Genomic DNA, 53,163 nt, shown 5'->3' with positions numbered 1-53,163 from the left:
TCGCAACGTGTTGCTCAGAGTATTATAGTTTTGTTCACATAACGGTTGTTTGTGTCACCAAGAAATAAAAGAGTTGGATATGGAGTTATATATATATAAATGATCAGGATGATGAGTGGAGTTGATGTCTGTCCGTCCGTCCGTCCGTGCAAGCGATAACTTGAGTAAAAATTGAGATATCTTAATGAAAATTGGAACATATGTTCCTTGGGACCGTGAGAGAGTTGCTTTCGAAAATGGGCAACATCGGTCAACTGCCACGCCCACAAAATGTTGAAAACCAAAAACACATAAAGTGTCATAACTAAGCCATAAATAAATTTATAACAGTAAAATTTGAAATAAAGGATCGCACTAGGAATTTGGTTGTAATTTTTTTGGGGAAGTGGGCGTGGCCCCGTCCCCAAATCGGTTATTTGTATACATCTCGCAAACCAATGGAGCTATATAAACCAAACTTTCTGCAGTCGATTCTCTTGGGTGGGTACGCCCCACCACACATCATGAAAATAGTTGAAATCGGATAATAACCACGCCCACCTCCCATACAAAGGTTAGGTTGAAAATTACTAAAAGTGGGTTAACTCACTGACGAAAAACGTCAGAAACACTAAATTTCACATAAGAAATGGCAGACGGAAGCTGCACTCAGATTTGTTTACAAAATGGAAATTGGGCGTGGCGTCGCTCACTTATGGGTCAAAAACCATATCTCAGGAACTACTCGACAGATTTCAATGAAACTTGGTTTGTAATAGTTTCCTTACATCCCAGTGATATGTTGTGAAAATAGGCCAAATTACTTCACAACCACGCCTACTTCCTATATACCAGAACTTTGAAGACGATCTGAATCGTTTACTTTACAATATATAAAGTAAGCACTATTGAAGATATCGGTGCAGAACTTTGCACAAATACTACGTTTATAGTGTGGAAGCCCCATTCTAAAAATCACCAAAATCGGACCATAGGTTTTCAAGGCCCCATATATCGAACATGAGTACCTCGGTGCTTCTAACCTAATATTAGGGTTTCCAACTTTCAATGGACTTTATACAATATATATGACGAATATGTGGGTCAAATTGTGTATTATATAATATTAATTAATTTAAATAAATAAATTATCAATTCCAAATTCATTCAATGCCAGCTAGCAGTGCAGCGGCCGAGAGATATTGTTCCTCAGCTGGCAACATAATATCAGAATAAAGAAATAGATTCGCAGCAGGATGGGTAGACAGCTTGTTGTTTTAAAAAAAATTCGAAAATTCGTACTAAAAACTATAATGCTTATAAACTATAAATCTTTACTCGATCTCATATGTGTTTTTAATTATTAGTATAATTTATTTCCTACCTTGAATAAAAGTCATTACAACTTCCAAATCGATGAGAAAATTAGGATTTCGGAGTCAGTGAGACAAAAATGAAATAGGGAATATTTTTAAAGGTATTATTTTTCCGGAATAATGCTATGTATGTATATTCATACAGAAAATTGAAATGCTGTCAGATATGTTGATAGTGAAGTTTGGTTTTTCTGAAATTTTGTGTTTGTTTTAAGATCTCATGTTTATGATTTTGGCGATATTTTTTGTAAAAACAAATCATTTTGGCGATAAATCTGCACTTCTGGTACACTTCTGCACACTGCCCACAAATCATATTAATAAACAGCTGAAGTTTGAACTCTTATACTACGTTCGGACCGACATTGAAACCCTCTTGAAAACACAATTTGTGGATTGTGGATCCAAAGTCGTTCTGACCGACATTTTGTGTTTTCGATGCGTTTTCATTGACAATTCTCAAATTTATTTGTTTGTTTATATTTGAGCATTTTTATACTCCCGCAACGTGTTGCTAAGAAAGTATCAAAGTTTTGTTCTCATGTTGTTTGTAAGTCATAAAACTAAACGATATAGGGTTATAAATATCAAAATGATCAGGATGACGAGACGAGTTAAAATCCGTCTGTTCGTACAAGCGTTTACTTGAGTAAAACTTCTGATATATTAATGAAACTTCAGGAATTATGAGTCGAGTTGCATGTAACTTTAAAGAGCTTTTTTTCGCAAAAAGTTTTTGAATTTATTCTTCCCTGTACTCTAGTTATCAAATTGTCAGTGAGAGATGACCAGCATAATAGGGAGACATTTTTTTTGTTCTTTAATCATGTAAAAAATGCAGCACATTCAAAAAGGTAATGCAGCATGTGTATAATGTTGGAATATAAAAAGTCACCATTCGAGAAAAGAAAAGAAAACGCGCTTGATAACATTGAACAAATAAATTGCGAGAGTATTAAATGTTCGGTTACACGCGATCTTAGCACTTCCTTTCTTATTTTTATTCCTGTTTATCCATTATTCTGACAAAGTAGTGTAATTTGTTTACAATATCAAATGACAATTTACAGCTGGCAAAATATACCTTCCAATAATATCGACTAAACTAGAGCAGACATCGATTATAATGAGTGGAATGTAAGTTTTCAAGAAGTTTTCAGCGAAAACTGTGATTTCGTTTGACAGATTTTGCATGGATGAAAACACAAGTTTTCGAACGAAAACCCATTTTGTCAATGAAAACATGTTTTCAATGTCGGTCCGAACGTAGTATTAATAAGAATGATAGAAGACTATCAGTCTTGACTCTCAATGCCCTGTGTGAAGTACTTATGTATATATAATTGCGGCTATGCTTCACAAATAATGTTTGCCTATGCAGTACTGTGCTAAGTGTGCATAACTGAGCTATTAGACGTTTCTTACATGCTTACTATCATTTTATCATAAATTGATTCAGTATCTTCCTGGGAATAAATTTATTATATTTTAAAATGTTACACATAAAGTATTCGTGGTGATTATATTTCTTTTTGCTTTATTCGTAGAGGCCAATGTGGATAAACATTCTAAGACATTAATTATATACATTTATTAACAAAATATAGAAATAAATATTTTCTCTTGTGAAGATGTTTAAAAACGTTCTTTTAAATAGAATGTTTCCAAGTGTTAACAGCATTTTCTAAATTAGATTTTTGGCAATTCTGTGAACATAAAGTAAAGAATTAAGTTAGTAAGAAAATAATGGAAACTTTTGACAAAATGCTAACACAAATTGGGATATCTTGATGAAACTTGGTATACATGTTCCTAGGCACCATAAGAAGGTTGCTTTCGTAAATGGGCGAAAACCGAAAATATATAAAGTGCCATTACTAAGCCATAAACAAAGTTATGAAAATAGAATTTGGTACAGAGCATCACACTAGGAAGGGGTATAGTTGGTGAAATTTTTGGGTTTTTTTGTACATATCTCGTAAACTGGTAAAGCTATATCAACCAAACATAAGAGAGTCGTTTCCTTCAGGCACTTCCTTACACAGCATAAAAATTGAGAAAATTGGATTATAACCACGCCCACCTCCCATACAAAGGTTATGTTGAAAATTAATAAAAATGCTTTTATGCTGTAAGGAAAAACACCAGAAACCTTAAATTTCTTTATAAAGATGTTACAGAATGGCTGCACTCATATTGGTATATATAAATCATCAATCAATGGGCGTAGCTCCGCCTACTTATGGGTCGAAAACCATATCTCCGAAACTATTCGAATGAAACTATGAAATTCGGTTCATAATATTTTTCTGGTATCCCAATGATATGTTATAAAAATAGGACAAATCGGTTCATAACCACGCATAGTTCCCATATACCAAAACTTTGATGTTGGCCTGAATCGTATGCTTTACAGTATATAAGTCAAGCAAAACTTATATATAGGTAAGTCTCTCAGATATTCATAGGGAATATGATGCCAGAAAGCCCAAAAACTGGATTAAAGGCAAGTATTCATATTTAGCTTAGGTATTCCTTACTTATTTTATAAATACAGTGGAACCTCTCTACTTGAATCACCATAATCCACAAAAAACTTCAAGTTAGAGAGACTTCGAGTTATAGAAATTTTCATTAAAAATTATTTTTTCCAAAAGCTGTAATATATAGACTTATAAACAGTTTTAATTATATACCTGAAAATATGTATTCTGCAATTTTGTTTTTTGCAGTTTGCTATTGTTTGGTTTTTGAAATTTGTATCATATGCCTTTGTTACATGATTTATACCATCCATAAGTATAATTCATAGTTTTTGTTCGCTTCCATACAAAACAGAGGGACTCTTTTAAAAAATGTGCCTCGATAGTAAAATTTTTTATTATGCCCTGGTCAAAAAGTTCGATTTATGGAAGGAAATTAGTATGAAATTTGACTTATATTGTCAATTCAAGAGTTCAAGTTATGGAAGTTCCACTGTATTATATATATCCAATTTAGTAACTACAAAAATTGGGTTGTTATGGATAAATTGAAAATAATAGGATTTTGTTCTAAGACACTCTTAGTTGTGTTCAAAGAACTATTAAATTGAATGCACTAACCACAACTAATTTTTATCTTATACACTGCTATACTTATTACTCTCCTTTGTTAATTACTATCTTTAAACTGAATAGTTCGTTGAAGCTTAACATACTCGTAAAAGTCATTCTAATCCTTAATAATATTTTTAAATCATTCGATACTTACTTGAATTCACTGCTTAAAAATTGTAGTTTTCGCTACTATAATTTTGCGCATAATCATTATCGAAGAAATTGATGTTTTGTTTGGTTTTAATTATTGCTCGAAAGCCTACTCAAATAAAGGGCTTTCTGAGCAACAATCAAAATTATACAAACACCCAATAATTTAAACACTTTACGTACACAACTCACTTTTATATAAATTTAGAATGAGTTATTACCGCCAGTATTACAACAGACAAAAACTCACATTACAATCGCACGAAATTTGTGTCGAAATCTGATATATTAGAAAACGTCTTAACGGTATGAGAACCGAAAACAAACTGCATCCGGTATTTTCACTGACTTCCGATTTCCGCTATGATCAGCAGAAGCATCAAAATCACCACTGCATTGCTGCGTCGGCGCTGTATCCTGCGACTTGAATATTGGCTTCGGCACACTGACGAAGATTATTTGTATTGTCACACATATCTTCGAGCGATGAAATTCCCTCACCCACAACCGTACAAGCAGCAACAAAACAATTATTGTCAAATACACATGTAAGTGCTTTCGTCCATACGAGTAGATTGTTCGATTTGTGCACTCATGGTATGTACACACACACACACACACATACATACATACATGAACATCTGCGGTAGTGAATGGTGAGTTTTTGGCTGATTTTTTCTTTGAGTGTTCGTGATAATTTCGATGGGCTGACTTCAATGAGTGAACGGATATAATGCTTCATTTTATTTGTTGTAGGCGTTCCACCCCTTTGCTTTTTAATGTGTTGTTGGTTTTAAATAATCCATTTACTATGTAGTATTCGGCAAATAAAAGGTTGGAATAAGTTGAAGGAATAAGACAATGTGATATAGACCTATATATGCTATTTACATAAGTGTTGGCCAATAAGAACTACCTTGGGCAGTGTACACGCCTATGTGAATAAGGCCTAAATATATACTTCAAGCAAGAACGCAAGAAGTAAATCAAACGCGATGGAGTGCAGTAAAATGAAACAATAATTTTTCAACTATATTATACGTTTAGTGGAAATAGCCTTTTGAAAACTAATAACTAATTTTAGATTTATTTTTGTACAATTTTCATATACCTTTTGTATATTCGAACTAACTATAATAGTTCATAAAAATTGTATTTCCTACTTTATTACGACAATTTTCCTTTTGGAGTACTGGAATTTATATTTTATCTTTCGTTCAATCAAAAATAAACACCAAAAATGTTTGATTAGTGGAAAAAAGATCAAAGATCAAATTGTCCCCGATAGACTAGAGTAAGAAATAGGTAAAATATCATAATAATTTATAGTGTTAGGTGGGTTTCAAATTGTTAATGTTTAAAATAGTTTTTGTTTGTCTTATTAAATAGTGCAATATGTTTAAAATATTATCCAAAAATATCAAATCAATACTTTAGTCTGAATGTAAAACTTTAAACGCGTTTATCTCCAAAACACGATTTCTCAAAAAGTTATGAACCAATTTTCTTCCAATACATCTCTGAAATAACATTATCTATGTAATGAAGGAAGTATTTTTTTATATTTTTATTACAACTATTTGTTTCTACTCAATATATGGCGAAAATTTGACCAAAAGTGAGTTTTTGGTTAAAATTCTATTATAAATTAAAATTTCAATATTTTCTTTTTGTTCTTCGTTTATTAACTAGATTTATCCATGTAATACAGAAATATTTTTGGTTTAATGTTTTAGATGAACCAATTATGAGTTATGATGTCTACGGCAAGGCCTTTTTTTGGACACGTCATGGGAGAAAAGGTGCCAACAGCTGAGTGTTCAGAATTTGTAAATAAGTAAATAAAAAGTTCACAAAATACTGTTTAAATATGTATCTTTGCTATACTAAATTGTTTAAATGAAATATATGATTGTATATATTTAAAAAAATGTAATGTTGGTCTTCGAATAATTTTGAAGAATACTGTAACTCTATTCCTTTTACGTATTCAATACTTTTTAACTGCATAAGTTTCTTTATACTAAAGCGAAGTTCTTGTCAAAGAACTATTTCGTTGAATTTTTTATATTGTTGACATCCTCGATTTCAAGAACTCCCCAAATTCACATAAATTGAAAATACGGTTTATGTTAAGCTTTAACGCATTCAAATCATCAGGTTAAACTAATAAACGGTCCTTTTTGAACTCACCTCGTAAGTCGCCATTACACCCTTGAATTGTTTTTTTATTTCTTGTGACTAATTGTTGGGAGACTTGTTAATTACCTTTGAAATTCTTCAATTAAATCTGCTGCAACAGTACCTACATACATATCAGAGAATACATTTTGTTGTTTATAAATTAAAACTTGGTTGTCTGATTGTTGTTGATTTTCGGTAGTCGGCAAAAGTGCAATTCAACTAAGCATATCCAACACATTCTGCACCGCGACCGCCATCACTGTCAGCCACCATTAAACAAAACCATTATTCCAACGCAACGATGCTGTGACTTTTGAACATATTGAATTATAAATGAGGTCAATTGTTACGGCAAGCGAAGCAATGAACGAATACATCGAAAATAGTCCATGTGCCTTTACTGCAGCACCGTTAGGAAGTGTGATGCATGTCGTCGATTTTAAAACAATTTTGGTTTTGTTTTGTTTATCCACCTCAGTCTTCATTCTGTCAACTTGTTTACTGCCATCATTGCGCAATGCCTGGAGTAAGTTTCCGCAGGTTGTTCCTGCCTAAAGCAAAACAAATATAACTACCACGAAATCATTAGCTGACACTTTTCTTTGACTTGTGACGTCTTGCAAGTTGTATCCCGCAAAGAGTTGCACCGACTCCCCACCTTAGCATGACTGAGTGAGTGAGTTACTGGTGTGCCTGACACTCTTTGAATTCGGCGATATTAAGATTTAAATGTCTTTCTCAATATATTATGGCATTTGTTATGGGTATGCTGACGGAGCTCATGGGAATCTCTTACCTTTGTAGAAAACGGATATCCATTCAATATTCAAAAAAGTATCTTACCACAGGCTTCCCCTGTAACTGATGCTTACTAATGGTTGAATGATGTTATGCGCAAACAAACCTATGTAAATTTATATGTACATATATATTCACTTGTTCCATAACGAAGCTCTATCATTTGTTTTATTTTCAATAAATTATTAAAAATATGAATTATTTACTCATATTCCTAACAATTTGGTAGAAAAAAAAAATATATATATGTATGTAGGCAAGAACTATTTTAAAGGGGTCGAGTTAATTCATTTTCGTATGATTGAGTACTGCATGGGAAGTTTTGTATTTCTGATTACTGTTTTTTATACGATATTAATAATTTTCTACTCAAATGATAAGATCTTCCTTACGAATCATCAAACGTTGGGATTGGGCTCAATGCGCTAAATTAAAGGTTGTAGATGTTAATCAAAACTTAAATAAAAGATCAAAGAGCACTTCTTCTGAAGAAAAAACAAATAATAATAATAAATTTCAAGATCAGGAATTTAAAACTAATAATAATGTGTCATGATTTTTCATCAAAATGGACGCAACCAATCTCATATATCAAGTTCAAATTAAAAATTAAACTGATATACTTATTTTTATAAAACTCATAGATAGATGGCGCTAAACAGAGATGCCCATGGATATTTTATATAGAGTTTGTGACCATCTTATAAAATTGTATGCCCACAAAGCGTGATAATCTACCTAATTATTAGTGGGACCAATTTCCTGGAAACTACTAACTATAATCATTGCTATCTAGATTAAAATCGAAATTTTGTATTGTGAGTTCTTCGTTATTTAATGTCTGTGTTTCAAACATATTATTTGGTATCAATCAGTTAATACTATCAGCTGGGCAATTTTTTTTTGGTTCTAAAATAAAGAAACTGCAACAAATTTATAACCTGTTGATACATTTTTAATAGAAATTATTTTAGTTATTAGGGATTATATAAAAACTCGACTTTACAGTATACATATTAAATTCAATTATCTTTTAAATACATGTTTATTTTATACGTTTTATACCTTTTGTTATAATTTTGGACATTAAAAAAAGCATGTACTTCATTTTTACATTGAATTTAATTTTTAATAAGCTTAAACGTATTTATTCTTCCAAGCCATTGATGTTAAATACGTAAATATAAAAAATGTTAAAAAACCAATCAACAGAAATTTTTTAAAAGTTTTTGTTTCTATATTTTGACCACGACTGTAGCATGGTAATTTTCAGTTTTCAACTAAATATATCACTTTATTCGATATAGAATATATCTCATATACTAGTTAATGTTTATTTTTACGATGAAATAGTATATTATAATTCACCAAATCCCTTCGTTATGTTTCTTTAACAAAGATATGTTAGTTATAGAAAATTGAAGAAACATTATGCCCTAGTTTTTTTGTTTTCGCCTATAAATTGCTTGAGAAATATTATTAACGTAAATATTATTTACGCAATTAATTTATAATATATTTCGAGGTTGTGTGGAAGTACTAGATTTTTTCTAAATTAAAAATAAAAAATCATATATTTATAATAAATGTTTTGCATAACATTTTTTTATCCTGCCAACTTCGGCAAAAGGTTCTTGTCTGTGATATTCGAATATTCTTGACATTGCTTCGAGAATGAACAGTTCACAATGAGAATTGGAAGATCAGCTGATGTGATCTGTCAAAATAATCAACGCGCTGTCTCTATCAGTAAAAGAATCGCACAAGTGGATTTATATTGTTTTAAAGAAGATTTTTTCCTTTTTTATTGTGAAAATTTGCGTTTTTTGTGCAATTTAACATTCATAGTCTCTGTGTGGAAAGTTGAATTGCATAATTTTTCACTGGCTAAAATTATTTTGTCTGTAAAGACATCCGGATACTGCCGCGCAACAACTTTGCCAAGTAAGCAAAATGACGAAAAAAATTTGGTTTATGTTCGAAAAATAATTTCATTTCAGGAGCTAAATTAGTGCGTCTGCCACTTCTCTTAACTTGTAAAGGTTTGGAAAATTGGATCAGGTAAGTGCGACTCAAAAAGTGATGCTAGAATATAGCGAAAGAATGTGTAATATTTGTGCTTTTTGTGATTTAACTTTAGGACATACATACAAACAAATATGCATATATAATATATGTAGCTTTGCATAAATACGTATACATATACATTATACTTTCCAAATCAAGGTAAAATCGTCTATATCAAATCCAGTGCTATTTAGGGCTAAAATATGTGTATCATATGTAGCTAAAATTTGAACATAATATAAACTTATCTACGAGAAGAAATTATTAAAAATTGATTAGTTCATAAATTGGAATTTAGTTGTATTCTACTATTTTCTATTTCAGAGACCTTATTTCAGTGTGTACAAAATATTTGTTTCATGCAATTTTAGTGCATTCAACTTAAGTGCAGTCAAGTTTAGTTATTATTGATTTTAATCCAATGCTTTAAAAGATTGAATAGATTCATGACTCATACACCTGGAAAACTTTTATCCCGACAACAAGAACACACAAACCTAATATTCTTTAACACCTGTAATTGAAGAGATCCAAAGCGAAGAGCAAACCTTTTGTCCATTGCACCATCGTGTTTTAAAATAATTTATTTTCTTAATATGAGCATTTTTTATACTAAATTTTGAGTGGTCCATTCTTTATAGAGTTTTTCCTTGGTTTTTGATATTCAAACCAAAAACCTTTAAAAAGGCCTAGGGTCGTCAACAGAGAACCTCTTTTAATCATTTCATACAGGTTTTATTCTACTGTAACAACGATAAATGCATATAAGCTGGTCCGATCCTGTTATTTACATATGGCACCTGTCTTGGATGGAAAAAGTTTTCACCGTTTGAGATCAAGTAGTCTGTGTAATTTCTTTATTTGTAATTAAAATAATATTGAACAACTCGCTAATTCAATAGAGAATGTTTACATTACAATTAAATTAATTATAAATAATATTTGACATATAGACAGGATCGTGGTCTGCTCAGGGGTCCATAAGCATTAAAAGTCTACAAAAAACCTCTTTTATCCTGCCCTCAAGTTTGTTTATTAATTAATTTGACAAATGCAATATAACAAAATAGAGTTAAATTGTTTTGAATTTTGCTCCTTCATTATGTGACTGAGTATGAAAAAAATAAAAAGTTTGGAAAAGTTGATTTTTACCTTTGCCATTACTTTGCTATAATTGAGTGGCTTGACGCGAAATGCACTTTTCATGTAACTGTTCTTCAAAAAGCCTAATTGAAAATTAAATATTCAAAAAATTGATATGGCGAATAAGGGCTATCTATAGCCGCAAAACGTTGAGAGTTCAGAAATATGTTTTATCTCGCCACTTGTCAACCGCGTTGATGTGTTACAAATACACGAACACAATTATTCTGTAGCACATACGTAGAGATTTCACACTCCAAATTTCGACATGTAATGTTTCCTTGAGCAGGGTATGGGATGGTGACAGCAGCACGGTATTCGGGCAAAATTATGCATACCTCTTCGCTTGCAAACCCATTGATATGAGCGTATGTAGCATCCTACATTTATTAAACCATTACCAGAGAATGTGCTTTTAATTCTGATAGTCAGTTGTGTTATATTAGGTGTGAGGTAGTAGTAATGGATTAAATTTAGATTTTCGTCATCCTGATAGGAAGTAACACATTTAAAAATAAATAATAAGTGATGTTAATATTGTGATAAAACTTTCTTTGAATTATATATCATTAGGGTAAATTTTTACGATACCACAATAATGATATGCCACTAATTATCCAACTTCCTATAATCTTACCATGCTAAACGATTATACAACATGATATGGTTTATGTTATCTCCTCCATCTAACGATATTAATATTAAAAAGTGGCATAAATAATAAATTATCAGGCTCTACAATGCAAAAATTAGTAAAATCTAATGAAATTGATGTCTTGATGTTATTGTGACTGAATCGAAATTAGGAACAGATAAACTTAATGAAAAAATGAATGCAAAATGTCTGGTATATTAAAGTGTAAATAAAAAATAAATCGGTCCGATTATATTTAAGAAGTATACATATATATTTAACATCACATTTTGTTCTTTTTAAATAATTAACCGCGAGTTGGTAGGTTTTTAGATAATAATTATGCTCTCGCAACAGAGTTGTAAAGTGATCAGGGTGACGAGTAGATTTGAAGTCCGTATGTCAGTCAGTCCGTCTGTGCAAGCGATAACTTGATTAAAAACTGAGATATCTTGATGAAACTCGGTACACATATGCCTTGGGACCATAAAAAGGTTGCTTTCGAACCCGGACCACTGCCACGCCCGCAAAATAGCGAAAATCGAAAACAGATAAAGTGCATAACTAAGCCATAAATAAAGCTATAAAAAATAAAAAATTTGGTACAAATGATCGCACTAGGAAGGCGTATATTTGGATGCTTTTTGGGAAAGTGGACGGGGACCCGCCCTCTACTACCTTTTTTGTATACCAATCTCAATGAAATTCGGTTCGTAATATTTTCGTAGCAATTAATGATATGTTGTGAAAATAGGCCAAATCGGCTCTCAACCACGCCTACATCCAATATACCAGAACTTTGAAGTCGATCTGAATCGTTTACTTTACAATATATAAAGTAAGCACTAGGGAAGATATCAGAACAGAACTTTGCACAAATACTGCATTCGTATGTGTGTTATCTTAATAAAATTACATCAATGAATTGCGTGAGTATAAAATGTTCGATTACACCCGAACTTAGCCCTTCCTTACTTGTTTATTAGATTATACGTACATACATACAGTAATTGTAAGATAATGAACAATTAATTAGTGTTGTAATATGAGCGAGCGAAATAATTTTTGGAAAAATATAAATATAAATGTTAGAATGTTTTATAAGGAAGGTGTTCAAAAATTTTAGAAAAAAATTACGTACATATTCTTGTGGAAAATATTTCTATGTCGTTATATTGAAAAAAAATAGTTGTATGAAAATATTATATGTTATTATATTAACAGTATTTTTGAGTCGGAAAAATATTCACATTATCTCTTATTGGGATAAATAGCGATATAATGACATTTAAATACTAAACAAATTTTTATTGTATCGATCAATATTTTAGTACAGCTTTGCAAGTTCTCAGAGATATTTGTTATTGCTTCCAAAAATAAAAGGAGTGCTGGACATTTCCTTTAAAAAATATAAAATAACATAAAAAATATTAACAAAAGTAAAAGAGTAAGTAGAGTTCCAAAATTTAAAAGAAATTTTAATTAATTAAGGCTAATTTCATCACTTTGGATAGGGGAAAGCATTGTACAGAGGAAAATCGGGGAAACTAACAAAAAATATCAAGAAAATTGTGAAAAACGTATAAGGAATATCAAATACATTAATGTTGGCATTGTCACTGGCAAAGCGAATGAATTTTCTGTCGAATTTCGCTAGCTCGAATTGTGAGTGGCTAACACTTGGTGAATTCGCCAAGAATAGGCGAAGGAACCGGCGAGGATGAATATTTGGTATTGTCACTGGCGAATGTGGGGAAAATCGTTTCGTCTAAACTGTCAAAATATGACGAACGTTTTTTTTTCATTAGCCAGTTAGGTTTGGGTGTAACCGAACATTTTACACTCTTGCAATTTATTTATGTAATGTTATTAATTTGACCCATATATTTTATATGAATAACGAAAACAATTTTATATAGTACATATATGGACGCTGGACCGTTCTCAGCAATTTTTGCAACCAAGCTACATCATATTCCAGATTACACGTTCATTTAATTTTGTTTGATATCTCACATATATATCACGATATATACGGTATAAAGACCACCGGATGTTTGAAAATACATATATTAGGTATAGAGGAGGTATTGATCTGATTTTGTCCATTTTTGGCATAGGGGAAATAAATTTTTAAGGAACGCCTCCTTAAAATTTCTTTACAACATCTGTGTACTCCGATTTCGCCGAATTTTAGACGATGTTACACTTTAAATGCTGTATTTGTTCAAAAATTTGTGGCGATAACCCCATATCCATAACTATTGTCTTAACCGTAACAATATTTACTATACTCGATTATTGGTTTAGTCATAACAGCATTTGTAGTTTTTGTTTTCAATTCGAAAGTGCCAAATAAATCAAATATAAAAAAAAATCAACAAACTAATTTTTATGGTTACAATGAAAATCAAAATTCAATTGATAGTTATGGTTATGGGCATGTTGTTATAGTAACGAACCTCTAATTGGAAACATTGTTGCCCGTAAATTTGGTTCAATCAGCTCTTTTATATGGATATGGGTATGACACCTACCATCAACATTAAATATCTGTAACATTTAAGCCACTAATAAAAATTATTTGCAATTTTATCCTTTTAAGTTTTGTTGTTTTTTGCAATGAATGGCCTGTGCATTGTCAACAGGAGTAAATCGAGGCACTTAAGCGGAATTAATATATGTAAGTGCCCCCGGATAAATTCGTGTAACGTTTTTCTATTATTTTGGTATGGAAAAAAACAGTTAGTCGAATGTGTTCATACGCCAATCGCAATACGGACAAGTCGAATTTTCGCCAAAGCGTTCGACCCGCTAAGTACATTCGTTTCGCCTAAATTATTGTAATAAAAACGAAACAATTCGTAGCTTTTCACATAGCGGAGTTTGTCAAATTATCTTGGTGGAATACGTCATTTATCAAATGGCATATTGCCAAATTAATAATGGCCAAATTAATAATTGCCATTGATATGGGTACATCAAAATCATAATTATCCAATGTTCAAATTATGCGCTGGAAATTCTGTCTTTTGACATCAACTTCATTAAAAACCTGAGCACCGATACCAACCAAGGTGTTGCTTAGCGGAAACCAACCAATTTGAGAGATTTGTCGTAGTGAAAGATGTTAATGAGGACGAAAATTTAAACGTTGCCAGGATTGCAAAGACTATATACCCCATATGGGTGGATCTCTGTTAAGAAATCGAAGCTATTGAATGAAATATAAATTATTGTATTCTATAAAGCTTGGAATAATTTTTTTTGTGGAACTAGTTTTTGGGATTATTTAACATAACATAAAATTTTATTTGCGTTTAATTGTAGTTAATGAACTGGGGGAATATTAATAGATCATTAGTGATTATATTGCGTACAAATTTTGAAACAAAAAAACATTCATTTCGACTAATCGACTAACCGAATTAACCGAATAGGGCATTGTTCGAATAATAATATTCGGATTGCACTATTCGGATAGTCGTCAGTTATCGACTATTCGATTAACAATAAATGGATCAATTAGAGTGTACTAACGCTTTTTCTTGGGCATAAATGTGACCCACTTTGAATTATGTCATTATTTGTGAACAATATAAATCAATTTCGCTGTCATAAGTCAAATTTATCGTTTTTGCTAAAAAAAAAAGCAATATGAAAAAAATAATTAATTTTTTCCGCAATATCGTTGTAATACAAAATGTGTCGTTCTTTCCGAAAAGAAAACCGAATTCAGCATTTCACAATATGTGTTTGAACAGAAAATATGTCGCTATTTCGGAAAAAAAAATATAATTAATTCTAGCACAACTGAGAAGTGTCGTTTTTGTGGTTAAAAAATAATGTAACAGAACAATTTATTTTTATTTTTTATATACATATATTTTTTAAATTTATTTTCCTACGCATCGGAATGAAATTTTTTATACAATATGTACGAAATTGCGTACACTGCATACTCAACTCAAAAATCGTTTTTTTTCGAGTTATGACACTATTCAAGTAAATGAGCGATATGTATATCAAAAGTAATCCATTACAAAATTTGTAAATTCCTTTTATATACATACACATATACATAGGACCTAAAGAAACCTGTTTAGAACAAGTAAGGAAAGGCTAAGTTCGGGTGTAACCGAACATTTTATACTCTCGCAATTTATTGAATAAATTTTATTAAGATAACGCACAAATTTACCCATAAATTCGGCATAAAGTTTAATAGAATAACGAAAATCGTCATATATAGATATGAGGGCTGAGGTAATTCCTGAACCGATTTCATTCAATTTCACCAGTAAGGTACACTATATCCAATACTAGGCGTGTTTTATTTGACCACCACAAGCTAATAGCTAAATCATGGACAAATAAAACGGATTTAGCTTATTTCATATCTTCGCTTAAAAATGAATTGTGTTGGCAATGCGGTCCCGAACTCTCAGCTGAAATGTAATTTATTTGAAAAAAAAAAAGTTGAATTTATAAATCAAATTTCCTTTTGTTTACCGCTTTTCTATAATATTCTGATTTTTAAGGAATCTACAAGCATTATTCGATCCGGGATGGTCAAAATAAATATGGATAAAGTTCGATAGAATTTAAAATTTTTGTTTGTTTACATTTTTATATGTCAAAATGGGGTTTCTCGCTATTGCCAACTACTTTTTTATGGAAAGAACCAAACTATTGTGAATGAAAAAAAGTGATGAACTGGCAATGCCTCTAGTTCAATATACAAGCTATGATAGCTTATGACAAGCCAACATAATTATGTTGGCTAAGTCTTCCATACAAAATAAGCTAATAGCTTAATTTGCTGGTCAAATAAAACACGCCTACTATACGCTCACTTAATTTTACTAAGATACATCACATATTAACCAATACATATATGCGTAATAAAGCCCAACGAATTTTTGAAAAACCTATAATTATGTATATGTGAGCTAGGGGATGATATTTTTGAAAAATCTATAATTACGGATATGTGAGCTAGGAGATGTTGTGACCCGATTTTAATAATTTTTAGAACTGAGACACGCTATTGGAAGAAAACAATTTCCTCTGAATTACATTAAATTATCTGAGAGATTTACCCATATTTTCGGTCAAAATTTAACCTTAGGCGCTGAATTCAACATGTTCGATATCTGGGGCCTTGAAAAGTTATAGTCCGTTTTCGACAATTTTTTCACAAGTGATGCCACAGATCATATACAGTATTATACAGGATTCAGATGGAATTCAAAATTGAGTTATAAGGAAAGTAGTCGTGGTTGTGAACCGATTTCGCTAATTTTTTAACCGTGTTGTCAGGGTGTCAAGAAAATATTATATACCGAGTTTCATTCGAATCGGTCGAGTAGTTCCTGAGATATGGTTTTTGACCACGCCCATTTTTCATTTTGTAAAATTGAGTGAAGCTTCCTTCTGCTATTTCTTCTGTAAAATTTTGTGTATCTGACGTTTTTCGTTAGTGAGTTAACCCACTTTTAGTAATTTTCAACCTAACTTTCGTATGGGAGTTGGGCGTGGTTATTATCCGATTGGCTAAAAGAAACGACTGCAGAAAGTTTGGTTTATATAGCTTTATTGCTTTGCGAGTTATATACAAAAAAACCTATTTGGGGGCGGGGTCACGCCCACTTTTCAAAAACAATTACACCCAAATGTGTCCCTTCCTAATGTGATCCTAGGTTCCAAATTTTATTTGCATAACTTTATTTATGGCTTAGTTATGACACTGTATAGGTTTTCGGTTTACGCCATTTTGTGGGCGTGACAGTGGACCGATTTTGCCCATTTTCGAAAGCAACCTCCTCAGGGTGCCAAGGAATATGTGTTCCAAGTTTCATTAAGATATCTTAATTTTTACTCAAGTTATCGCTTGCACGGACAGACGGACGGACAAATATCCGGATTTCAAATCCACTCGTCATCCTGATCATTTATATATGTATATATAACCCCATATCTAGCTCTTTTATTTCTTGGTGACACAAAAACCCGTTATGTGAACAAAACTATTATACTCTGTGCAACATGTTGCGAGAGTATAAAAAGTTTGAAAATAAGACACATTATTCCACTACTAAAGAGTTATAAGTTCATGATTTGTCGATATTGGCGCACAATATTATAGCTTCAAAAATGTCCTCTTGCGACAGTTTTGGAGGCACTTCTACGACAATCAATCTGTTTCGCTACAAATACATCCTATTGAAAATCCAATATATAAAATTGTTTAATATCCATTAATATTATTATTTTTTTTCAATATAATATAATTTATAATTATATAATGTATATAATTCTATATTAATACTAATAAAAGGAAAAATAACAATAATATCATTAAATACAATTATTAAATCTAACTAATTTAATAGGTAAATTATAAAATATATGTGGTGTGTTCCAAAAATAACGGGAATTGGAAAATTTACAATTTTACTGATACATACTTTTTTTCAAAAAACTAAATTTACAGGTATTTTTTGAATGTATTATTCTTTTCTCGATGAGAAATGCTACCTTATGACAACATTTACAAATGCTCTATTACTCCCTGACATGCCGGGCAACTCTCACGTTTTGCGCAGAGTAGTAAATGTTGCATTTTTTCGGGTTAGGTTGCAACATTTTAAGAAAAGAAAAATCCACCCTGAAAACAATATGAGAAAATCAAAGTGTATTCAAGAAAGTGAACTAAGTATTTGACATACCCTTTTTTGACAATAAAATAGTAAACAATTCATGTATTTGTTAACCCGTCTTTTTTATCTTGAACAATATAATATACATTCATAAAATGGTTTGCAGTTTGTCAGATGGAGCACAAAACATTATTAAATTGCTTCCATGAGTTGTTTTGCATAAGCAGAAAGTATTTGACATTTTCTTTTATTCATTCAAAAAATATTTTTTTGGTTTGAAATCTGTTTACTTTTGAATTTTTGAATAAATGTAAGGGTTAAATCAATGGCAACAAACATGTCAAATTCGGGTAAAAAAAAATTAAATGTCATATACTTAGTTCACTTTGTTGAATACACTTTGGAGAAAATAAATTAATTTGTGAAATGGTTGTAAGTGTACCACTCATGTAAGCGAAAATATTATTGTCACTATTATGGCTTGCAACTCGATTCAGTTGAATTGAAATTAAAACGACACAACTAAAATCATATTTGGAAAACCCAGCACACACGTTCTGCCAAGCGCTGGATCTCTGAAATCCTTTTCCGCAAGCTGCTAATTTCAGCTTAACAGCTCTGGTCTTTGGAGTTATTAGTGACCTTATGTATATCGTTCATAATGTTTTGAAATGATTCTTTATTTATTCTGTAGATCGAAATGAATCTGTAAATAATCAGATGCTGCATTTTAACTTTGGGCATACAGCGTATATGTACCTTTCTAATTGCACTCACACTGACTCTTAAAATGCACCGGGCAACTTTCTTATTATTTTCTCAATCATTTCAGTATATTAAATAAGCAGAAACAATAAAAACACGCATATTCAAAAAATATTTCACCCGAAACTGTTATTGGATGTCAGTTGTTTGACTATCAGCTGTTTCGAATTTAAGTTCGAATCAGAACAAAATCGAGAGAATTTCATCACACCTTAAATCAATTCGTGCGATTTGCAATTTCGCTATCAAAATGAAATCGCGCGATTTCCAGCACATGCTGATAATGTAAATACATAGGTATACTTCACATACATATGTATGTATGTATGTACATATTTTATTAAATGGAAACAAAATGAAATAAAATGGTGGTCATGCTATGTAGTATCGAACTGAAATATTCCACTGTAGGGTAACTGTTAAAATATGCATTCGCATCTGCATTTTTGTATACATATATAAAGAGTATATATGCATGTGCATAAGTAAGAACTAACATTGCCCATAAGGGATGACCAATGCCGATCGAAATGTGTAACAACCCAATGAGCGTGCGTGTAGCCTACAAGTATCGAGTAGCAGCATATGATAATATAATTCTGTTGGCAATTCCTTGTAAATACGTGCATGTTTGCGCTGCTTTGGACTGGGGGTTGATCAGTGTTATAAAATGGAGGAAGGTCAGTGGTTGGAAATATGTACATACATATATACTTATACTGATACTTTATATTCAGTGAAATAATATGTTAATAAAATCTATAACTTGAAATAAATATTCAAAATAGGGCAAAATTGTTCAATAAATAACAACATCAGTAACACAGCTGAATAACTTTTATTTGAAAAATGACCTAGTAATTCTGTATGAACAACTACAATTAACATACTGTCCTATATTTTTATTAATTATTATAACTGTAAATCTGTTGCTAGGTTAAAATATATATATAAATAAAAATTTAATATCTCTAATATTTAAATAGTGACATACACTCATTTAGCTTCATAATAATTAATATCAATTTATTGCCTATATTTCCCGTTAATACTATAACATTTATTTTCCAAATTTCGGTAAATGTACTCAAAATTAATTGGAAGTTTTTATTAAATTTAATTTAAAAAATTTTGTTTTACAAGAAAGTGGAAAAGTCTACCATTAATATAATTATTTTATTTAATAAGTGAAACTTTTATTGATTTTTAGTTTATTAAGTGTTAGTAAAGTCAATAACTGACTCTTAATTTTAGTTGAAATAATATAAATATTTTTTATAATTTTTTTTATACATAAGTCATAGGCTTTTTTAGAAGCAATTTGAAGCTTTAACTAGTTTCATGTATGCTTTATATTATAACCTATGCAATGTTTTTTTAATAACTCATGAATTTGAAAATCAACGGTACCAATTTCATAAAGTTTTTTGTGGTATTTAAAAACTACTTGATCACTACAACAAAAAAATTATTTTTTGTAATTCAGTGAGATTTTTCATTTCAATTTGGTTGAAATAAATACAAGATGACTCAATAATAAAAGAACTAATTTACGCTAGTCAAAGTTTACTAATTCACAATTTATAGGCCACCGATACATTTTCAAGTCCTCCAATTTTTTCAATATATTTTTTTTTTATATTGGGTGTTTATTGAAAGTTAAGCTAATGAAGTAAAATACTAAAGATACGCGCTCTCAAAACATCCTAATTAAATATTTGATTTACATCCTTTGTGCCGAAAGCACCGAAATGACTTGAAGCGCTGCGGTGAGGATGTGATTCGAAATATGTGTTCCACGTGCATTGCAGCAGTTCATTTGATTTTCGCTTCAGCGTACAACGTTCGATTTCTGTAGTTGGTTTTAATTTGATATGTGAAAGTATCCACTGGTTCTTGAGAGTGCGCAATTCCTTGACCAGTCGAGTTTCTGCTGGCGAATGCATACGCTTTTGGTGTGGCACAAATAGTGGCTCAAAACTGCGCATGCGCGTTTTCATTTCGTCGATGTGCAGCTTACAACGTTCAGCACGTTCGTATCGTAAACATTTATTAAGTGTTTCAATTTCGCGAAAACTTTCATCTGTGGAAAAGCTGATGACTTCCTTGCGTGAGATGAGTTTCTGTTCAAGCAGCGCATGGTTCTGCTCCATGGTAGCGAGTTTCTCCTTCAGCATATTGAAGGATTGTGTGATTATATGCTCACGTTGGCACATTAGTTTGTCGAATTGCTCTATATATTCGATAATCTGCGTTAGAGATTCCTCTTGGCTACGTTGGACTTTCGTCAAGTTACGTTCGGCGATCTCTTTTCGTATTTGCATTTCGGAAAATTCGTTTTGTTTAATTTTTGACAAGTATTTTTGCGTTTTGATTTCCTTATCTCTTTCGGCTAATGAATGCTTCAAACTCTTTATATCCTCAGAGTGCTGTTTGAGTTGCATTGAGCGCTGCAGCAGCGTAGTGGCTGAAGAGCGTACAAACATGGTGTTTTTATTTGCACTGCGCACAGACTCATTCTCCGAGATGAAAGTGTTGAGTTCATTGATTATTTCGTCCAGCTGCTGAACGCAGTGATGGAATAAGGCAATTGGTGTTGGCTTTTCCGCAGCAGCATATTTTGTACAATTCGAAATAATAATTTTCCAAAGTTTTTTATGTTCAATGGCTGCATCACACAGCCGCTCTTCGTTGGTAGAAAAGTTGCTTGTTGATATGTCCTTCGTTGCGTCTTTGGATGTTGCTATTAATATGTTGATGAAACGTCCAAAATGTTCGTTTGTAGTTAGTATGTGCTGTATGCGCTGAATTTGTTGTTGCTGCATGGCAGAAATATCTACTGCAGCCGAAGGAAGTTTCCGTTGCAACTTACGCAATTTTTGCTTGAATTGATTGACGTTTTCCATGAGAAATTGCATGGCCCAAAATGATTCGGTATTTTCATCACCCAATTGTATGATAGTATGCAGTATACCAGCATTCGTATTGATGCAGTCCAGGCATACATCCAGCACTTCAACTAACATAACATAAAGCTTTTGTTCGTCTATTAACTCAGCGAGATTTTGCGAGCAGATCAGGTTAGTGTAAAGTGTATTGAAAAATGACAGAGTTCGCTCCGCCGCTTCCATGGATGTATTTTCGTCGAGCATATCGCCCTTTAGCCGTTTAATTAAATCATCAATAGATTTCTCTTGCGTTTCCATTTCTCCGCGGTAAATAGCGGCATGTGTGCACACCTCATAATCGCAGTGATTCAAACCGAAAATTAACTGTTTAATGACCAGTTTAAGGCTACGCAATACATAGAGGCATTTGCAACGGAAAGCAAAACGGTGTACCGAGAATCCCTCAAATATGGCGTTTTTGGCAAATTCACAGGACGATGGAAATTTTTCATTAATTATGTGACAAATGATTTCAATTTTTTCGTACAAGCGCTGCAATAACAGCAACACCAATATTATGTCATATTCGCAGCCACGCAGCATGATCTCCTCGGGGACGAACGCTAGTAGGTGCGTAATGTGAGCTTTGCACAGTTTGAGTTCAATTGCATTTAAACGCGAGTCGATGGCCCTTTCGCAAGCCTTTGTGACCGAGAACATTTGATTGAAGTCTATACTTTGGGTTTCGTCCTGATTGGAGAGGGTGCTGCTGAGATCGTCTGATGTGGAAGTGCCTGTTCCTGTAACGTTGCCCAATACATTTGATAGCGGGTCCTTTGAGAGTATATTGTTGTTTAATGTTTTAACCAGCTCTCTAAATTTCATAATAGTCACGTCTCGATCATATATGGTTTCTAGCGTATTGTTCTTTTCGTCTTGTAACATTTTTATCGTCACATTGAGCACGTCAATCTCTTCACGTAAATCCAATTCTAATTCTTGATTGCCTTCAATGATTTGTTCGTGTATCTCTTCCAGCGCCTCGAGCTCCATAACTTCCTCCTCCAACAATTTAACACGCTCTTCTAATTCGATTTTAGATTCTGCTAACGTTGTAACCATTAACTCCGCGCCAAGTGCCGCATCTACTTGTTCTTTCAAGTCGATTATGTGCATTTCCATTATATCAATACGCTTCGAAAGTATCTCTTTGGTTTTCTTAAGTTCAGAGATTTCAGAAGTTTTCGTCTCCAATTCCTTATTGGCCTTTTGTAGATCCTGCTTTTCATGTGTCAATACATCACGCAGTCTCACAACAGTCTCGCGCAGTCGTTGATTGTACTGTTCGAGGCGTTTGATTTCGATTGCTGTCGGTTGTACGATTTCTTCCTTCAACTCATTATCTGAACGTACACCAATTGTGTCTGTTATGGAATTCTCATTTTCAGCTCTCAAGATTTCAATATCTAACGCGAGTTCCTCAATACGCTCATTTGCCGTTTCCAACTCTATTTGTAGAGTTTCAACACGCTCCTCTGCCATCTCCTTGTCCAATGTGAGCAGTTCAATGTTCTCAGCCACTTCATCCAGTTCACGTTTATACGTTGTCTTGTAGTCATTCACTTCCCTTAGCTCTTGTCGACAGCGTTGCAATTCTCGTTGCAGCATACCATGTTGCTCCATAATCTGCGTTTTGAACTCGCTTAAGTGCTCCTTTTGCAAGCGTATCTTTTCGAGTTCGTACATACGCCGTTTGTCCTCTACACGTTGACTCTTCAGATCATTTAATTCTTCGTTTAACTTGGCATTTTGTGCCTCCAAATCTTTACATCGCTGTTGTTGCTGCTGCTGTTGTTGCAATTGCTCTGTGGGGCTGATTGCGAGTGCGGTGTGCGATCCATTGTTGATGTTGAACAAAGTCGGCGAGCGTAGTGGATGACCGGGCGTGAATTGTGTGTTCAGTATCTCCAGGAAGCCAGTTTCCACAAATGCTGAACGCTGTCTGATGCAACAAAACGACTCTGAAGGACTAACTGTAGTTTTACTACGCTTTGGTGCCGCTACTGATACGCTTGCGCCCGTAAATGATAGTTCCAGTTGCGTATTGGAGGAAATGATGCGCTGATTCGCTTGTAATGGTTGATTAATTTTGGTTGCCTTCAGCAAATTTCCATTCGATGTTGTTGTGACCTTGCTATTAGCTGCCGCAATATGTGGAACGGCTTCCGTAGTTAACGCATCAGATATGGGATGCTTTGCTTCAAGTTTTTCCACTGCTTTTTCAGCACAGTGCGGCGCTGCTGATTTTTCTGGCGTTGCTGTTGAAGCCTTTTCGTTTCCGACTGATTTGACGACGTTGCTCTGTCCATACTCGGCAGCTGTTGATTCTGCCATTTCATCCGTTTCCCTATCCACAATTAAATTCAATTGTGCTGGACGCACGAAGAGTCCACAATTAGCAGTACATTTAAAATAAGTGATGCCCTTGACAGTACCATTATTTTTGCCTTTATCCTTTCCGTCCAGCACCACGCCTATCCACTTGCCCGGCGAGAAACTGGTCAAACCCACGTAAGCGATTTGCCCACGCAGATTTTTACCCACAATTTGCACTTTTTGGCCAATTTTAAAATTGCGATCGCTCATTTTACTGCATTATTTTAACATTTTCGCCATTTAAAATTGTACTGCAAACTATTTTCACACAAAACCACGAACGGCAACAACGTATACAGCAAAGGAAATGAAAGATGCTCGTCAATATGGCGGACAGCCATAGTTGTTGCTACACTTCCCACTACACTCAAACACCTACATGCATGTGCTTGTTACATATGTATTGCTACCCCCTCGAACACAAGTGGAATTGCCATTGCAAAACTTTAAAATTCGTAGAGTGAGCAAGGACTGTATTAGTTTTAGTTAGTAATTTTATGTAACCAAGTGCATAGCTTAAAAGTAAGCTTCCAATAATGTATAACATACAAGTTAGGATTTGACAACTATCACAACTTACCATTAGACCACAACAACAATTAGAAATTGAAATTGTTTTAAAATTTGACTCGTTTTGACAGCGGCGCGTGAATGTTGTTAACTTTATCCGCGGTACTTATCACTCACTATTTGTTAAACAGTTTAAACTTACATTTAACAATACATTTTGGCGGTTACAATGCCGCTTTTGCAGCTGTTGATTTGATCATTTCACTATTGAAATTAAATATTTGCTGATTTTTTTACACTTTAAAATGTAATTTGCGCACACGCGGAAAATTCATATTCGCCTTGCTTTCGTTGAATGGTCGGAACGGTCGGTTGGTTGTTGGTGGTGTTGCATATGGAGCACATCGTCAAGCGTTTTAGTGGTCGAGTGCACGAGCGCGTCTGACGTTTGAAACGTCAATTTTATCGTCAACCCAACGATTCACTGTTCCACACACTACGGAGTGTATCGGCGACTATTTTGGTGAGAGTTTCTGCGTAGAATGTTGGTGTGAGTGTGCGACTTTGGAAATTTTAAATCGGCCTTTCGCCTAATTTTTCCCAACTGCGACGTGTGAGTTAACTTTTGCGACTACTGCAGCGCTAACGCGTTTACTTTAAAAATTTCGAACGCACAATAAAACCGACAGAGAATACACGCATGGTAAAAAAATCTAAGCTCACTATTGTTATCGTTCGTGCATTTGCGAGATTGCATTGAGTTTTTGTTTATATTTTCGCTTGAAAGTTACACGAAGGGGTGAACCTTCAAAAATCATCCCTTCCACAGTTTAAACTAAAAAGCGAACGAACGAAAAAAAAAACATTCAAGAGGGCAATGGTGCGGTGAAACGGGTTGTTGCTGCTATTGTGCGATATTGCGCGAGATGCGTATCCTTTTTTTACATCAAATAAGACAAACACACACAAGCGAACGCAGTAACATATATTACATATAGAGGTTGTATATGACAAGCACAATTTTACAAGCCACACTCTGCCATTTGTGCCAATTCCACCAAATCTTCATAGAGTTTCACCGGAATACGAGCAGTGCTCAATTGATTCACGTTTGCGTATATGTATTAAGCGCTTTGGCACACAACGAAATCATTTTCCATTTTGCCTATTTTGTTCTGTTTCCTCTCTCGTATCTGCATGTCTAAGTGACAGATTGGACTGTTCGCAGTGGCTTTTGGATTCCTGTTTTGATTTGAAAGTTAAAAGTATTGTATTTCAATCTTCTCCTACAAATCGCAGTGGCAAGCTAACAAACACACATACCAATTTAAGTGCAAATACACGCAGGTAGTGCACGAAGCTAAGCTATTGGTTAAAAAACAATTGGCTACAATTATCGAAAATATTATGGGTAAATTTCTATAAGCACAAAACAAGAACAGCACAAAGGCAAATATGGAAATATCAAACATTGTCTACCTTATAACATAAGGACATTGCGTCAATATGGCATAGGTCTGACCAAATATAGTGTTGCATGTAAATATTTGAGCACAACTTTTAGTGCTTTTCGTGGAAAATGCAGCTAAACGTTTAATTGCACGTTGACTATTTGGCGAGCTTAAGTAAAATGCAGCTGTTACGCACACACACACATTTACATATATGTTCCTAGAGTTAAACAGAGCAATTAAAATAATATGTATATATGTTTAATATATTTCGTCTAACATATGTTTCTCTATTTCTTCTTTACACAGCTCCTGGCGCCTACTTAGAAAGGATTGAGCTCGAAAGAAAATAATCTATTGTAAAACTAGAGCATATTTGTCTGCTTGATTTGGCCTGATTATTGACTTGCTTGCTTGTTTGTTATAAATAAGGAAGAAATCCAAAACGACCGCTATGGATAACAACGAAGACTCAGTTGAATGCCCACTTTGCATGGAGCCTCTTGAGGTTGATGATTTGAACTTCTTTCCTTGCACATGCGGGTATCAAATATGCCGTTTCTGCTGGCACAGGATACGCACCGATGAGAATAAATTATGTCCCGCTTGTAGAAAGGAATACACGGAGAATCCTGCGGATTTCACGCCACTGACTCAAGAGCAAATTTTGGCGTTCAAGTCGCAGAAGAAACAACGCGACCAAAAGCGTAAGCAGAAGGTGCGCGTGACTGAAAACCGCAAGCATTTGTCGAATGTGCGAGTGGTGCAAAAGAATTTAGTATTTGTAGTCGGTTTGCCGCCTCGATTGGCTGATGCTGAGGTACTCAAGAAGCACGAGTACTTTGGCAAATATGGTAAGATACATAAAGTTGTGATAAATCCAAGTACCGCCTATGCTGGGGTACAAGGCCCGTCGGCATCGGCCTATGTCACTTATGTACAGAACAATGATGCTCTTAGAGCCATACAAAGTGTCAATACCCGTAATATAATAATCGATGGCAGACTTATCAAAACCAGTTTGGGTACAACAAAGTATTGCAGTCATTTTATGAAGAATCAAGTGTGTCCCAAAGGTGATTGTATGTATCTGCATGAGTTGGGCGATCCAGAGGCTAGCTTTACTAAGGAGGAAATGCATCAGGGGAAACACCAAGAGTATGAGAAACGTTTGCATGACGCATTGGTAGTGAGTTCGAATAGTGCTAATACGAGTGGTTCAAGTGAGACAAACCAAGCAAATGGTAATGGTGGTGTGCCTGTGTGGGGAAGTAACAGCGGGGAGAGTAGTCAGGGTAGCGCTAGTAAAAATAGTAGTACAACTAAAACAAATTCCAGTACGCCGCCACAGACCATAACATCGTCTGGTGTTTCTTCACCTTCACTACCAGCGGCGTCTAATGGAGCTACGCTGGAGAGCACAACAGATCCTTGTCCTACCTTATCAGTTTCACCAGTTAATAAAGAGCTTGTACCAACGAGTTCTGGTGAGGTTAAAAATAAAAAGGAGCGCGGTAGACATGAGAAGGTTAAAAATGACAAAAGTGCAAAATCAAAAAATAAAACAACAAATAGTTCAAACGATGTAAATAAAAGTTACGTCCCAAATGCGCAGCGGGAAAATATCAATAATAATGGTGATGTCAAGGATGGATCGGAATCGTCATCCGCTGATGGAAATACGTCAATATTCGCCAGCCCCGTCCAAGATCGAAACGTTACCCCAAACAATATGAATAACAGTACAACAAAGGGTAAAATTAGCAAGCCGAAGGCTTCTAAGAAAAATGTCGACGAAATTGTCGACATTAAACCAATTGAGGACTGTGAGCATAATTTTGGTGGCAGCGACAGCGATAAGGGCATTAGTAGTAGCAGTAATATAGATACCACCACGGAACTATTCGAAAGTCCGGAAGTATCAGGAAACGAATTCACCGATAGCAAGGAAACTGAAACTAGCGAAGCAGACGAATTGTTGGCAGATAAATCATTTGAAGAAACTAATTTGAAAACTGATGAAAACGAAGATCTTGTTAACATAAAAACAGCACTTCCGCAACTTAATCTATTCGATAGCAAGTTAACGCCATTGTTTTCGCCTGGCACAACACTGCAGACACCAAATAGTTCAGAAGACAAGGTTGAAGACCTGTCAAATCAAATGAATAATGTAAAAATATCACCATTACCAGATTTATTAAAGGGCATTGAAGAGCAACAGTTTCAACATGTGCATCCACAGCAACAAAAAGAACTGGCACGACTACTCGAATTACACAAACAAAATAGTTTATTTGGAAATTTGAATTTATTACAACCGAATGTTCCACCAAGTGGTGTACAAAACCATTTCGGCTTATCTGAGATTGGGCAATCACCGCTAACAACTTTGGAGCATGCATCAGAACTTCTCTTAAGTCAAAATCTGTATGGCATAAATATGTCGAAATTCTTTGACTTTCATAAGAATCAGCAATTGCAGTTGCAGCAACATTGTGGTAACAATGAACAGCATCTTTTAAATGGCAGCAATGCGATTTTAGAAAATAACTCGAATCCTTATCAGTTTATGCAACACTCGGGTCTATCGAATTTGCAGCAACAACAGCAACAACAACAACAGCAGCAACACCAGCAACATCAACAGAATCAGCAAAAACATAGAAATCTTGGTCAACTCGACTCAATGCTGGCGTTGCAACAACACCATTCTACCATACAAGCGCCACAACATAATTTGCTGCAAAATCAGCATAACCGTATGCAAAATGAATTCTCCAGTAATTCCTTTGTTGACGACGACCTTGGCTTCGATCCGTTCACAGAAACTCAAAAGGGTTTGGCTGAGCTGATGGAGAATGAATTAGTAAAACCACAACACTCGAAACCCAATTGCAATACTATGCGTGTCGGCGCCGACTCTAATATGATGCATCCACAACATCCACTACAACATCAACACAACATTGATAATATGCAACGTGCTCGTATGCCGCCACCGGGCTTCAATCATATGAATTCGTTTGGATTAAATGCACCGCGGGAGCACAATACAAGCAAAATGATGCCCTTCCTAAATATGGGTGCGGGTAATAGAGGACATTTGAACGATATGTCACATTTGTCCGTTTTCAACACTTGGGATTCACATTTGCAATCGCCACGACATCAATTACCAAACTTCAGTGAAATGCAGGCACATCAAATGAATCAAAATAATCGAAATGGCGGTAATTTGGGCAATGACTGGACCGCGATGGATCCGGCCATACTATCTTTCCGGCAATTCCCGTCATGTCCCCAACCATCTCAGATGCTTCATCACCATCAACAAAAGGATTTATTTGCTCCACATTTGGGACAACAACAACAACAACAACAGCAAAACAGTTTCGGCAACCAAACACATGGCGGTGCCAATATGCACATGCCAAGCAACCAGATGAGCTCCCAATCGGTCGCTCAAGCACAGGTTAATGCTAATGTCCAAGGCATGTTGGAATATCTAAAAAATAATCAATTATTTTAAGCGACCGGAAATTATAACGAAATTGTAAAACTATTGCTTTTAAATAATAAATCTATCGCTTGCTTATCTTTTGTTGGTTTAATAGATTAATTACTTCGAATTTATTTAACACTTCGTGTGATCAGTTGTTTGTTTAATCCATTTTCCCGTTGCGATCTTCTGCATGTGAGTATCTATACACTTAATTAAAGAGCAGGAACACCCCAAAATAATATTTACATATATATTAAGTTATGCCATACAAATATAATCATTGAGACATCTGTTATTGAGATTCTTCTCTTAACATAAATTAAATAATTCGTTGCAAGGAGTTATCATTATATTGAACTATGTAATCACTTCATTTTCATATATAGAAATAGAATAGTGTGTAACCAAATTATATCGAATAAAATTTTTTTAAAACTGCGCTGTGGATTTGCGTATGTTCGATAATCAGTCAGCTTTTTTTTAATTTTTTTCCTTTTGTGGTTTCAACTATCCTGTGCGACTTCGGAAATTGCTTGCGATAGCTTTGATTTTTGCGAGGTCTTGCAAAATCCCAATCATCCCATTTAGCTAATCTGCTCAATGTGCGAAATGAAATTCTATGATAGATTGGTTGTTTGTTGTGATGATAAGCGAAATTCGATCGCACAAACCCTATCCCATTCATGTGCGCATGTGTGTGTTTGTCTTAATGGCCTAAAAAACGAGGGATTTTTTGGGCAAAAATTCAATATTTTTGCACAATCCTACAATTACTGACGGTTTGTGCACATGAGGGGTGAAGATAGGACATACTATGAAGTGCACAATGCACAATGTACAACAACAAACCTAAAATATAAGGGAGGGTTTGCTCTTTTACTTTTTACCGTTTATTTTTTAATGTGCTTGCTCGTGTGTGAGAATTTTTTAAAATTGAAGAAATTTTAGGAACATATTTTAGTAGGTTAGTGTCGTAAGATTCCACTCCAGCTACTTGGCTCTTTGACTGCAGAGTGTTAGCTTTAGTTTCAACTTACATAGCACAACGAAAGATCGTTGTACTTGACTGGCAGCGTTCAAAGACGATCTCAGAGTGTATACCATTGAGGCTGTTAATATTTAGCTCGACGTAAAGAAAATATTCTTACAAAGGCCGCACAAGGCCATGGAGTGGCAAAGGGGTTGCGCACCCTGCACATGCATGCACATACAAATATTAATGCAGGGAAAATCGACTTGCAGTTTACACGGTGTCATGAGTATGCGCGCGCATGCGCTTTCAAAAAAATTCATTCAAGCAGCTGCAACTCTTCCATTCGCGCCAGTGCAAGCGATCAATTAGTGAGAGAACTGCAGCATAGGTGTGCATGTATGTACGTAAAAAACGGAATTAAGTTCACTTGGATGCTGGGCAGATGTTACTGCTGTGAAATCCGGTTCATCAGATCGCATTTTGCGCAAACTCAGAGATTGTTGGGGTGACTGCATCTAAAAAGGGTACGAAAGGGCAAACCTTTATTTTACAGTTTTTTGTTGATTCACGGTTCACGATTTTCGGTGGTTGTGTTGTGCAGTTGGTGTAGCCGTTGCAAGCAAGGTAAATTACGAACACATTCGCGCAGCACTTCGATTAAAAAATCAACAACTTCCAGAATTTTAAAGCATATTTGAAAATGTTGCCCAGACACCAGTTGTGTTGTGAATAGTAACGGTTTCGTATTTTTCGTTTATGTGATGACTATTATGTTTTCCATCGTATCAGTCTACAGCATATACATAGCGTAGTCTATATATATATGTATTTCCTTACGTATGCATCATTGGAGGGGGTAGTTCAAAGTTAAGCATTTTCTTCTATATTTATTGCATTTTTTAGTACATTGAAATCATGATACTTCATAATCGAAAGGTACTAGCAACGTATACTCATTGCTTTCACAGATGCATTTATGTATATAGTATATGTTAGTAATCAGTGTATATGTACTTAAGCGTGTATTCAATTATGTATCTTCGTGTATCTTCAATTATGTATGTATTGAAAAAATACATATTAGAATTTTGTGTATTCATTACTTACAAATGTTTTCTTCTTTTTAATTCTTTTTCATTTGCTAACAAAATATATTTTAGTTTTAAACAATCCAGGCGAGTAACAAATCAGAATGCGCCACCATTATTGAGGAACAGCAACACCATCCTTTGTTTTGGACGGATCCACTATTTTCAGTAATAAATCCATATTGAAATGAGACATACATATTTCAAGAGAATTGTTGTAAAATAACAATGCTACAGTTTGAATGAATCCAACTATCGAAATGACTTTTATCCTAATATTTGTTTATAATTTTAAACTATTATGGTCTTGATAACTCAAAAATTGTCTATCAAAAGTTTCTAGCTACTTTTACATAATACTCATTTGTGTCCCAGGCCATAGCGGTATCGCAGTGAACTTCAAAGTCGATGAGCTTGCGCGTAAGGGCTGCAATCTCATCAGATTGTGAACAAGATGGTGCCCCACTATCCTCCTGCCTCTCAGTGGACGTCGAATGAACATGATAGGGGTAGATTCAGCTCGCCAGAGGCTAAATATCCTGACGGATGCAAATTGCCAAAGTTGCATGTAAGAAGGGCATATTGAGACATCGAGACATTTTCTCCTTCTTTGTCCAGCTTTTGCAAGTCCGCGGCTGAAACATCTTGGCAGGAAAAACTTCCGGGAATCATTTGAACTGTTCTGATTATAAATTAGTTGCCTGTATAAATTCGGAAAAGGCTTTAAGCGGGTTGTCGTCATTTGCGTGTCTTGGGCATCCATTTTGAGGAGTATGCGGCATCACAATGGATTGGCTTTGGCTGTTCAAGTGAGAACTCCTATAGCACAGGGATCAGCCCTTTAACCTTAATCTAACTCAGAAAATGTGAAAAAATTATTATTCTGGTAACTGCATGTTGGTAATGCAAAACAAAACTATGTTAATGCTGATAATTATGTACATATGTACATGCATATATATTATTGCTTCAGTATGTTAAACAAATGTATCACATGCTACTTGGACACGATCCGATCGGTCCTTGCCACAAAAGGACCAGGATAAACATATACGTACATCCTTAATTGAAATGTTTCGTTGTCATGTTAAGGAAGATTTCGGCATATGTATGTATATCCGACTACATTCCAACAATAGTCATTTATTATTGAAAGTTCCGCTTTTTGTTGGTATCGATGTTTTTTTATACATATTCAACGAAAGGTGACATTAATTTTTATTTTTATAGAGTTTATTTTATTTGAAATATAAATTGTATTTTTAAGGTGGGTTTATAGACTTAATATGAACTGTGTCGAGTAAGTCAGTGAACTCACAATATTAGCTAAATACGAAAAGATTTAGAAACAAGTAAGGAAAGGCTAAGTTCGGGTGTAACCGAACATTTTATACTCTCGCAATTTATTGAAGAAATTTTATTAAGATAACACACAAATTGAGTTATAAGGAAAGAAGTCGAGGTTGTGAACCTGTCGTTCCTGAGATATGGTTTTTGACCCATAAGTGGGCGATGCCACGTCCATTTTTCACTTTGTAAAAAAATCTGAGTGAAGCTTCCTTCTGATATTTCTTCTGTAAAATTTAGTGTATCTGACTTTTTCGTTAGTGAGTTAACCCACTTTTAGTAATTTTCAACCTAACTTTCGTATGGGAGGTGGGCGTGGTTATTATCCGATTTCTTTCATTTTTGGACTGTATAAGGAAGTGGCTAAAAGAAACGACTGCAGAAAGTTTGGTTTATATAGCTTTATTGCTTTGCGAGTTATATACAAAAACCTATTTGGGGACGGGGTAACGCCCACTTTTCAAAAACAATTACATCCAAATGTGCCCCTCCCTAATGCGATCCTATATTCCAAATTTTATTTTCATAACTTTATTTATGGCTTAGTTATGGTACTGTATAGGTTTTCGGTCTCCGTCATTTTTTGGGCGTGGCAGTGGCGATTCCGCCCATTTTCGAACTTAACCTTCTTATGGTGCCAAGGAATACGTGTTCCAAGTTTCATTAAGATATCTCAATTTTTACTCAAGTTATCGCTTGCACGGACAGAAGGACGGACAGACATTCAAATCCACTCGTCATCCTGATCATTTATATATATATAACACCATATCTAATTCTTTTATTTCTTGGTGACACAACAACCGTTATGTGAACAAAACTATAATACTCTGTGCAACATGTTGCAAGAGTATAAAAATTATAAAATATAACTGAGTCCGCCTTAGTTCAAGAGGTATTGTACAATTCTATTATGTCTTTAAAGGCAAATAAGAAATAAAATAGTTATAAAATAAAATTTCCCTACAACATTATGCAATTATTTTACCATTAACTTAGAGCAAAAATAAAATAAAAATTTTCAAATATGTTACATATGCACTTGATTAAGTAACACCCTGTGTCGCTTGCTTCATTCACAATGTGCAACGAGTAGGTAAATGCCTTCGGTCAGTACTGTAGCTTGGAATTCAACCTTTGGTAGTAAGATCGTAATTAAGCGAATGGTAGCGAGATTTACGATATCTGCAATAGGGTAGGCCATATTGTTGTGAGAAAAATAATATTGAATTCTAGTTGGGAATTTCACTTATTATAGATAATCAAGTCCATTAATAAAGATAATGTATAAATAAACTTACTCTAAGGTCTCTTATCTTAGTAGTACTATATACATTTGGAAGAAATTTTCACTACTTCACTGATTATGTTGAATTTAAACAATGTTTGGTTGATCTTTTTAATATGGAAAACTAACTAAAATAAAGCAGTTATTTGTAGAAAAATGTTACCATATGAACATAATTTAAGAATAAATCGTGCAATTGAGATTTTAATGTTATATAAATTTTATTATTAGTTCAAAAAGAAAAAAAAAATAGTGGCCTCTTTAGCACTCATATTTGCGTACACAAAAGGGCTTCTACATTTTTCCTTTACTTACAGTGTTTGTACAATTATTTTCGTCTGTACTAGTAATAGCCGCATTCTTGCCTATTACTCTTCTCGCTGCCTTTGGGAGCTGTTATTTAATCGATTAGATAGGCTTGCATCTAAGAGGAGATTTTCGCCTCCTCGCCCTCATGTTCATAAAGCCTTTTGTAGTGGGCCTCTTCCTGAATCCTTATTTCTTCGGCTACTGTATTAACCCTTAGGTCTCGATGAATATCAGCATCTCTACAATACCAAGGAGCATTTACAATGCCTCTTAGCACCTTGTTTTGAAAACGTTGTATAGTATTAATACTATTATCATTGGCACATCCCCACAGTTGCGCACCATATGACCATTCCGGATTGATTATTTGTTTATAGAGAAGAACTTTGTTGTGTATGGACAGGTTTGACCTTCGTCCAATTAGCCACTTCATTTTTGATAATTTGATATACTTATAGGGTGATAAGTAATTCTTTTGTTTGTAAAATTTACATGAACGGACTTGCCACCGTTTAGTTTTATTCTCCATTTTTGAGTCCAATTTACTACAGAGTTGATTGGATGTTGCAAGTTTAGCGCAGCTTTGTTGTTTGTTCGACCCCTAGTATTGTGTAGAAATTCACGTAAGTGAGGAAAGTTTCTGATTGTCATTCACTTGGGAGTGGCCAGAAACGATTCTTCTCCACATGATTCAAGTAGCTCACCACTTCCAAGTATCCTCTGGGTAGCTAACAAACATCCGTTTGAAGGCGAGCTAAAGTGAGAAGGCGAACCCGAAGTACCAATGAAAAATCGAAGAAAGCCTCGGATGGTCTTTTGAAGACGACCCCTGCAAACGTTTTAAGGATAATGATTTAAGGGCATGCACCTGGAATGTCCGGACCTTTAATTGGGAAGGTGCCTCTGCCCAGCTGGTTGATGTCCTCATACGACTAAATGTTGATATCACCGCCATCCAAGAAGTGCGATGGACGGAACAAGAACGGAAGAAGGAGGGTAAAGAAGGTGTCTTTGGCACATAAGTCGGAAATTTCAGCCTCCATGACGAAACATCGCCAAACGGCCTGAGGCTGATCGACTTCGCTGGGGCCCGAAATATGGTCGTCTGTAGTACCAGATTCCAGCATAAGAAAATACATCAAGCTACTTGGCTGTCTCCTGATCGAAACACGAGTAACCAAATCGATCACGTTGTGATAGACGGAAGACATGTGTGTGTTTTAGATGTGCGTACGCTCCGAGGACTCTACTCGACTTGCACTCCTGCTCTCTGAGAGCACTCATCAGCATCTCGGTATAAGGGAACTGTGGAACGGCATCTCAAACTCACTGTGTACAGCTGCAGCCGAAACAATTGGATTTCGGCAACGACAAAAAACAAGCTTGTACGATGAGGATTGCCGTCTCGCAGCGGAGAGAAAACAGACTGCCTACCTCGCAATGTTGAAAACGACCACAACCACAGAGCTGATGAGGGAAGCGAGACGCATCTGCAGACAAAAAAGAAAGAACAACAAAGCGGCGGGGGCCGATAGATTACCGGCCGAGCTGATTGGACCTTATCAGTGTGGCTTTAGACCTGGAAAATCCACAACTAACCAGATATTCACCATGCGCCAAATCTTGGAGAAGATCCGTGAAAAGAGGATCGACACATACCACTTTTTTGTCGATTTTAAAGCTGCTTTCGACAGCACGAAAAGGAGCTGCCTTTACGATGTCTGAATTTGGTATCCCCGCAAAACTGTATAAGTTGACGTTGAGCAACACCAAAAGCTCCGTCATGATTGGGAAGGACCTCTCCGAGCCGTTCGATACCAAACGAGGTTTCAGACAAGGTGACTCAATTATACGATCTGCAGAGCTAAATAGAGAAGGTACAATCTTCTATAAGAGTGTACAGCTACTGGCGTACGCCGATGATATTAATATCATTGGAAGCAACAACCGCGACGTTTGTTCTGCTTTTTCCCGCATGGATAAGGAGGCGAAGCGAATGAGTCTGGAGGTGAATGAGGACAAGACGAAATATCTCCTGTCATCAAGCAAACACTAGGCGCATTCGCGTCTTGGCTCCCACGTCACTGTTGACAGTCATAACTTCGACGTCGTAGATAATTTCGTATACCTGGGAACCAGCATCAACAACACAATGTCAGCCTCGAAATCCAGCGCAGAATCACTCTTGCCAACAGGTGCTACTTTGGACTGAGTAGGCAATTGAAAAGTAAAGCCTTCTCTCGACGAACCAAAATCAAACTCTACAAGTCGCTTATCATTCCCGTCCTGCTTTATGGTGCAGAAGCTTGGACGATGTCAACATCAGATAAGACGACACTAGGAGTTTTCGAGAGGAAAATTTTGCGCAAGATTTATGGTCCTCAGAACATTGGCAACGGTGAATACCGCAGACGAAGGAACGATGAGCTGTACGAGTTATACGACGACATTGACATAGTTCAGCGAATAAAAAGACAGCGGGTACGCTGGCTGGGTCATGTTGTTCGAATTGATGAAAACACTCCAGCTCTGAAAGTGTTCGATGCAGTACCCGCCGGAGGAAGCCGAGGAAGGGAAGGCCTCCACTTATCAGCAAAAGTGGCAGTCATGCTGTTTGGTACTAATGGTAAGTGTCTTGTATATAAAAGTGGACCTAAAATACTTCCCTGAGGAACTCCTGTTTTAATTTATTTTAGTTTTGAGAATTCATTCTCTTGTTTTACACGGAAAAATCTCAAGGTGATATATGATTCCAGAAGAGCACAATACTCAATCGGAAGACATGATTTTAGTTTTTGCATAAGGCCTTCGTGCCAAAGATTTTTCTATTTCGGATGTTATTCTATGAATTTGTTCTATTGTTGAATGTTTTTTTCTGAAGCCGAACTGATGCGATGGGATTAACTGCTTTTCATCGATTATGGATTTTAATCTTTTATAAACTAATTTTTCAAAAAGTTTTGAGATTTCTGGAAGTAGTGAAATGGGTCTATATGAAGATACTTTCCTTGTTTAGGAACCACAACAACTTCGGCAATTTTCCAAAGACTTGGAAAATGTGTCAGACGGATTGAAGTATTGAAAAGATAGGCGAGCTTCAGTAAACTTCTGTATGGTAATTTCTTTAACACTTGAGCTGTAATTAGATCAAATCAAGCTGATTTCTTATCCGTAAGCTTTTTAATCTCACTTTTAAGGTCATAAATGGTGATTGCTGGTATTTTTGTATGATATGATTTGATACTATCGAGGAACGCGATTTCACTACTCTCATTTGGAAGTATTTGAATACAAGCGAGATATGAGGATATGTCATTACCAAGTTTTGTTTTACACATATTAGGGATCTCTGCAACACTTGGGCAATAACTCTCTGAACAATTATTTTACATTGAAATAGATAACTCAAACATTAATGAGACGTCGAATTAAAACTTAAGAAAAATAAAAGGAATAAACATTTTGACCATTTAGTTCATCTTCATGCCGCATTATGTGCTTTAAGATACTTAGATTAAGAATTGAATAGATATTTTAAACGTTTGTTTGATTTCATTAATGTTTAATTTCTTAAATTACTTTGAAAATTTCGAGTTTTATCAGACGCAATTTGGATTTTACACATGGGTTATGAGGATGATTGGACCAAGAATAATATACACAAGTTTTCGACATGGCAAAGGAAATGTACATAAAACTTTCTATGGGAACTAAATATGTGGGCAATAAGCAGCGTATTAAAAAAAATGCAAAAGAGTATTTAATTTTTGCTGTATTCCGCCCGTCGAATTCCGTGAAGGTCATCCAAAATCAGTAGTTGCGCCAGAAAATATCGATGCTGCGGCAAAGTGCGTCATATTGACGGTTGAATAATTGTATTTGTTTGACGAAAATTATTAACATTTTGTACGTACATGTTTTAGTAAATGGGTGTGTTCTTGGCTGGTGTCAAGTAGAGTAAAAATACTTAAACATACAATATGTACATCTATCTGTACCATATATATAAAGAAATCAATGAATCCATAGGTTACGCCATGTCATTAGAAAGTCTGACTGATTGAATAACTTTTTTGATATTTCAAAACAAAAAAGTTTAAAGGGTTGCCACCCGTTTGAATATTTTTTATAAAACAGTACAATATAAATATTAATGTTAGTTTTTAAACATAAATATATAATGTAGGTTTTTACGGGGCGGGGCTTATAGTTGAGTGGATATATATATTAAGTTGACTACATAATATATATACATATATATATATATATATATACTGGAGCTGGAGGAAGAAATTGCCCGATTTTACTTAATATTGGCGCAAAAGCACAATATTAGAAGGAATTTCTATAAGTTATCTCCATGATATTCACTTTCGGTAAAAAATTATCCGGACGTAAGGAAATCCCCATGTTCGGAATATAGGGTTTTGAAAAGGTATTACGCGCACGATGGTATACCTTCAATGCGGTATATACCGATACCGATTTTATATCGATATCTTTATTCTTAATTTTTATATTGGAAAGTGGGCTATTTCGCCCATTTTCGAACTGTAATATCAGATCGTCAAGCAAATATTATGAAACATAATTTTTGACCCAACAGTGGGCGACACCACGTCCATTTTCAATTTTTTATGTTAATCAGAAAGCAGCGCTCCTGTACAATGTTTTCAGTAAAATTTTGTTCTATTGGCGTTTTTAATTATTTAGTTAGCGCCGTTTTAGTAGTTTTCAATATAACCTTTGTAGGGGGATAGGCATGAGTATTATCCGATATCTTCAATTTTCTTGGTGTTTTATAAGGTACTAAAAGATAAAGTATCCAGAAAGTTTTAATGGTTTTGGTAGTTTGCGAAATATATATAATACAAAAAACCTATTATGGGTCCGAGCCACGCCCAATTTTTCTATTATTCATTTCCGTTTAGTCATGCCAAAGGCTGTGTAAAGTTCAAAGTTGCGGAACATATAAAAATATAAGTAAAAAAATATTATTATTATATTTAAATATCGTATTAATGAATTTTGTTGCACAGTACATTATTTATTAGTTGTTCTAAGTATAGAATGACGTAATAAAAATATGAATGTATGTATGTAGAATTTTCAAACATACGATCTCCTGAACTCAAGGTAAAAAAATGTGTACTATGTTCCAAGTTAAAGTATATAATGTTTCTTAAAATAAATAGTTAAAAAAACACAAAACAGACACACAACTGTAAACTTATTGACCAATGTACGTGCCTGCCTTTAAGTATTAGTGTATAATGCAAATGAGTACATTAAGCAGGGTCGATTGCTCTTTTGCTTGTATATATTTATATATACATATATGTATATATTTATATCATAATATGTTGTTATTAAAATGCGCTAATGTTTACTAAGATGTTTTATGTTTTTATTAGGAGACTCAAATAAGAGTATACTATGACTTACTTCATTCGAATGTAATTTTTTTAAATATATCTTAAATAATTTTCCCCTAATATTTATATATAATATAATATACAACATTATTGGTGTGTTTGTAATAAATAGTATTTTAAGTAATATATTACTGTTTCGACATGTAGTTTACTTTTTAAGCCAGTGTGCCAGTTTAACTGAAAATTAAAATCTATAAAATTTCAATGCGGACCTTACATGTATGTATATAAGCGGTTGACAATTTCTCCCGTATTCGACTAAAGTTAATCTCTTATGTTACCGCAAATTGTTACATACATATGTACATATATATATGAATATGTTCTTATTTATTGATAATCTTTTTCATTTTAATTTAATATTAATCATTTGCGTTGCTACCGTTCATAAGCTTATGAACATATTAGTGTGTATGTATGCATGTATGAGTGATTCTATGTAGATATGTATGTTAAAGAGAACGCCTAAATGCAACGTGCGAGAATACTCGTATAGTCACTTTTAAAAAATTAAATTGAATTGATTAACTTAAATTCAATGACCGCATTGACATTACTTGTATTTTGTGAGTAATGTTCATTTCGAATCGTAATTCCCAAAGAGAATATTCGCTCCAGTCGTAATTGTAGATGTAAATTTTCAAGAAGGAAGGAATTAATCAAATTCAGTGTTGTTTTTTTACATTTATTATTGTTATTACAGATACATATTACAATAATACGTAATATTTAAGTTATTTACGAGAAAATATAATAACTCATATCACATCAAAAAAATCCACACTTTGGTTTTGCTAACTTGTTTTAATGCATTAATCATATATAAATCAATCCAATTTCTAAATAAATATATGTTATTTCCATTTTCATTGAAAATGACAATGATTTTTATTAACATTAAAAAATATGTTTTCCTCAATGCCTAAGCGTCAAAATTGAAACAACAAAAACAACCTAGGCATCTGTTTAGCTATGTATGTCATTTTATACATATTACAGTAGTTTTCCATAATAACGAACACATTAATTGTCAGGCCTGTTCGTTACATCGAATTTTTCGTTAATTCGAGTACTCACTTAGAGATATGTTTTTCAATAAAAAAAAGTTAAATATCCGTAAATTGCAGTTCAATAAATTGTTTTATTAATTATTTGTTAAAAAATGAAAAACCATAGCAAAACAATTCAAATCCAATAAATTCTTCCAAAATGGACCAATTTTAACAATTATACTTCTAATTGGTGCTGATAAATAATTTTAAACTTTTTTGTAAAATGCAACCTTTTTTCCATTTGCACATTACTTTTGAATTTTTCAAATTTTATTTTTAATTCTGGTTCGATGTTATTTGATTTTTTTCTTTTTCTTCATATATCTTCTTCATGTTGTTTGTTTAACCGAGTACTTACAAATCACCGATGTTCGTTATTTCGGAAAACTGTATTAGACATAAATGAAGGGGTGCAGCGTCTTTTACATTGCTAATAGTTTGAGTTATGAGAGACGTTATCGATTTTTTATGAATAGACAAAACACAATTTCCAAACGAAGACCAGTTTACGAAAATTTCCTGTTTTTTAACTAAAATAGTCTTATAATTTTAATTAAGTATTTCTATTTAAATGGTAAAATGCAAAAATGTCATGTTTGATTTGAGCATCTCTGATACCATTATAATTGTAATTTACTTATGCCTACACAGGCTAACAAATGAACTTGAACTTGTTAATGACACTGATAATCTCTTTATTTTCAGATCTTCTCAATTTGTGTTCGAAATGTCTAAAATAATAGCGTGAGTAAAATAAAAGACATAAAGGCACAAAGATTGAGTACAGCACAAAATCATCCACATGAACATCTACCAAAATACGTGTATTCGTGTAGAAATACTTACGAGTTACGCGAACATGTCGTATTTTCCAAAAGTATTCGATAGTTTATTTTCACACTGATATTCGTACATACATACGCTCTATTAAAATAGACGTATGGCAAACGCCTTCAAAGTAAAAAAGAAACCTTAAATATTTCAATACTTAATAAATAATTTTTTTTCTTTTTTTATTTGCCTACTATAGCCCCATATATAGCACCAAAGAAAATGTTAAGGGAAATGTTGATTATCTTATTAATTTATAAATGTTAGTACATTTTAGCTTTTTGTGACATTGATGGAGTGTCTTATTACTAAAACTTTACATCATTCTTGGGTATAAAAAGTGTCAATGATGCTTCATTGAGATACACGTCCGATGTCACTACGATCCTTCTAGCTGCTGTCGCTCAGGAAGGCTCATTTCGCTACAATCATTGGCACAGGCACACATGCAGTGAAATTAGAGATGAAGACAGACGTTATTTGCTAAAGCTGCTTGAAGGAAAGCAAAGACGAATCATCCAAGCACTTTCTCCTTCAATGTCCAGCATTCGCCATGCTAAGGTTAAGAAGTCTCTGTATGCACCTTCGGAGAATCCAGTGAAGTGACTGGAATCGACATTAGCCGACATATTTGAATATTATATTTTTTAAAATAAATGTATACATATCATTTGGCATTGTTCCTAATGGGTCATTCGGATATATGTACATATGTTTGCTTTCGGCGGGGTGATTGCGCTATTGCAAAAGTTAGATGCGCAGATGCTAATTGCGCGAGAATTGCTGTTATAAGAATATATTATATTTTGTAAATATACACATTTAATGTTTAAGTAATTGTTTATAAGCGTGTATCGAGAGTACGGTGAAAAACATTAAAGTTCATCCTCTTTAACTGTTTTAAGCATATTTATTAGATCTATAATTATTTCATGATTGTCAAGATGGACGGCTTTAGCACCATTCACGCAGTAGAAGCACTGGCACTGCAGTCATTGATACAGCGTATAGTTCGACAAATGATTGTTTCGAGATATTATCATATGAAAACCATGTGAAATTCTTAAACTTGGCGAGCATTTCAAAGATACTTATCTCAGGAGCTTGCGTAATTACTATCAATTGTAACGGAAGAAATATAAACAAAGTAATGATAAAGTCAACTGTCACAATACTGTTTTTGCTTATCTAATTTATGTTCGTTGATATACAATGTTATCTCATTTAGTTCTTGTACACGTGCCACTCGTTAATTAACCATAAACTGATGTGGTTTGTTGACCAAATGATCAATTCTTAGCACTATTTCTGGAATGCAGTACAACACTCGTTGCTTTTCTTATAATTTGATATAGTATACGTTCTTATTCCTGAACTACTATTTAGACGATCTACAGTTTCAAACTTAAATAAAAAAACTGGTATCATTCCTTACTTTTTCGAATGGATAAAAGCATACTTAACAAACATATCCGATTTGTATATATCGGGTTGTTATTTTCGATGGTATGTCTGATATTTCCATAAATTTTCAAAATTTAAACATTTCCTTATATATACAGACGATGTTAATATATTGCATATGCTCAATTCTTAGTTTCGAATACTATCCAATTTCATGAAAAAGTCGCAGATCATCATGATACTTAGGTAACACTGGGAAAGACTTAACACAGTCGTCTTTCAACAGCCCATAAGTATCTTACCCTAGATTTCTAAAATCTTTGAAAAATAGTTACTATCAAAAATTTCTCCTTTCCTTCACGAAACTAATAAAATACCAACCCACCAATTCGGTTTTCGCGCAAACCATGGAACTTTGGAGCAAGTAAATAGATTTACACCCAAATTTTGTAAGGCTACTGGCGAATAGTCGCCAGTGTAGCCAGTTGCCAATAAAAATACAAGAAGATTTTATACTCTCGCAGTTTGATATAGCTTTAGTACGAGATACTAGGGGCGGGGCCACGTCCACTTCCCAAAAAAAAAAATAACATCCACATATGCCCCTTCATAGTGCGATCCTTCATACCAAATTTTACTTCAATAGCTTAATTTATGGCTTAGTTATAGGTCTTTATATGATTTCGGCTATTGCCATTTTGTGGGCGTGGCCGAGGTCCGATTACGCCCATCGAACTTAACCTTCTTATAGTGCCAAGAAATACGTCTTCAAAGTTTCATCATAATATCTTAATTTTTTCTCAAGTTACTGCTTGCACAAACGGAAGGACGGACGGACAGACAGACATCCGGACTTGAACTTTACTCGTCACCCTGGTCACTTTGGTATATATAACCCTATATCTAACGCGTTTATTTTTGGATGTTACAAACAACCGTTATGTGAGCAAAACTATAATACTCTCTTTATGTTGCGAGAGTATAAAAAAGAACTATAATGACTTGTTATGAATTACTTTTCATGAGTCGGGAAGGAAAGCTTGAATGTCGCATTAATTCGACGGCTAATTAGAAATCGTTCCAATCCTTTGGATCTTCCACATGTGAAGTACGCTAAGAATTAAAATATTGTTTTTGTTATGTTTACTATATTTTGTATATTTTCTAATAGATTTGAAAGATATTTCGGTATATCAAACAAATCATTTTCATATTTGTTGGCCACATTTTAATCCATCAACGGATCAAGTGCTGTCCCTCCATTTGTGAAGAATTGCGCAGCGCTACGATTCTTTGCTGAAGGTAGTTATCAGTAAGGCCAATGGAAGGACTTCGGAATGTCACAACTTAAATACAATGTCAGCGATTTTTACAGAAGTGATCACATTTATGCAATAGAAAATATTTCCAAAACAAATAAAATTTAGACCAAAATACTACTAAAATAATAAATAATAAGCTATTAGGTCTACAACTTTGCTTCCGTCGTTTTTTTGTAAATTTAAGTTTTTTTTATACTCTCGCAACAAAAGTTGCTAAGAGAGTATAATAGTTTTGTCCACATAACGGTTGTTTGTAAGTCCTAAAACTAAACGAGTTAGATAGTGATCAGGGTGACGAGTAAAGTACAAATACTACATTTATAGTGTGGCATCGCCCTTCTAAAAACGCCAAAATCGGACCATAAGTATTTAAAGCCCCATATGTCAAATATGAGGACCTCAGAGCTTCAGATATTCTGAAGAAATTCAGAGGGAATATTTTTCTTCTAATAATATGTATACGTGCAATGAGTGAAATCGGGTCATAACTTCTCCTAGCTCCCATATACCTAATGTTCGGGGTTTGAAACTTTCAATGGATTTATATCATATATACATATATGCCGAATCTGTCAGTCAAATTGTGGTTATATTAATAAAATTAAATAAATAAATTGCGAGAGTATAAAATGTTCGGTTACACCCGAACTTAGCCCTTCCTTACCTGTTTTGTATAAAACGGTTATAAATGACGATGAGCCTCAGCCGCACTTTTCTTGGAATTAAAAAAGAAAAGCAAAATTTCCCGCAAATGCCGAGAATTCGGCTCAAAAAGTGACATTTTCAGTTGAGAATAAGTTTGGGATGCAAACAGATCTCTACAAATATTTTGTTGGGTTAATGTTGACACAAATGTCCAAGATCGATATAAAACGATTTAATCGATTTAATCAACCAGTGCTTGACCCTAGAGACATCTATTGGAAAACGGAGGAAGCGAAGTTGTAGACCATAAGCAAATAATAAGCAATCAAACAGAATATCCTGGTGTAATCCGATGTATGAATGGAACACATGTGCACATTTCAGCACCTGCAACACTTGTATAATAATATCTATACCTACAGAAGTAAATCAAATCTTACAAATTGCATAAAAATATAGTATTCTTAAAATACAGTGGAACTTCTCTAACTCGAATCACCATAATCCACAAAAAAACTTCGAGTTAGAGAGACTTCGAGTTATATATAGATTTACCCACAGTTTTAGTTATTTACTTCGCAACAAGTTGTATTTAAATACATTAAAACATGTATTTTGTAATTTTGTTTGTTGCAGTTTGCTATTATTTGGCTCTTGACGTCTATATCTCATGCCTTTGTTACACGATTTAGGAAATCTATAAGTATAAAATAATATATTTTGTTTGCCCCCATACGATATAGAAAGACTCTTTTAAAATTGTTCCCTGATAGTAAAATTTTAAATTTTGTATAATGTCCTGGTCGAAAAGTTCGATTTATGGAAGGAAATTTGTATGAAATTTGACTTCCATTACCACTTCAAGAGTTCGAGTTATGGAGAACTTCGAGTTAGGGAAGAAAATTTGTATGAAATTTGGCTTCTAAACGCTATTGCCAATTCAAGTGTTCGAGTTATGGAGATCTTCGACTTATAAAAGGTTCGAGTTATGGAAGTTCCACTGTATTAGCTTCTGCCATTTTTTTCCAGTCCTATGTGGAGATCTTTATTTCGGCTTCAAAGCCATTCCATTGTACCTCCGGATAATATTTAAAAAGCAAAGCAATATTTGCATTTACAATTTCTTCGCCATCTCAATATATATGTATATATACTGCTTTACTCAAAACTACAATCTATAGTGAAGAAACTGATCTTAATCAGTAGCCTGTCATATTCGCCAGTAGCCTCTCTTAACGTATTTTTCAGGCTACGGTAGCCTGAAGGCGACTGGACTCGGGCAATTATAGATACATAATATGGGAGTTACTAACGAGCACAGAAAAAAATATGTTTCTAAACTTCGTGAACATCCGAACCCATTGGCTAAACCCTTGATACATTTCCGCAATCAAACACGCTTAAAAAGAAGAACCAGCCTTCTAGCGATCACAATCTTAGGCTTGTTTAGTTTTAAATAGATTTAAGCTTATAATACTTATTGTTAGGCTTTAAATAAGTATATCCAATAAATAAAGAAATATTGAAAAAAAAAAACAAATTACTTGACATACATCTACGCCAAATATTTTTTTCAGGATATTGAATAGAGATTATGAAAAAATAATAATTTGACCGATTTTCAAAGTTAAACTGCAAAATAAAAAAAAAATTGAATTGCGAGACGGAATTGTGGAACCTAATAATATAAATATTTAATAATTAGTAAGATATTTTTGGTTCTGATACTACGTTATAAACTGCGTAGCATTTGAAATTTCACAAATGAAATTGTATAATAATTAAGTTTTTTATCTGAGCAGACATATTAGTACTTGTATATTCTTTAAAACTTCAATATTTCAGAGTATTGCAATTCTCCTCGTAATTAACGACTATTCACTAGTTAATTTAATTGATTTCTTTTAGCTTAGAATTTTTTGTTAATTTTTATTATATCTGCCTGAAATTATCATAAAATCTGCTATCAGGTTTGTTTGAGAGGTGAATACACCTGTGACCGCACACTCGAGTGTCATAAGTGTCTACTGTAATGAGAATTAAATGTTAAATATATTTTGCCATAAACATCAGACTTTCTACGTCATCGGCGCATCAGACAGTTTGATAATATATACATACATATATATATAATATTGTTGTATGTAATTATTATTGCCATTTGCGTAATGAAGAAATTAGTCATGAAGGTAAGAAAAGGGCATCTTAACTCTTTAAAGTTAGTTACTTGCAAGTAAGGAAAGGCTAAGTTCGGATGTAACCGAACATTTTATACTATATTTATTTTATTATAATATTTTTTTTATTATAATTTATTGCTATATTTTTATTAAGATAACACATAACTTGACTCACATATTCAGCATATACATATAGAGTATATAATCCATTGAAAGTTTGAAACCCCTAGTATTAGGTATATGGGAGCTAGGGGAAATTATGATCCGATTTTAACCATTTCTGGTACAGAGACACATTATTAGAAGAAAAATATTTCCTCTGAGTTAAATTAAGATACCTGAGAGATTTACCGAAATTTTCGGTGAAAATTACCATGGGGCACTGAATTCTTCATATCGATATTCGGGGCTTTGAAAAGTTATAGTCCGATTTCGACAATTTTTCACAAGTGATGCTACAGATCATATACAGTATTTGTGTAAAGTTTTATTTCGGTATCTTCATTGGTTCCTTATGTATATATTATAGAGTGAAGGAATAAGATGGAGTTCAAAATTGAGTTACATGGGAAGCTGTCGTGGTTGTGAACCGATTTCATCAATTTTCCACACGTGTCATCAGGGTGTCAAGAAAATATTATATACCTAATTTCATTCGAATCGGTCGAGTAGTTCCTGAGGGAACACATAAGTGGGCCATGCCACGCCCATTTTCCACTTTGTAAAAAAATCTGAGTGCAGCTTCCTTCTGCAATTTCTTCTGTAAAATTTAGTGTTTTTTACGTTTTTCATTAGTGAGTTAACGCACTTTTATTAATTTTCAACCTAACCTTTGTATAGGAGGTGGGCGTGGTTATTATCCGATGTCAACTAGTTTCATGGTGTATGGTGGGGTACGTAAGGGAAACGACTGCAAAAAGTTTGGTTTATATAGCTTTATTCTTCTTCTTCTTCTTGACTGGCGTAGACACCGCTTACGCGGTTATAGCCGAGTCCAAAACAGCGCGCCACGCATCTCTCCTTCTGGCAGTTTGGCGCCAATTGGTTATTCCAAGCGAAGCCAGGTCCCTCTCCACCTGGTCCTTCCATCGGAGTTGAGGTCTCCCTCTTCCTCTGCTTCCACCAGCGGGTACTGCATCGAATACTTTCAGAGCTGGAGCACCTTCATCCATTCGAACAACATGTCCTAGCCAGCGTAGCCGCTGTTTTTTTATTCGCTGGACTATGTCTATGTCGTCGAATAACACATACAGCTCATCGTTCCATCGTCTGCGGTATTCGCCGTTGCCAATTCTTAAGGGACCATAAATCTTCCGCAAAACCTTTCTCTCGAAAACTCCTACTGCCGTCTCATCGGATGTTGACATCGTCCACGCTTCTGCACCGTAAAGTAGGACGGGAATGATGAGAGACTTGTAGAGTTTGGTTTTTGTTCGTCGAGAGAGGACTTTACTTTTCAATTGCCTACTTAGTCCATAGTAGCACCTGTTGGCAAGAGTGATTCTGCGTTGGATTTCCAGGCTGACATTGTTATTGCTGTTAATGCTGGTTCCCAGGTAGACGGAATTATCTACAACTTCAAAGTTATGACTGTCAACAGTGACGTGGGAGCCAAGACGCGAATGCGCTGACTGTTTGTTTGACGACAGGAGATATTTCGTCTTGTCCTCGTTCACCACCAGACCCATACGTTTCGCTTCCTTATCCAGTCTGGAGAAAGCAGAACTAAGGAGGATGGAGTCATATGTAGAAGTTCACGTAAGTGAGGAAAGTTTCTGACTGTCATTCACTTGGGAGTGGCCAGGAACGATTCTTTTACATGTGGCTCAAGCAGCTCACGACTTCCGGTCTTAGACCAAGTATCCTCTGGGTAGCCAACAGACATCCGTTTGGAGGCGAGCTAAAGTAAGAAGGCGAAACCCGCCTATGCGGTTGTGCGTAGGGTTTGGGACCCACCACATAAAAACACCCCCCAATGAAAAAGAAAAACCAGCCTCGGATGAGAGACCCCAATTTTGATGACGACCACTGCAAACGTTTAAAGGACTACGAAATAAGGGCATGCACCTGGAATGCCCGGACCCTTAATTGGGAAGGTGCCTCTGCCCAGCTGGTTGATGTCCTCGTAGCTTTATTGGTTTGGGAAATATATAAAAATTTGCTTTTATAACTTTATTTATAGCTTAGTTATGCCACTTTATGTGTTTTCGGTTTTCGCCATTTTTACTCAAGTTATCGCTTGCACAGACGGACGGACAGACATCCGGATTTAAAATCTATGATCTAAATATGACTCTATATCTAACTCTTTTAGCTTTAGGTGTTACAAACAACCGTTATGTGAACAAAACTATTATATTCTCTTAGCAACTTTGTTGCGAGAGTATAAAAATTACTTTCTCCTATTTTGGTGAAACCATGTAACAACAGTCTGAATATGGTATATGAAATAAAGGGAGTAACAAAGTGAGATGTTCTCAACCTAATAGCCCTAATTATGAGTTTGGGGAATATATACATAAAACCTATTTTGGAGGAGTGACACCCACTCTTCGAAAAAAATTACATTTAAATATGCGCCTACCTATTGTGGTTTTCTGTATAAAATTTCAAGACTTTATAGGTTTTCGATTATGGATTTTGTGGCCGTGGCAATGGACCGATTTCGCCCATTTTTAATACCAACCCTCTCTTAATTCAAGGTATCATATAAGTTTTACTCGGACGGACAGATAAACATCCAGATTTCAACTCTACTCGTCACACTGATCACTTTCGTTTATTTATTTACTCTATTATATCTAACTCGTTTAGTTTTAGGACTTAAAAAAAACCGTTATTTAAACGGAACTTTTTCCTGCGAATTCGTCTTCGCTGTATTTATTGTAAACTTGGTAACAAAATTTATGGCAAGACTAAGATGTATGCATGCACATATGTATGTATGTATGCCGCTACTACAGACTGAGTTGCTTTTATTTTTTTGAGGAAATTCAAAAATTATTTTTAGACATTGCAATTCATATCTTAAATCTCCATTTTCAACGATTGCGGTTTGCTTGAGCTGTTGACTCTGGCGGAAGCTTTGTATAAATTAAATCAAGTTCAACGACTTTCTCCAAAAACATTTTCTTTTCCCTTGTCGAGCTTATGTTCTTGCATACTTGTTGTTGTGTTTATGAAAAAGTGGTTGTTCCACATCTGGACAACTTGTTCATGTTTTTCTTTAGAAATTGCACGAAGACGACCGATGCTTTCACACAGCCACTCCCTCCAGGTATTGTGTAACTCCAATCGATTCGTTGTGCCTCGGCACAGTGGTAGAGTTTCAAGCTCAATGTTGGTATACAAATTCACTGAAACTTCTCGAACTCGAATCACCATAACCCACAATAAAACTTCGAGTTATAAAATTTTCATTAAAATATAAAATTTTCAAAAAACCTGTCAAATAAAGCTTTATGCACAGTTTTATTTATCGCTTAAAGTTTTATTTATTTTTTTTTTTAATTTTGGCTCTTGACATCTGTATCCCATGCCATTTTTACATGATTTATTCAATCCATAAATGTAATATCATATTTTTTGTTCGCCTCCATACGACATAGAAGGACTCTTTTGAAATTCTGCCTCGGTAGTAAAATTTTAAATTTTGTATTATGCCTTGGTCGAAAAGATCGATTTATGGAAGGAAATTTGTGTGAACTTTTTCTTCTATTGTCAACTTAAGAGTTCGAGTTATGGAGAACTTCGAGTTAGGGAAGTTTGAGTTATGGAAGGAAATTTGTATGAAATTTGATTTCTAAACGCTATTGCCAATACAAAAGTCGAGTCATAGAAGTTCGAGTTATGGAAGTTCCACTGTATTTGTCTAAAAAATATTTATATATTGATTTTAAATATTTACGGATGGAAATCGAAAGGCGAATTCTGTAGACACTTTTTTTCATATTCAATGCTAATGTGTAATTTAGTTGAGATCGGTCCATTCGTTTTGAAAATTCCCAACTAGTATTTACATTTCTAGGAAATCTGTATACAGGTTCAACGCAATATTTCAATTTTATTCAAATTACCCACTCCACACATACGCAGCTTGTCAATTCTTAATGATTTAATTAGTTTTTCAAGGTTACAAACAATAAATATACGAAACAAAAAATAAAATACGTGTATATGTTAGGCTTCTCTGTAATGGCTGTAATTATTTTATGTTCGTTAGTTTTAGGATAACTGTTATAAAGTAAAAATAAAAACACATATTTCACACTTCTATAATATATTTCATATTAACAGCTGTGCTAATTAGTTTGTTAAAAACAATAATTTCGAATTTGGCTGGCACGGCTTGTCTTACTTTGAGTTATGAGGAAACCATTTGACCAGATAAAGTCGTTGAACACCGAGATTTTGTCAAAGTGAAACTTCGATTATCACATAGTGTACAAAATACAGAACAACTTTAAAATGTTTTTGAAAAAATAAAATAAAAAGAGTTAATTGGAATCTGGGGAAGAGATATTTCAAAATTAAAAGAATTCTTTAAAATACATAAATAATTATATATGTACATACATATGTGAGTTAAAAAGCCGAAAAAGGATTTATTTCCGCAAAATTTCTTTTTCGGCATGTGCACTCTTCTACTTTCCCCGTTAAAGCAAGTAAAACTGGTATACACATACAGATTTATTTACATACTTACACACATCTGTAAATTTATTTATTTTCATTGGAAGTTTGTAATAACCTGATAGTTTACTTTTGATGTTTAGTTGTATATATGTATCTACAAATCACCCCGTAGGTATATACATATGTATATATGTATATGGATATATGTGTGTATACGTACTTACATTTGCCACGTTATTGACATTTCCAATGAGTAGAGTGCAGGCAAAGTTGGGAGTCTGTGCACGTGATCTTGATCAGTTTTACTGAAACCACTCGGTGAAGCTTGATTTTTACTTATGTACATGTATATAAGATTGTATATACAAACATATGTACTTAAGCAAATACAGTTGAACTTCCCTAACTCGATCTAAATAATCCACAAACAAAAAGGTCGAGTTAGATAGACTTCGAGTTATAGAATTTTCATTAAAACGTACAATGTCTGTATCCCATGCCTTTGTTGCATGATTTATGCAATCCATAAGTGTAATATCATATTTTGTGTATTTTGTGCCTCCATATGATATAGGGACTCTTTTAATATTCTTCTTCTATAGTAAAACATTTTTATACTCTCGCAACAAAGTTGCTACCAGAGTATTATAGTTTTGTCCACATAACGGTTGGTTGTAAGTCCTAAAACTAAACGAGTTAGATATAGGGTTATATATATCAAAATGATCAGGGTGACGAGAAAAGTTCAAATCCGGATGTCTGTCTGTTCGTCCGTCCGTGCAAGCTGTAACTTGAGTAAAAATTGAGATATCTTAATGAAACTTGGAACACGTGTTCCTTGGCACCATAAGAAGGATAAGTCCACGCCCATAAAATGGCGAAAACCGAAAACACTTCAAGTGCCATAACTAAGCTACAAATAAAGCTATGGAAGTAAAATTTGGTATGAAGGATCGCACTAGGAAGGGGCATATGTGGATGTAATTTTTTTGGGGAAGTGGGCGTGGC

At 34.2% G+C, this 53,163-nt stretch overlaps 2 protein-coding genes across 2 annotated transcripts; one reads left to right on the top strand and one right to left on the bottom strand.

Annotated features, from left to right (window-relative positions):
• The first annotated feature begins 9,277 nt into the window (after positions 1–9,277).
• On the top strand, positions 9,278–29,763 carry LOC105217047 (myb-like protein I). The gene is made up of 3 exons (XM_011191854.3): positions 9,278–9,529; positions 9,586–9,646; positions 26,451–29,763. Exon 3 carries the CDS (start codon positions 26,596–26,598, stop codon positions 29,671–29,673), a length of 3,078 nt encoding a protein of 1,025 aa, XP_011190156.1. The 5' UTR covers positions 9,278–9,529; positions 9,586–9,646; positions 26,451–26,595; the 3' UTR covers positions 29,674–29,763.
• Positions 20,088–24,449, bottom strand: LOC105217046 (dynactin subunit 1). Its single transcript, XM_011191852.3, has one exon. The coding sequence runs from the start codon at positions 24,388–24,390 to the stop codon at positions 20,563–20,565; it is 3,828 nt and encodes a 1,275-aa protein (XP_011190154.2). The 5' UTR covers positions 24,391–24,449; the 3' UTR covers positions 20,088–20,562.
• Positions 29,764–53,163: the final 23,400 nt, after the last annotated feature.

Source organism: Zeugodacus cucurbitae, chromosome 4, assembly GCF_028554725.1.
Source record: "Zeugodacus cucurbitae isolate PBARC_wt_2022May chromosome 4, idZeuCucr1.2, whole genome shotgun sequence".
In the NCBI taxonomy this organism is placed as follows: domain Eukaryota; kingdom Metazoa; phylum Arthropoda; class Insecta; order Diptera; family Tephritidae; genus Zeugodacus; species Zeugodacus cucurbitae.
Note: the sequence above shows the minus strand (reverse complement) of the source record. Positions and strands in the feature narration are given on the sequence as shown.

What these genes read in the sequence shown, in the direction of transcription:
- LOC105217046 (XM_011191852.3), bottom strand. Translation starts at nt 24,390, where the DNA reads ATGAGCGATCGCAATTTTAAAATTGGCCAAAAAGTGCAAATTGTGGGT.
- LOC105217047 (XM_011191854.3), top strand. Translation starts at nt 26,596, where the DNA reads ATGGATAACAACGAAGACTCAGTTGAATGCCCACTTTGCATGGAGCCT.